This window comes from Mustela putorius, unplaced genomic scaffold, assembly GCF_011764305.1.
Source record: "Mustela putorius furo isolate JIRA1106 unplaced genomic scaffold, ASM1176430v1.1 tig00000174_pilon_pilon_pilon, whole genome shotgun sequence".
In the NCBI taxonomy this organism is placed as follows: Eukaryota; Metazoa; Chordata; class Mammalia; order Carnivora; family Mustelidae; genus Mustela; species Mustela putorius.
In genome coordinates, this window is record NW_025421304.1 from 2,492,076 (window position 1) to 2,560,373 (window position 68,298).

General features: G+C 55.4%; 3 protein-coding genes across 8 annotated transcripts; all 3 read right to left on the reverse strand.

Moving 5' to 3' along the window:
* Positions 1–422: 422 nt before the first annotated feature.
* Positions 423–16,851, reverse strand: HPN (hepsin). 2 transcript variants are annotated; one of them, XM_013062788.2, is made up of 13 exons: positions 16,676–16,851; positions 16,030–16,100; positions 11,000–11,101; positions 10,866–10,907; positions 5,649–5,778; positions 5,450–5,572; positions 5,296–5,336; positions 4,677–4,842; positions 4,382–4,572; positions 1,661–1,756; positions 1,318–1,460; positions 971–1,135; positions 423–781 (listed from the first exon to the last, which is right to left on the reverse strand). In XM_013062788.2, the coding sequence occupies exons 2-13, from the start codon at positions 16,043–16,045 to the stop codon at positions 740–742; spliced, it is 1,257 nt and encodes a 418-aa protein (XP_012918242.1). In that variant the 5' UTR covers positions 16,046–16,100; positions 16,676–16,851; the 3' UTR covers positions 423–739. The 2 variants fall into 2 exon arrangements, with proteins under 2 accessions (XP_012918242.1, XP_004765086.2); XM_004765029.3 differs by having other exon boundaries at positions 423–767; positions 16,676–16,850.
* A 1,271-nt stretch (positions 16,852–18,122) lies between these two features.
* SCN1B (sodium voltage-gated channel beta subunit 1) lies at positions 18,123–25,837 on the reverse strand. Of its 2 annotated transcripts, none has more exons than XM_045075968.1 (6): positions 25,639–25,837; positions 23,842–24,008; positions 22,816–23,056; positions 19,272–19,413; positions 18,855–18,931; positions 18,123–18,770 (listed from the first exon to the last, which is right to left on the reverse strand). In XM_045075968.1, exons 1-5 carry the CDS (start codon positions 25,676–25,678, stop codon positions 18,865–18,867), a joined length of 657 nt encoding a protein of 218 aa, XP_044931903.1. In that variant the 5' UTR covers positions 25,679–25,837; the 3' UTR covers positions 18,123–18,770; positions 18,855–18,864. The 2 variants fall into 2 exon arrangements, with proteins under 2 accessions (XP_044931903.1, XP_044931904.1); XM_045075969.1 differs by lacking the exon at positions 25,639–25,837 and adding an exon at positions 24,785–25,272.
* A 2,872-nt stretch (positions 25,838–28,709) lies between these two features.
* On the reverse strand, positions 28,710–52,433 carry GRAMD1A (GRAM domain containing 1A). 4 transcript variants are annotated; one of them, XM_013062724.2, is made up of 20 exons: positions 52,153–52,433; positions 42,310–42,520; positions 42,203–42,223; positions 41,657–41,741; positions 41,415–41,518; positions 41,244–41,339; positions 40,439–40,519; positions 37,292–37,404; positions 36,956–37,106; positions 36,161–36,359; positions 35,068–35,211; positions 33,329–33,447; positions 33,098–33,240; positions 32,581–32,684; positions 32,321–32,494; positions 32,153–32,240; positions 31,387–31,398; positions 30,966–31,073; positions 30,762–30,882; positions 28,710–29,158 (listed from the first exon to the last, which is right to left on the reverse strand). In XM_013062724.2, exons 1-20 carry the CDS (start codon positions 52,416–52,418, stop codon positions 29,066–29,068), a joined length of 2,433 nt encoding a protein of 810 aa, XP_012918178.1. In that variant the 5' UTR covers positions 52,419–52,433; the 3' UTR covers positions 28,710–29,065. The 4 variants fall into 4 exon arrangements, with proteins under 4 accessions (XP_012918178.1, XP_044931900.1, XP_012918177.1 ...); XM_045075965.1 differs by lacking the exon at positions 52,153–52,433 and adding an exon at positions 48,793–48,968; XM_013062723.2 differs by lacking the exon at positions 31,387–31,398.
* Between the last annotated feature and the right edge of the window lie 15,865 nt (positions 52,434–68,298).

Below are 68,298 nucleotides of genomic sequence, written 5' to 3' on the forward strand. Positions count from 1 at the left end.
AGAACCAGGCCTGGGCCTTTCTTGCTGTAGCTATAGGGAGGAAAGCGTTTTCTTTTCACTGGGGCTGCTCAGTACTCCATGGCATATCAGCCTAGCATTTGGGTAGGTGGGGGACATCTCTGTCTCTGGTTGTAGGGGAGGCTTCTTGCAAATAAAGCTTCTCTCCATGCAAAAGCAGATTATGGAGCAGAAACAAGGCAGTCCTGATGAGAAATATTTGAGCAGCTGGATCCAGCAGTACCTGAAGCCACTTGCTCCAGGGCATTTTCAGTTAAGTGAACCAATTAATTTTTTTTTCTCTTAAGCCAATGGGAATTGGAGGATAATGCTCCCTGCCTGATTTGTACCAGTCCCTAATTTCTCCCTTCCCTCCCAGACAAATGTCCTCATTGCTATTTACACTTGCAAACTCAGAGGCCATGTTAATCAAAACCATCTTTATTATTTAAAGAGCATCCTGTCATCACGGGCACCTAGATGGGGGTCCCCAGATGGCAGAATAATATTTACATGGGGGTCAGGAAGGTGAGGCTCGGGTTCCCAGGGCTGAGTGGGCCCGCCACTGTGGAAAAGAGGAGCCTGGAGGGAGGGTATCCTTGGACCTGTGGGCTCAGCCCAAGAAGAAAAACGTCCCATTCCGGGCCTAGGGTGAACCCCACCAGGTGGGGCTGGAGCCACCTAGGTGAACTTGGGCCCTGGAGGCGTGCGCATCAAGGAGAAGCCACAGGTCAGAGCTGGGTCACCATGCCGCTGGCTTCGGAGTGAGTCTGGAGAAAGACAACTGGGGGCTTCTGAGGTCTGAGAGGCTTCCCCAGCCCCACAGCTAACCTCACCTCCCCACAAGCCCTTGGAAATCCATCTATCCCCTGGCCTGAGCACAGGTTTCCAGAAAACCCCTGCCTCCTCCCCCCTCCCCATTAGAGTCCCAAACACTCCCACCCAATGGCCTCCATCTGGGCCCAACGTTCACCTTTATGGCCTGGAAGATCCACTCCCGGAAGTCACTGACTTTGGTGTAGACACCTGGCTTCTGGGCCAGGGCACAACCGGTACCCCAGCTCACGATGCCACACAGCCGCCAACGTGGTGTCCGAGAGATGCTGTCCTCACACACGAAGGGGCCACCACTGTCACCCTGGTGGGGGCAGGGGAGGCCTGGCTGGAGACCAAGAGGGCATCCGGGAGGCCCTCTGGAATGGCCAGGGGCTGTGGTCACAGAGCCCTGTGGCCCAGAGAGAGGGACCCTGGCCACCCACTGCCCTGTGTGTCCATCCCTGGAGTGGCAGGGGCTCAGGGCCACCGCGCACGGTCTCTCACCTGGCAGGCATCAATGCCGCCCTCAGGGAAGCCGGCACAGAACATCTTGGGCTTGATCTGGTTCGCGTAGAAGTCGGGGCCATTGCAGACCTCATTGCTGATTATGGGGACTCGGGCCTCCTGGAGTACCCCAGCCTGTTGGCCTGGGGGTGTGCGGGCAAGGCTGGCCGAGGCTGGGGAACAGGCGTGGCCCCCTTCCCTCCTGCTGCACCCCCCCCCCCCGGCTCTTCAGCATTCCAGGGCCCCAGGGCCAAGAAGCATTTGCCTTTCCAGCCAGACTGCCTTTCCCCAGCCCACTTTCATCTCCCTCTTGGTGGCTCTGCAGGCAGAAGACGGGACTCACCGTAATACTGCGTGTTGCCCCAGCCAGTCACAGTACAGATCTTGCCATGCACCAGCGCCTGGCCGGCAGCCGGGAGGCACACAGGCTGGATGTATTCTGTGAAAGACCCCAGCGGTTCAGCCCCTGTGGGCCTGCCCTGCCTGGGATAAAGCCTCTGTCCCCAGCCTCAAAGGCCCCGACACACCCTCTCCTCTGCTCTTTTAGAACAATGACATTAGAAGCTGCCTCCCCTGAGAGCCCAGCAGGGTCGATGTCGTCCCGCCTCACTTCCTCCAAAGTCCTGCCAGTCCAGAGAGCGAAGGGCTAATATGAGCCCATTTCCAGAGGAGGGAGATGAAGCCGAGTCACTTGTCTGAAGTCTCGTAATGAGGCAATGACAGAGCTAGAATTTGAACCCACGTTGGCCTGGTTCCCAAGCTCTGCGTTCTTAACCATGGCCCACAGGCTGTCCCCACCCCGCCCTCCCCCAAGAAGGTGCCTTTGTGAGAAACAGAAGAAGGCCATCCCTATCTTTAGATACTTGACTTCCATCTGCCAGAAGATCATTACACTCGGTACACAGATCTACACAGACAACAGTGAGAATGGTGCCCCTAAGATGTGATGTCCTTGTGCAGTACAACCCACACCGTAGATCCTGGCAGCTCTGTCTACGGCCTGCCTGCTGGAGACTTCACAGGCCCATTGTCAGGGCTCTCAGGTATAAAATGGACAGAATAATCGTCTCACTTCGAGGCTGTGGTGAGAAACCAGTGAAGCCCTTAGCAGCATGCTTGACAAATAGGAAATGCTCACATAACTATTAATAGTAATAAACAATGACAATAACAATGACTTCTCACGGTAACTGAGTGCCCACTGTGTGTTGGCATCGCTCTAAGCTCTGTACTCATATTACCCTTCCTTTTTAAAGATTTTATTTATTTGAGAGAGAGCAAGAGAGCGAGCCTGAGGGAGGGGAGGGGCATAAGGAGAAGCAGGCTCCCCTCTCGGTGGGAAGCCTGACATGAGGCTCTATTGCAGGACCCCAGGATCATGACCTGAGCTGAAGGCAGATGCTTAACTGACTGAGCCACCCAGGCGGCCCTCATATTACCCTTTTAATTGTCTTGATATCCCTAGGAAGTCATTTAATGGATCAGGGAAACTGAGGCACAGAAAGGTGAAGCCAAGATCACATGGCTGGCAAGTACCCCAATCTGATCCCAAACTTTAGGTTCTTACCCCCTTGGCCATGTGTCTCCCAGACAAGTGGCTCCCACCCCACCCATCCATGCTTCCATGGACCCTTTCCTATGTCACGATTTGTAGCCCTTCCCTCCCTAAAGACAAGAGTTTGTTTAATTTTTTTAAAAAATGTGTATCATCCCCTTTGATGGAAAACCAGGAACACAGACCATTCAAAAGAAAATAACCATGAAAAGAAGTAGAATGCAAGCCACAGAACAGCCCCGGCAGCAAAGCCTGGGGGTTATAAGCACAGACTCCAGCGCCAGGGGGCCTCAACCCAAATCTTTGCCATTTTCCAGCTGCAGGACTTCAGAGCCACTCTGCATGGGGACCTTCCCCTGTGTGGGAAAACAGGATCACCTGCCCTCCTAAGGCTGCTGTTGGAGCTAAATGCACACAGGCTGGGGACATGCTGAGGACATGCTGAGAACCAGGCACAAAGGAGGTTGAGCTGTGAGTGTTGACACTACGACATCATCGCCGGGATAGTATTTTATGGTACTTTTTCGTTATTGCTATACTATTGCCTGCTAAAAGCTCATCTACACCCTCTTTGATGACTTCGTCAGCACTGTTTTTATGAATATTGTCGTCACGCTGTGGCCTGCAGAGAGTACAGGCTCTCAATCCACCGGCATGCGGCGGAGGAATGCTAAGGACAGCCGAGGCCCCAAGGGAGTCTTTCTCCGTGAGAGCAGGGAAAACACTCCGGAAAACTGCAGAGGGAATAACTTCTGATGCCCTCTTGGGTTCCTTAACAGCTGTTGAAAGTTTTCTTCATTGCACTTCACTGTATTTTTTGGTAACAGCTTTTCTGAGATGGAATTCATACACCACACAGTTCACCCCCTTGGAGCAAACAAGCCAGTGGGTTTTAAGGGGTCCACGGAGAGTTTAGTTGCGTGCCTGGCCATAGGAAGGTGCCACCATCACCACCAATGATTTGAGGACATTTGGATCACCCCCAAAAAGAAAGCCTGTCTTCTCTGCTTGTCACCTCCCGATCTCCCTGTCCCCATCCTCCTCCCCACCTCACACCACCCCTACTCCCCGGCAACCACCTTCTCTGTCCCTGGTTCTGCCTCTTCTGGACATTTCCTGCAAATGGAATCACCCCGTGGCCTCTTGCGTCTGACTTCTTTGGTTTACCACAACGCTTTCAAAGTTGATCTGTTGTGTCACGCGTCAATGGCCCATCGTTCCCTCTTAAGGCCAAATATTACTCTATGGTAGAGCTCTACCTCATTTAGTCTCTCCCTGTGTCCAATAAACATCTGGGCTGCTTCCGTCTTTTGACTGTCACGGACAGAGCTGCCGCGAACACCGGGGTCTAAGATCTTACACGCACCCGCGTTTTCCTTTCGGCAAATGGTAACTCTGTGTTCCACTCCCCTCAAGATCGGTTTCCTGATCACCATGGATTCCTATAAGTCGGTCCTCTGTCCTTCCCGCCTCTGGAGTTCCCAGGCCCAGGTGCATCCCCAGACTTACCCGTGAGGGGCAGGGGGCTGGCCAGGTGGACCAAGGCGATGTCATTGCTGTTTTCCTCACTGTTGGGGTCTCGAAAGGGGAGGTAGGCCCCGTGGTAGATGACTGCCTGCACCCCCAGCTGCAGGCCATGGGGGGAGGCCTGGGCCACGGCGCCGGCAAACACTCGCCACCGAGACAGGACCCGGTTCCGCCTACCAGGGAATAGGAGAGGAGGGAGGCAGCTTCCCCTGGGCACAACCTCTCCCACCTCGCCTCTCCTCTGCCTCTCCCGCTTGGGGCTGTGCAGGGCACTCACTCAGGGAAACAGTGGGCAGCTGTCAGCACCCAGTCCCCAGAGAGCAGGGACCCTCCGCAGAGGTGTGCCCCATCGTAACGAAGACTGACTTGCCATGGCCACTTGCCCAGGCTGGTATCTTGGCCTCCCACGATGCGATCCACAGGCAGCTTCCTTCGGCCACAGTCTGTGGGAGCAGAGTCAGGGGCTGTGGGAGGGTCTGAGCCTGGAAACTTCAGGACATAGCCCCGTCCCTGGGGACCTATAGGAACATGGCCCAGCTTTGGGGGACTGAGGGGACACGGACCTGCCACCCTGGGAGAGTCCGAGGACACAGCTCCATCCTCATCGGATCTAAGAAGATATGGCCAGTGGGAAGGGGGAGGGTGTCTGAGGGGATGAGACCCTGACCTGAGGAGTCTGCGGGAACATGGGCTCACCCTAGGGGAGTGAGGAGACATAATCCCATCCCTGGTACTTTATGGGGACATGGCCACACCACCTAGGGGTGTCTGAGAGGACGCACACAGCTCCACGCTTGTGGGATTAGAGGAGTGTATATTTGGGGTGTCTGATGGGACATGGCTCTGCCCTGGGTGGGGGGGTCTCAGGGAGAGAGTTCTGAATTTCAGGGTCTCACCTTGGCAGACGGTAGCTAGGAAACGGCCCCTGGGGCAGTCACTGTGACAGAAAGATCCGGGCAGGGGCAGAAACAAAAGGGGAGGCCAGTTAAGACAGGAGAAAGGGTCCCAAGGGTGGGTGGCATGGGCATCCCAGTCCGTGGCCCTCCTCACCACACAGAGATGACCTCGAGCAGCCTCCGGGCCAGCGGCAACCTCCCCTCGTCCACGCAGAAGAAGCCTGACGTGCTGTTGGCGCCCGCGGTCCGCACGTCCAGCTCCGAGTGGCTCAGGGCCCTGGGCAGGCAGGGGTCAGGCCTGCTCCTCCCGCCCCGCCCCACCCAGCCCGGCCGCCCTCGGGACTGCCCGGTACCTAAGGAAGCCCATCTCCTCGCAGCCAAGGCCCGCCACCCTGGCGTTGGAGCGCGAGGAGCACAGCAGCCGCCACGTGCCCTCCGTGTCGTCGAACACCATGAGTCGGGCGTCGGCCGGGCTGACCTGCACTGCAGGGCGACAGGACGGCAGCCTGGGTCATCTCCCCACCTGGCGCCGCCCCCCACCCAGCCCGGCCCCATGGAGCTCCTGGTCAGAGTCCCCACAGGGGCAGATAGGAGCTTGGGGCGCACCTGCGGGGGGGAACCCTGGGTCCTGCCTGTCACCTCCTGCTAACTACAACGGCTGCGCATGCGCCGCACATCTGGCCCTTTGCTCGAACATCAGACATCCGGGGGGAGGGAAGCGGTTTCAACCACGCTGCCAAGAGCATGGCGTTTAAAGCTGGAGCTGCTGGGGGCCTTCTTTCCACCCATGTGGGGTAAACAAGCCAACGTGGAGGAAAGTCAGGGGATGTCTACCCCTCAATGGTGGGAGCCCCAAGGGACCCCCAGGATGGTTGGATAAGTAAGTGAATTGTTTCCCTTGTTATTTAATCAGTTTTCCCCTTTTGTCTTATGCAGCCAAAGACCCTTGACTAACACCTCAAATGGCCAAAATTCATAGATACCTAGTATTTTTTTTAATCTTTTTTTATTTTTTGGTAGATACCTAGTCTTTAAAAAAGAAAGAGGAAAAAAGGGAAAGAAAAGCTATCTTTTCTGCAGGACTTGTCCGAGCCTTGAATATTCTAAAGTGCAATTCTCCAAGCTGAGCATGAGGTATTCGTTCATTCACTGGTTCACTCGTTCATTCATTCATGGGATAATAAGCGTTCACCAGACGTATACCCCATACCCAGCCCTGCAGGTGGGTGATGCTGGAGGCAGGAAGATGACCAAGACAGCCCTGGGCTGTGCCCTCACCAAGCCAAAGTCTAGGACTGGGGGAGACAGACAGTAATAAAAAAAAGTCACTCAGCCAAACACATCATCGCAAACTTTGAGAAGAGGTGGGGTGCAGATACAGGAAGGCTGGAGAGCACTGAGGGCTTCCTTGTGTCTGGGGCTGGTTGTGTTGAAAACGGCCTGTCCTCTTAGCCCATCCCAGGCTGCTCCCCGCACTTGGCCAGAGGATCATCTCTTGCACCTAAGCCAGGTCAGTCCTCAGGTGTATTTATCTATATATACTACACCAGCTGGGCGAGGCTCTATTTTGGGCAGTGAAACAAATTGTCACGGCATAAACAAATCAGACAAAACCCCTGCTCGGGAGAACTCCAGGACCAGTAGATGAGATGGGTAAGTAAGGAAAGGGACAAGCAAGCAAAATAGACCCTGCCTGTCACAAAATGAGGGGCTGGGGAGACAAAGCCAGCTTGACTGAGGCAGGGGCATCCTGGCATGGGGGGGAGAGCTTGCTGTTTTCCACAGGCAGGCAGGGAAAGCTTCACGGAGAAGCTGGGGTGAGAACATAGATCTGAAGGAGGGGGGCGAGTCGCGAAGGTAGGTGAGGGAACAGAGAACTAGGCCACAGGAACTGCAAGTGCAGAGATCCCAAGGCTGGTGCCAGCGGCGCGGTGGGGGGTGGGGGTGGGGGGGGGCACGGCAAGGAGGGTAGAGGGGACGGAGGGAGCGAGAGGGAGATGAGCTGGGAGGCAGGCCAGGCTCATGGGAGGACTTCGCTTCTCCCAGGAGAAAGGTGCAGCAGGGGGAGACTCTGAGCAAGCAGCCCCCCCTGACCTGACTCAGGTTCCCCTGTGAACCTGCTCCTAGGTGTGAGCCAGGGGCAGACTGCAGGGGGGCGCCCCGGGAGCGGGCGGGGGTTTGCTGCTGCAAGGTCCAGGCAGGGGAGGTGGAGGCCCAGCGAGGGCAGGGTCCATGGGGAGAAGCATTGAGATTCTGGAGAGATTTTGTGGGTGGAGCTGACGGGGTTTGCTGACAGACTGTGAAGGAAAAAGAGGGGTCAAGGACAACTCCAAGGCATCTGGCCTAGGCCCTAGAAGGATGCAGCTGCCCTTGGCCAGGATGGGGGAGGGGCAGGGGGAGCAGGTCTGGGGAAAGGCCAGCTGGAACCCCCTCGGTCCTATTCTCCTGAGCCTCGTGCGCTGCTGGCGCCAGGATAGCACATTCTAGGAAACCAGATCTAGGGCAAACTCAACTTGGCCTCATCTGAGCTGAGGGGATCTGGACAAGGGAGGCAGGAGTTCCAGACGCAGTTCTAGAGAACCCTGTCTGCTGAGAACCTGCCATGTGCCCAGGATTATGCCTCACATCCTCCCTGCCCACCAACAGCAGGACCTCGCCACACAGGACCAAGGTCAGCAGGACCAAGGCCACAAAGACCATCCCCCTTCTGATCAGAGGAGGAAAATGAAGCTTGGAGAGGTGGGGCGCCTTGCCCAGTATCACCAAGCGAGTGAGAAGCAGAGAGGACTGGCATTCAGACCTGCATGACTCCAAACCCCAAGTTCTGGACATGTGCCCGCACAGCCTCTCCAGTGACTTCCTTACCCACAGCGGTCACTGATCGCTTCCGGGCTGCCTCGTTGCAGTCTCGGCCCCCTGCTCTGGGGTTGGGGATTGGCGATGCCAGCGCCTCTGCTAGATGGCACCTCCCACCCCTAAGGCTTGAGTTTGAAACACCAGCTGGGGGTGAAAAGCTTCCAAGTGTTCCAGATAGGGTAAGGTTTTAGGAAAGGATCACTTTATGGATATCCGTGGGGGGAGCCAGAGGGAGGGAATGTCAAAGGCCCTCTCTGATTATTTTTAAAGCCATGTTCTGTACCACTGTTTCTCACTTTTCCACTCTTTATTCTTGTTGGTATTATTTGAAAAAAAAAAAATGTGTTCTGGGTCATCTGGTTTTGCTTACTGAATTATCTGATATATTTAGAGGTGTGAAAATCCCAGGAAAATGAGGTAGGGATATAGTTTGGGGGTTGTTTTCCTTTATTTGTTTTGTGATTTCCCATCATTTTTGGAAAACCTAAGTACAGCTGGAAGGCAGGAGTGCTGGCCTTGGCGGGAGTGAGGTCTGAACCACAGCCTTGTTACTTTCCAGCTGGAGGCCAAGGACAAGTTAGTTCATCTCCATGACTTGTCTTATGCATGTTCTCAAAGACCTCCTGAGCAACCCTATGGGCAGGACACCGTCTGGGGTGGCAAACCCAGGGACCCCAGTCCTCCTGAAATGTCCCAGAAGTCAAGTGTGGGGAGAATTTTACCCTGGGTAACAGGCATGGCCGCAGGGTTGCAGGAGCATGGGGCCTGGGGGTGCGGGAAGGCCTCTCTCAGGAAAGTTAAAGCAGGGTGAGACCTAAAAGCCACATTTACCAAGTGGCTCAGAGCCAAGCACTGTATCATTTCTCCTTATCCCCCCTGCCCCCCGCAGCTTATAGCTAAGGAGGTTAGGACTCAGGGCAGGACTGGCCTGAGGCCCCAGAGCTCAGCAGAACCTTGAAACTGCTTCTAGGTGTGAGCAGGCAAGAGGTGGTAAGCCAAGACTGTGGGGGCTAGGAGGGTCCTTCAAGGGCAAGAGAACGGCCCATGGGCTGGACCCTAGAGAGTGCCAGGTGCATGCGTGAGGTGAAGGCCGAAGAGGGGTCTGCCCCCAGGGAGCCCGGAGCCTGCAGGGGCTAAGACTTTAGCCCAGTGTCCGTGGGGAGCTATGGAGCATTTTCTGGGGTGTGATCCCTCTGGCCTGCTGCTTCTTCAGTGTGTGGTCTTGGGCGAGTCAGTTCCCTTCACTGGGACTCAGCGATCCCCATCTGCAAAAGGGGGGCGATGATGATGGGTCCAAGGTTACAGCGTGGGTGCGGCAGATGGTAGCTGTCGCTATAGTGAGTCACTTGGCTGTTTCTCGAGAAACAGCAGAGTGTAGTAATTCTGCATAGACAGATCGAGGCTGCCTGGGTTCAGATCCCAGAGCTGCCATTTTCTAGCTCTGAGACCTGTGGCAAGTCACCGGGCCACGCCTCAGTCTCCCCATATTAAAACAGGCTTTTGTGAGGGTTAATGAATTGAAACCATAAAGCCCCAAGGCCTATGCCTGGCCCCTGTGAGTGGTTGCTAAGTGCTGGGATGGTGACCAGAGCTGATGTAGGCTTTCCCTGTCCGGATTTTCTTTTCTCCTCTTAGCATGATCTGAGTCCTTTAGGGAATTAGATGAGGCTCCTGGGAGTGAAAAATACATCCCATCACCCAACTTCCCCTTTCTTCCTGCTGGGCCATGGAACTGCAGCTGGGGGCTGGCACCCAGGAAAATTCATCCATTCATTCTCCATTTAGTTTCCACATCTATTATTAGTGTGGCCGTTCATTCTCAGCTGCCTGCAGACACAGCTCTGCCGGGCCTGTCTGAGAGCTAGCTATTCCTGGCCTCATCATCTCCCAGCTGTGTGTCCTCTCTGGTCTCACTTTCCACATCTGTAAATGGGGATCATAGCAGTAGCACCTTACCCCCACCCCCAGAGAATGAGGAAGGGGTCGCCAAATTCACACAGCACCTCCCAAATGGGCTCTGACCCTGCCTCGTTGTAAAGAAACACATTTTTATATTTTACGATGTAGCCCTGAACTTATGCTTTCTGGAGCAGATCACTGCATTGCTCTGAGCCTCAGTCCCCCCCCCCCCCCGCTGTCAAATGGAGAGAACAACAGCACAGCTGTCATGGAACCCAAACGAAAGATTAACAAAACTTCTCCAAGCTGAGAGAGATGCGCTGCGGTCTTTTATAATCTAATCTTCTTCATGCTTCTCACTTTTTTTTTATTTTTTAAAAGATCTTATTTATTTATTTGAGAGAGGATGAGAGAGAGCACAAGCAGGGGGAGCAGCAGAGGGAGAGGGAGAGGCAGGCTCGCCGCTGAGCAAGGAGCCCAGGCGAGACTCAATCCCAGGACCCTGGGATCATGACCTGAGTGGAAGGCAGACACTTAACTGACTGAGCTACCCAGGCGCCCCTCTCCTTCATGCTTTTTAAGTGTGGTTTCTCCCTAATTGGATTGCATGAGGCACTAACAGGTAACACATTTAGAGTCTGGAAAGCGCAAGACAAGGTGGAGTGCTTAGAACGGCCCCTGGTCTAGAGCAGGTGCTCAGTACCAGCTAGCAACATCTCTGCGCATGCTCACACAAGTCACTCAAAAATCTTTCCTTGAGCTCCCACCAGGTTTCCTCCAGGGATCCCCAGAGGGTCCCGGCCTGTTTTACTCACCCGGATACAGCGGCTCTTGATCACTCTTGAGTAGAAAGGTCACTGCAGAGAAGACAGAGGTGAGGGCAGGCAGGCAGGGGGCTGCAGGGGGGCAGGGGGGGAGGGGAGGGGAGAGGCGCAGGGCCCACTCTCACCAATGGCCCAGGACGCTGCCCCGATGCCTGTCAGGAACAGCAGGGTCCCCGCAGTGAGAGCTGCCACCTTGGGTCCGGAACAGCATGGCACCGTCCGGCCACCTGCAACAGACACCACGCCGGGGCGGTTGCCAGGCCTGTCCTCCCCTCGGAGGGGCCTGGGCACGGGGCCAGGCCTGGGCACGGGGCCAACTCTGCCCTGCCCCCCTGGGGCTAACAGGACGCTGGATCCTGCCACGACCTGCCCTGGGCCAGGTTTCTCAGGACCCGCCCTCCCCTACAGTGTGGCTGACCAGGTGTCCCCAGCATTCCGCTGGGAAGGGGCGTGGCCGGGAGAGCTGCCACCCTCTCCACCCTCCCCCGCGGCACTGCTGGCACTGCGGACTCTCCCTTGTCAGTGAGGCTGCACTTTGCTATCTCCTTCTTTTCTTGAACCTGTCACTTCTGCTCCCTCTCTCAGAGGTCTTGGAGCCTCTGGGGGGCGGGAAGCCCTAACCTCCGCTCTCTTGGCATCTCACTTCACCAAAGTTTGGCACGTCCTCACGGCTCCATCCTTCTCTGCTGTCCCAGTCCCTCTGTCCCTGAGTATTCCTCCTCAAACCAGCCCTCTCCCGCAGTACCCAGCTCTGAGGTCAAAAATGACCCTGGAAGTTAAGAACCTAAATTTGAAAAGTTACTGGCCTCAATTAATAAATAGTGGTCTTAGCCCTCCCAACCCAGGACCTTGGGCGGGTGGCCTCACAGCCCTGAACCTCAGCTTTCTTGTCTGTTTATTGGGCATCCACCTAGCACTCATCTCTAAAAATAATACTTTAAAGTTCTCATAATCATAGTAGCCAAACTCTTATCACAGGCTCATGCCCCCAAGCACTGTCCTCGTTTTTGGGGAGGATTCCCATTTGTCAGAGAGGGAACACTAAGGCTTAGGAAAGTGGAGCGAGATGTGTGTGGAACTCAGCCAGCAGGAGGAAGTGGCGAGTCCTGGAACCCTGGGAGCATGGGGTGCTGGAGCCCAAGCCTATAAACAAGAAGCCATGCTCCCCGGGGAGCATGGAATGCCTGCCCAAGAGCAAGTTGTCAAGAAATGCTTTTACATCATTGGAGCTGTGTGCTCCTGGGCAATACCTTTCACTTTTCTGGGCTTCCTTGGTGAAAAGGAGCTTTGTTCACTCCTTGTCCTACTATGGCACTGTTCTAGGCTCGGGGGACGTACCCCAAGACAGATGAGAGGCTGGCTCTCATGGGGCCCACATTCTCATTCGTGTGAGATTGAGGGGAAAACATAAGCAAGTAAACAACTTGATCGTTCCCAGATGGTGGCAAAGTCTATGAAGAAAGTAATGCAGGTCAGGGCAGCAGGTGGCTTCTGTGGGGTGCTAAGAGGAGGCTCCCCCAAAAAGTGACCTTTGAGCTGAGACCTGAAGGCTGAAACTAGCCACGCAAAGATCCCAGGGAAGAGCCCCGTGGGCAAAGGGAACAGCATAGGCATTCTTGAGGCAAGAATAAGCATGATCTGTTCCAGAGAGAGACTCCAGATAGGGCCAGGATGGCATGAGTTCAGGGAAGGCAGGGACCTAGGCTGAGAGCAGCTAGGTAGGCCGTGTGGCCTGAGGGGAAAGGGGTTTTTATTCCTAGAGCAACAGGGGCCGTGGGGATTAAAAGCTAACCCCTTCACTAGGGATGGTGGGAAGGCCAAAGAGGAAGGGCTCCCAAGAGTCTACAGCTGGGCCCGGGGTGTCCCTAGCCTCTGCAGGACATCCTCAGGGAGGCGGGAGTCCCAGGTCCCTGACCTGTATCGCGGTCCTACAGCTGGTGGGCACAGGGCCAGACCAGCACCCAGAATGGAGCAGGGCGTAATCTGGGATCTTCCTGGAGTGGCCATTGTCTGGGTGTCTTAAGAATTTGAGAACGCTGCAGTTCCCATCAAGGTGAGAGAAAACAAATACACCCTCCTTCCATAAAAGAGGCCACAGGGGGCCAGGCCAACGCTGGCCTCCCGCCCACCTGCCAGCTCTGTCCCCAGCCATCTTCCTGGTTCCGGTGGGAGGTCCTGGCTCCCGCCACCATTAGGCTGGTCCTGGTCTCTTTGTTTTCAGGGGTCCCCTTCAGAGCTCTGGGCCACTCTGAGCCCAGCCCAGACGCTTTGGTGCGTCTGCTGGGTTGGCGAGCATTGCCACTCCAGGAGAAAGACCTCCTTCCACACCCTCTGAGTCAGGGGGCTTTGGGCAGCCCTCAAGGAGGTGTCCCGGATAGGACAGCAAGTGTCCCCACTCTGGGTCCTCCAAGTGCGAGGGTGCCCCCACCTTAGATCTTCAACCCCCACCATCTGGCTGCTAAACCCTCACAGCCAACATCTTGGGCTCCTTGTCACTGAAGTTCCGCTCAGTCAACAGCTCATGTCTCAGCCCTCAGTGTCCCCAACTCCAACTTCCCAAATGAAAGTCTTTCCTTTGGCCTCTGGGACACCTCATGCATCTGGTTTTCCTTCCACTTCTCCAACCCTCTTACTCCCTCTCCTGACCCTCCTCCAACTCCCTGAAACCTGGAGTTCATAGGATGGGACGTGGCTTCCTCCCCCTCATTCCCCCTGGCTCCCAGGTCTGACTCACACACCCCCGTAGCCTCAGTTTCCCTTTTCTGTCCTGCATGTTCATAGATGCCTCCCTCTGGGACCCTCTGGGTCCTTCACATCCCCCAGGTCCCATCCTGCCCTCAACATCCCCCTGAGTCCCCAGGTCCCGTCTCAGAGGCCCTCATCCTCAGGACTGTCCCTCTTCTGCAGGACACTTCCCGCCCACACAGCTTGCCCTCCCCGAAGCCCGCAGGTCTCCTGAGCAGCTACTGTCCACCCTCTTCTTCCCTGTACCCAGCCCCACGCAAGCCCTGGGCTCAGCCTCCCCTCTGGTCAGCCTCCACACGGAAGCCTGACGATCGTCCTAAGCACCAAATCCGCTCTGCCCCTTCTTTACCTCGAAGCCTCCAGGACTCCCCAGTGTCCCCCAGACAGAGTCTAAGACCCTCAGCCCTGTGATGCCAGCCTATCTAGGATGTAGGCATGGCTGTTAGAGGTTTGGGAGTCAGAACCTAAGTTTCCCCAAATTCCCAGACAGCCTTATGGGTCATTTATCAGGCCCCTGACAGAGCTTCCAACAAGCAACCAGACCCACAGAACTTGTAAAAACACAAGCCAGAATAAAAGCAACAAAGAATGACTACCAGCGCCATCTTGTGGAGACACCTGGCACTGCCGGGGCTTCCGCGGGCCCTTCACCAGCAACAGTCCCCAGGGACCGGCTCACTCCCCTCATCACTTTCCCAGCTCCACTTCCCACATGGCCTCCAGAAATACCTGAATTCTCCAGCTGGCTGCCCTTCCCTTTGCTGGGCGCCCCCTACCTAGTCCCAGCTCACCCTGGGTGTCAAACCTCCTCCAATTCCAAGTCCCCAGGGAGCGCCAAGAACCTTATCTCCAAGGGAACACAACCAGCTTGCAGCCCCTGCATAGCCCTGTCCTGCACCTTCCTTCCAGCCTCACAGCAGGTGTTTATAAGGAAGGTGTCATTACCATCATCCCCGGTTTGCAGATGAGGAAAGGAGACCCAGAAGAGGCACAGCCACCTATCCAGGGTCACCCAGCAAGTAAGCAGAGCACCAGAACCTTTGCACGTCTGGGTCCAGGTTTGATCACCAGCTCCAGCCCTGACAGCAGGACGCAGCCACAGGACCAGGCCAAGCTGCCTGGAAAATGCACCAGAGCTCACTCAGCCTCAGTTCTCTCTGTCCCCAGACCATCTCTGGCCATCCTTCCAGGCATGATCTGCTTTTCTCCCTGGTTCATTCTTGCAGTGGCCGGGGCCAGGGCCCTGCAGACTCCCTTCAGTCAGCTCCAGGAGGAAAATCGTCCCAAAGGGTCTAGGCTCTGCCAGCCACCTGCTCACCAAGGGTACAGTGGCCCCACTCCTGAACCACTGGGAGCCTGGGTTTGCTCTGGGCCCTAGCTGTGTGGTCTGGGACTTGATTTGCTAACTGCTAGAGCCCAGGAGGCCAGTGATCCACACGGCTCATTTCAGCCAATACAACCAGCCCTCCCGGCCTCTCATGCCCTTGAAACTCTCACATCACCCTGGCGGGGTGCAGTCACCCCAGTTCCATTTTCCAGATGAACACTGAGACCCAGAGAGGGTAAGCCCCTCCAGCTGGCTCCCCAGAGGGGTGGAGGTTAAGAGGGAGACAAGCTGTTTAGAGTCTGCCAAGGGCCCCTCAGGGCCAGCCACCCAGGCAGCTGCTCGCATCATTCCTGGAGCGGTTTCTCTGCGCTGTCTCCTCTCCATCCATCCCAGCTGAGTCCAAAGTCCTCCCTCTGCTCTTTTGCCCACAGTGCTAAGAGGTGGGAGGAATGTCTGGAATTGGTGGGGGTCTTGGGTCCCTGAGACACAGGCTCGCTGGCCTCTGTCATGATCATGACAGCTCTGGTTCATGGCGTGTGTCTCACACGCTAAGCCCCACGCCGGTGCCTTGTGTGGGTTCCGCGCTCCCGGCAAACCCTGTGGGTCGCTAGGCAGGTAGCCTTAGGATCCATGCATGACCTAGGGTGCGGGGGAAATGGAGCCCAGAGATAGGACGTCACTTGTACAAGAGCACACTGCTAAAAAGGGGCGGAAGCAGATTTGAATACAGGCATGTGTGTTCATCTCCAGAGTCTGTGTCCATAACCGTGATAGCTGGTCTTCCCACCTTAGCCCCAAGTGGGGTACAGGTCCAGGGTTAGCTAAGACATCACTGGAGTGTGAGGGGAAACTGAGGCAAGGAGCCAGGAAGGTCGTATGGCGTAGGCAGGAAGGCAGGTGGTGGCACAGCCCCACAGAAAATTTGGTTAATAGTTAATCGGGTGGAGGAGAAGGGGGTGGGGATGCGCTCAGGAGGGGTGCCAGAGAGAGGGGGCTCTGAGAGGGCGGAGGGTTGGGAGCAGAGCACAGAGGGAGGGGCGCCAGGCCGAGCCAAAGTTGGGACTCAAGGAAAGGGGGACTCACCCTCCTTCTCCGCCATGTCACGGACTCTTGTTAATGATTCCCCGGCTGACCTCCCGGGCCCGGGGTGGGACCTGTGGGGAGATGAACAGAGAGGCAGGGCCTAGGGGAGCCGAGCCCAGCCCCAGTGCCCCCAGTCCCAGGCGTCCATCCAGGGAGGCTGGACGGACTGGGCCCTGGCCAGAGCACGCCGTGATCACAGACGCAGATCAGGCTGGGTTCAAGGATGGGGTCAGTGTCTGACCAGCAGCCAGGGGACTCCTGGATTTGCAGGGGTGGGGGCCTCTTGCCTGGGTCTGGGGGAGGAAGAGACCGAGGGTCTGAACTCCCAGCTCTGAGGAATCAGAGACACCTGGGGGTTTGAACTTTTGGGTCCTGGGGAAAGAAGGATCTAGGGGCTCAGAACAACTGGGTATGTGGGAGGAGGGGCGTAGGGGCCCGGACTCCTGAGTCTGAGGGAAGAGGAGACCCGGGACCCAAACTCAGAGTCTGAGCGGGAGGCAGCTGGAGCTCCGAGGTCCTTGGAGCGACGTCTGAGAGCCCACTCTTGGGGTCCCCAGGAATCCCGCTATTGGGAGGTGGACATTAGGTTGTGTGGGGACGAGGGCACCCATGCCTTGGGCCTGGAACTGAGGGCCCTGGTCCTTACCCTGGGGTCCGGCAGGTGGGGCCGCAGCTGAGAGATGGTGCCCTCTTCGGGTCAGTCTCCGGGCCTGGGCAGGAGCATGGTGGCCCACGGCAGCGGTGGCCCGGAGGCAGAGGCAGCAGCGTGGGGCCTGCTAGGCCTGGCTGCCTCACCTGAGGAGGAGGGGGCCGGGCGGGAGGCGGGGGAAGGGGCGGGGAGGGGCAGGGCAAAGGGATTGGCAGCGCTGGAGGCCACCTGGCAGGCGGGGCAGGGTTTGCAAGGGCTGGACCTGGCTGGGCCCGCAACCTCATCGCCTCCCTCCGGCCTGGAGGGGGCCCAGGTGTGCCATTCTTAGGGGAGGTGGGAGCTGGGACAGGTTTGGCCTAACGGCAGGGGCTTTGGGCAGACAAAGCAGGCTGGGAGGGGTTGGAGGGGTTGCTCCTGCCGCTTCTCCTGCCACCCGCACAGCCCCTGCCTTACTCCCACCGGCCCCAGCTCGAGCCTTACTGCCTCCCTAGCCACCCCTGCCCCTTCTAGCTCGCCACCCCCATCCCCAAGCTGAACCCAGGCCTGCTACTGCTCCCTGCCACTTCCTGTCCCCATGTTCCAGCTCCTGAACAAGGCCGTCCTGGTCCCTGCCCCAGCCTTGGCCCCAGACCCCTCCCTCCCCCAACTTCGGCTCCAGCCCCCTCCCCCCAGCTGCCTTCCTACAAGTCACGGGGGCTGGTTTGCTTTGGCAGCCTTTCTGCTGCCTGCAGCCGTGACCTCTGGAGCCTGGAAGTCCTGCATGTGGGGGGGATGGGGGGGCTTGGGCCGGAAAAGGCAGCACCAAGCGCTGAGGTCCAGGCCAAGGGGCCGGAAGTGTCCACAGGCGGATACACACTGTCCCGCCAGCAGCCAGGAGCGATCCACGTCAGACCCCAGGCCAGATAAACACCCAGACACACAAGGGTCACCGGCAGCCACCTGCTAGCGGACAGCCATGCACCCAAACACAGGCGGCAGCTGCTCACCCCACTCTCGCCCCACACAGAGCCACAGCCTCCCACAAGGGCTCCTGCTGGGAGGGGGGTGCTGGAGCTGGCAGCCCCTAGTCTCTCTCTGCCACTCCCTCTACCTGCATCTTCCTCTCCTTCCCTCGCCCCTCCCCAGCTCCCACCACAGCAGAGAGAGCCACCCTACTAGGAACTCAGCAAACCCCCAAACTCAGGCATCCCCTCTCTTCCCTCCATGCCACCCTTCCCTGCCCTGCTGCCCCCCGTGACTCCTCTCTGGCCCCCTCCCGCCCTCCCCGCTGAGCTAATGACACCCCCCTCACCCCACGCCCACTAATCAAGTGCTAAGTCGCTGAGACTCACCCACCCGTTCCCTCCCCCTCCCTTTCCCTGAATGTGCACCCAAAAGCGCGTTGGAGGTGGGGGGGACCAAGGCTTTTGGAGAGGGTGACAGGGCTCAAGAGAGAGACTCTGAATCAAGTCCAAGAATCTTTATTTCATGAACAAAACTACTTGTGTGAAGAGAGAAGAGGCTGAATGGGCCTTCCTAAGTGGCCCCAGTCCAAGGCTGGTGAGAGAGGGCAGGGCGGGGCTGGGGCAAGAGTGCATCACAGGGAGAGGGGACCCCAGGTCCAGCCAGAGGAAGGAGGGAAGTGTCGCCGGGGGGTCTTCGGTCGGAGTGGGTCCCAGAAACCCCCTGCCCCAAACTGTGCCGCCCCATCCGGACCCCGCCCCCGCTGGGTGGGGGAGGAGGGCAGGGGGTGCTGGGCCCCAGTAGTGTGCATCTGAAGCGGCCAATGTGTGCAAATCAGCAAGAAGGAAGGATGCGGAGCCGCTGCCCCCGCCTCACCGCCCCCCTCCTAAACAGGCAGCAGAAGCAGGGGTGGGGACAGGGGCAGTATTGCTTTACCCATCATGCATGGCGCGGGTGGGCGATGGGGCAGGAGGAAGTAGGCTGGATTGGGGGTGTGAGCCAAGCCCCCTGCCCCCTCCCACCCAGGCGGCTCCGTTGGCAGGACTCTGAGGCTCGTGGAGGTCCAGGAATGGCCAACCCCCATTGGGGGCAGGCTGTGCCCAGATGTTCCCCATCAGGGCTGGCTCTTCCTTGAGGTGGAGCCCAGGGCCTAAAGGTGAGGGAGAGACAGGTGTCAGGGATCCAGCCAGTTGACCCCCGCCCAGGCCCTCCAGCCCCCTGTCCACCCACCTACCTTACTGGGGCTATTCGGCCACCTGGACACCCGTACAGTTCTCCTTGCTTTCTGAGGTGATGGCCAGGTATTCTGAGCTGTAGGGGCAAAGGCCAGGGGTACAATGACCAGCATCATCAGTCTGGCCCACCCCGGGGGAAACTGAGGAGGGTGGGGGTCTCTGCCCCAGGTGTACAGGGTTTGGAGTTAGAGAGGTGGGGCCTTCAGGCTGGACATCCAGGGATCCACGGGAAGCCCAGGCATGGGGCCTGGAGTCCTGAGTCTGAGGCAGGAGGGGACTCAGGGGGTCAGATTCTGAGTCCTGAGGGGAAGGCACTGGGGCCTGACCTTACCCATCCACAACAGCAGATGGACGTACCCCTCTGGGAAACCCATGTGTCTGGGTCACCTGACCCCACCCCCACCGGCGCCACTCACGCGTTCTCTTGTGCGGCGGCCTCAGTGGCTGCAGCGATCTTCTTGTAGCAGTAAACCATCTCTGCCACGAGCCATATGGTCAACACCACGATGAGCACATACATCATGATCTCTGACACGATGGACGCCATGTCTCTGTTGGCTGCAAGGGCAAGCAGGGTCAGGGGGCCATGAAGGCCAGGCTCAGGAAGCCTGAGGTGCCCCAAGCGTGCGGGGTATGAGTCTGGCCAGGTGAACTGGCCTCCCTGGGCCTGGTCTGCCAACGGGACCATGCTGCTTCCCTAGAGTCATCATTGTTACCATCATTCCTATTTTCTTTTAGAGCCCAGTGCGGGGCTTGAACTTGCAACCCTGAGATCAAGACCCGAGCTGAGATCAAGAGTGGGATGCTTAACCAACTGAGCCACCTGGGCGCCCCATCACTGGGATTCTTAATAACTAACCACTGTCCAGGGGGCTTTGGGATCCCCCTTAGCCTGCCTCCCTGTGTGGCTGGAGGGGGCATCTGTTTCATTCAGGCGGCTGCAGGTTCCCCGGGAGCTGCAGCTTTGCAACCAGAAGGCTCAGATTCAGATCCCAACTCTGCTACTTGCCAGCTGTGTAACCTTGGGCAAATGACTCAACCTCTCTGAGCCTCAACTCCCCCTCTGTAAACCGGGAAGTGACAGTACTCATGTCTCCTCACGGGGTTACTGGGAAGAGAACACGAGTTAATCCCTGTAACACGCATGGATGGGCTTGCGGTCGGCACACTGCCCAACTGTTGGCTATTCACCGACATTTTCCGGAAACCTTCTGTCCTTTCCACCACACTGGCTCTTGCCATCGGCAGCTTCCTCTCACTTAGCCTAAATTTAAACTGTGGAGGGGATGTGCTCAGCCAGGGAACCAGAAGCGAAGGCCACTGTGACGTCCCTGGCCGGATTTCACAGGTGTCCGCCCCATACTCCTGGGGCCTCTCCTTCCGGGTGACCAGGATCTCATTTGTCCCCGCTGTCCTCACATGGACTTTCCTCCCATCAGTGGGCACTCTCTGCTGCTCCCCGTGCAGATGGCACCAACGCTTTCTGGGCCAGAGGGAAAGAGGGCACAGGGCTGGGTGTTTCTCCCCTGCTTCTCTGCCGGGAGAAGCTGGGGCAAGGACTCAACATCATTCATTCATTCAAAAGTTCGGAATGCGTGTCATACGGAGAACGCGTGCTTCCAGCCAGACTCTGTGCTAAATTCTTTGTGTGAGCATCTCCCTGCGTCTCTGAAACACCCCCAAGGATAGAGAGAGTGCTGGCTTCCCACATCAGCTGACCTCAGGAAGCACACTAAGTTGGACTGTGGTTGGGTAAAGCGCGCATCTTCAGCATTTTCCTCCCTGCTCCTGGAACTCGGGGCTCTGATGGAGTTAGGTAATCTGGTATCTCCTGCTCTCCCCATCGGATTAGGACAGTGACTGGCACGGCTCTGCAGCCGATTTTTCAGACAAGAACACTGTGGCTCAGTAAGGGGGCGGCTCTGGCAAGGACGCACGGCCCAGGACCAGATTCGGAGCCGGGATTCAACTCCAAGTGTTTAACTGAATGCAGGCTCTGAGCAATTCCCTGCTCTGGAAACGACCATAGCCAAGGAAGCATTGGGTAAAAGGCAACGTATGTCCAATGTAAACTCCACCAAGCCACACAGACATTTCAGGAGGCGGGACTGTCATTGTCATTCCCCCATTTCACAAAGGAGGAACTGAGGCAGAGGGGTCACTGTGGTGTGACGAGTAATGGTAAAAATACGACAGTATGCTGGCTGACAATGAATACAGTAGAACAAGTAAAACTTTCAAATACTACAGTATGATTAATCTAAAATACTATAGCATTGTGGGTAAAGATAAAAATACTCTAGTATGATGGACTATGATAAAAACACTGTTGTGTGTTTGGTAATGTTAAATAGTATAGTATATAGTAATATAAAATACCATACTATGGTGATAAGAAAGAAAAACCACTAGAGTATGTTGGATACTCCCATAGACTCTGGGAAGACAGCATACAAAGCTCTTCCTTTGGTAAATGTGAAGAACACAGGCTCTGGGAGGTGGTAGAATATGCTAGATCAAGTTTAAATGGGGCTCTGCTGGGTCCGGGGTGTGCTCCATCCCCAGCTTCCGACCCACAAGGGCAGAGCTCAAGAAGCAGTAGGACGGAAGGAACCTGGGAACCTCCCTGCTCTCCTGACCCCTGGCCTCCGCACTGATTCCCAAGAGAGGATTGACACAGATTTTTGTGAAGCCACAGGATTTGGGGGCGGTTCTTGTTCCAGCCACTCCCAGGGGCGGGGCTCCATCTTCCATATCCGTGGGTGGCCGCCCACCCAGCATCGTGACCTACAGCAAAGAGGAGCTCAGACTTGCCTCCTGCGCTGAATCCTGCTGGTTCACTTTGATAACAAACGTAAAAATGCTAATTATCAAAAGAAACCCACAGGCTCTGGCTGACAGCAGAGTGTAGTGAATCACGCCAAGAACAGATACGGCAGTCACACATGCTTGGTTGGGTTCAAATCCAGGTCCCAGCTCTGCGATCTCGGCCACGTAATTTTACCTCCCTGAGCCTGGGGTTTCCCGTCTGTAAAGTGTGGACAGCAGCAGCCCCTAGCCGGGAGGGTGGGTGGGGAGGCTCCATGAGGGACTGCACCCCTCTTGGGGAAAGGAAGGACAATGCACAGTCCCGTGATAATGTGCGGGCGCCGTGGGCCCCACAGGACATACTTGCCGTGGTTCTTTGGTGCCTCAGGTTCTGGGATAGCTTCCTGACTCTAAGCCAATGGGCCCTCTGGCCCTGGAAAATTCCAATTTACACCCATCGGAAGATGGTTCAGAGAAGGGATCCAAGGCAGCTGGAGCCAAAATGATGCAATGTCCCCAAACGCCTGAGATCTTTGCTGTACGCTGTGGCCCCACACCTGCTGCTTTGGCTATGCCGAGAGCTTGTTAGAAATGCAGCCCCCCCCCCCACCCTCGGCAGCCAGGGTCTGCTGAGCCAAGGTCTCCCAGGACGCTCACTCACACAGTGGAATTTCAGGAGCTCTGCTTCAGGGGACACACTCTTATCTCTTCAGCCAGGGTGACAAAGGGAGGAGGGGCTGAGGCTACCGGACAGTCGGAACCTCCACTGTCATTCCCACTACCTGGGCAGCTGACACCCACCCACTGCTCCATCCTCACACTTCGATGAGAGATGGCTACCGTTATCAGCCTGTTTCCCATGGGACAGCCCTTCCACAGAGACAGGAGGACACCTGCCTGACGTCCCACAGCACAGGTGGCAGTTTTGCATCCAGAACTTTTCCGGAAGGGGTCTGCTGGGGCTCCAAGGCAGGTTGAAAGGAAAGGAAAGCCAGAGCTGGGGCTGGGGAGGGAAGGTGCAGCTCCCCTCTGCTGCCGTGGGTGTTCGCCCGGCCCAGGCGTGGAGCCAGCCTGTCCCCTGCCTGCCATCTGTCCCACCATCTGGCTGCCGGTGGGCAACAGGGGCGAGGGTGCAGGCAGGGCCGGACTCACCTTTGTCCACCACCTCAAGGTGGATCTTTTTGACGACGCTGGTGTTGTGCTCGTAGTTCTCAAAGAAGAGCAGGCGGTAGACGTGGCATTCGTAATCGCCGGAGTGGTTGTAGGTGACGTTGGTGATGAAGATGGACAGGTCCTGCAGGTCCTTGGTGCCCCGGCTGCCGTTCCACACCACCCGGCCCTCAAAACGCTCATCCTCCTCCAGCTGTAGGACCTCGTTCTCATAGCGCAGGATCTGGGGGGCAAGCCGGGCCGGTCACTGTCTGCGCCCGTCCCCTCCCCCCACCCTCGCCCAGCCCATTCTGTCCCTCGCCCTGACACTCAGAGAGACAGCGGACACACAGGTGGCCACCATGACCCCAGGCATGGAGGGCACAGGGGTGAGGATGGTGCCCTGGCCTGACCCTGACCCTGACTGTGTCCCTGGGCCAGGAACGCAGACTCATGTACATATTCCTCAGGCATTCCCCAACCCCAACCCCAGCCCTCTTTCAGCCTTCCTGGCTTTCACTCTCACCAGGCACACCCCTCAGCCAGGCAGAGAGGAGTCCAATCTCAGCCACAGCAGACCCCACTGCTCTGGGAGGCGCTGTGAGTCTGCGGAGCCTCCTCAATGTGTAGATCAAAATACATATAATGTAAAGGAAGGCGGGAAAGTTCTGCATCTTTCATGATGACTACTGGAGACGGCCTTGCTGGTATTGAATCTTTGTGCCACCGTGTGCCAGGGCAACAACCGGATCAACCCTCACCCAAGCCTATGAGCTAGAGCCCACCGCCACCCCGTCTTTACACAGAAGGAAACTGAGGCTCAGAGAGGCCCCGTTCCTGGCCCAAGGGCAGCAGCCAAACAGGGGTGGAGCTGGAATCTGAATCCGGGTCATCACAAATAGCACATTATCGGAAATGAGCAAATACCACCCCCCCGCCCCCCCCCACACGCTGCCTTGCTGCCTGCCACCATGTCCCGCACAGAGGCCCGCCGCCCTGCACCTGTGCCCACCCCCCCCACACACACACCTTGACGAACTCCTCAGTGCCCTTCTGGCGGAAGGTCCACTCCGTGAAGGTCTCGGCGGTGGTCTCGCTGCGTCGCTTGCAGGAGATGCACAGAATTTTGAAGGTCATTCCGTACACGGCCTCGGTCTCTGAGTCCACCTCCACGCAGCCCCCCCAGGCTGAGGACACTGCAGGGACAGCAGGCTCAGGTGGAACAGGGGCGCCCAGCACCCAATGCCAGGCTTGCTGGCTCTTGGCTCTCCGGCCTCTCGGAAACCATCTGTTTCCCCTCGATAATGAATACGAACGGACAGAACCAGACGCTCAGCCTGGCCCTGCCACTTGCTGTGTGCCCTTGGCGAGTCCCTCATCACCTCTGGCCTCAGTTTCCCGCAAACGGTCATCTCTGCTTGGAGGGGTTGCTCGGCAGATTCCACCAGTGAGGTAAAGCCCCAGCAGGGGGCTTGCCACGCAAGAAGCCCCCCACCCACCCAAACAACATAGGGCTGTCGCTGTGGGAAGTAACTCAGAATCTCTGCTCTGTATCCAAGTAGACACCCATGTACCCCTTCTTAGGAAGTCCCCCTGCCCATAGTACCGCAGCATTTAGGTGGTGGAACTAGAATTCCAGATGCGTTAGAAGTTCAAGGGGGACCGAGTCATTTCCCTAGCCCCAGAGAAGGCAAGGCCTCAGAGGGGTCACGGGGGGAGCTGGAACCAGGGCAGCCCTACACTCCAACCCAGCTCTCCAGTTCCCCAACCCCTACCCAGCTTCTCTGGCCCCTGTCGCCCTACCCCCAGGCTCCTCAGCTCCAAACCCCTCTCCCACGTCCTATCAGCTTCTTGAAACACATTGAGCTCTTTGCAGCCTCAGGGACTTTGCACCCCCCACTGGATTCCAGTCCTCTTGGGTGCCTCCTCCGTATTCTCACCTGCCTCCCCCTTCCTCAGCCCCATCGCTCACCAGATAATGCTGAGCCTCTCTGGCTCCAGCTCCGGGTCTGTTTCCGTGTCCCCCGAGTCTCTCCTTCTGTGAATCTTGGGAACTCCTTGTCTTCCTCTGCTGCTCTTTCTAACTCCTTGAACACCTCTGTGTCTCCCTTACTTTATATCCCTTACGGAGTCTGTATCACTTTGTGTTCTCTTTCCAGGCTCCGTCGGCCTCTCCCGGTCTCTCTCTCCACCTTTCCCTGTCCCTTTTAAACTCCACCTCTGCCAGTGTCTACCTGTGTCTCCGTCTCTCCTGCCTCTCTCAAGTTTGTCTCTCTGGTGCTCCCATTCCTAACTCGCTTCTCGTCTTCTCTCTGGCACACTCTGCAACCTTCTCGGTCTCCTTCTCCCCCGTTATTTCCGACTCCCAGTCTCGGCGGAGCGCTCCGGAGTACTCCGAGTCGCTGCGCCTCTCGCGCCTTCCCTTGCGTCCCCATCTCTCCATGTCTCTAGGTCTCCCCCGTCCCAGTCTCCGGGCGCCGCCTTCCCCCACCCCCTCCCGCGGCTGTGGGTGTCACATTGCAGCCTGCGGGGCTCCGGGAGCAGCTGACTCCGCGTTTCCTCGCCCCCGGCTGGGCGCCCGCAGCCGCCGAGCTGTGCCAGCCCGGCCCCCGCCCGCGCTCGCCCACCCGCACCTCCACCGCCCTCCCCCGCCCCGCTGCCCGCGCTCACAACTTCGGAAGCGGACTTAGCCGGGCCGGGGAGTGGGCCGCGGGGGCGGGGGGCAGCCCTCTGCCCGCCGTCCCGGGTCCCACGCGCTCACCCCACCGCCGGGCCACTGCCCGGGCCGTGCCCCACGCCGCGCACTTCCCCGCCCCGCGCACTCACCCAGTGCCGCGCCGACCACCAAGGCCAGCAGTGTCCCCATGGCTGCGCGGCGCCCGCTGCGCCCCCCTCCCGGGCCGCCGGTATTAATAGCGGGGCAAGAGGCAGCGGGCCCGGGCGGTGGTTAGAATGTCCCCGGGAGCGCGCGGGCGCAGCTGCTGCGGCTCTGGGACCGGCGAGGGGGGGCAGAGGGGGGGCGCGGCCCCCCCGCTCCGGTTACCGCCGGGGGCCCAGCCCCGGGGCCCGGCGTCCGGGCATCCCCGCCGCGCGGGCGGCGGCCGCTGCTCGGGCTGCTGCGCTGGCGCGCGCAGCCGGGCGCATTCGCCAGGTGCACCGACCCCGGCCCCGCTCCGGCTCCGGCGCGCTGGGGCGCGGGCCGCGGTCTCCTGCGCACTGCAGCGGCGGCGGCGGCGGCGGCAGCGGCGGCCTGAGGAGGGAGGAGGGAGCGGGAGGGGGCGGGATGAATCACCGCGGGGGGAGGGCGCGGCCGCCCAGCCTTTGCCGCAGCGGCCCAGGAGGCGCCCGCTGCACCGGCCTCTCCGGGTGGCGCAGGGGCCGCGGCTTTTGGGCATGGGCGGATGGCCTGGGTGTCCCTGACCCCTCCTGACTCTGGGGACCCCCAGCATCGGAGTCTGGGAAAGGTCACCTCCAGAGTCACGGAAGGGCTTAGAGGGCGTTTGGGGGACAGGGCTTCCGACTTCAGTTTATGGAGGTCATCCTCGTGGGATGGAGGGGGACTCAGCTCGGACCTCCAAGTGATGTCCCCTTCAGCTCCCTGACATCCGGGGCTGGAGGTCACTGTGCTGGAACCCAAGTAGTTATGAGATGGGGGTGTCGGGTAGGGCACCAAGAATACTTCAGACTAGCAGCTGGGTCGCGCTAGATCTAGACCAGAGACCCTGCTCTGGGGGCCTGGGGGTACAATGTTTCAGTAGGAGGGTCCCTGGTCTCTGATGTTACCACCCCCCTCCCCAACCACCACCACTGTCCAGGACCCTGCTGCCGGTTCTCAGCACACCAGACTTATTTCTGCCTCAGGGCCTTTGCCCACCTTGTTCTTCCCTCTGCCTGGACCACTCTTCCCCCTGGTGACCAAGAGGCTCACTCCCTCTTCTCCTGCAGCTCTTGGCCCCAATGTCACCTTCATCAGATCTTCTGTCCTTTCCCAGGAAACTGCCTCCCCTGTCCCTTACTTGACCAAATTTATTCATTTTGGTTTTTTCCACCACAGTTATCACTCACATTATACTCTTCCTTTATATATATCTTCCTCCCAACGCCTGGCCCTCCAAAGAGGCCACCAGGTGAGGATACCACCCCATGCACCACTGTGTTCCCAGCACCTGTTACTATGCCTGGCACATTACAGATGTTTGATCAAGTGAATAAATGCCAACGGTAGAGCCCTTCTGATACGCCAGATCCATTTCCACCCCCCACCCCATCATGGGCAGCAAGTTCTATTATTATCCCCATTTTACGGAAGAAGAAACTGAGGCTGAGAGTGCCTCATGCCCTTGCCTAGGGTCATATAGCCGGCCTCAGGTGGGTCTGGGATCCTGCCCCAGCAATGCTGGGGTTTAGAGGTTGGGGGTGTGGGCTCTGGGCTGTCAGGACTCAGATGGGAGTGAGACTTCGGGCTGGCTGCTCAGGTCCTGGCCTCCAGTTCTGGGTGCAGTGAAGTTCCAGGATCCCCCTGACCCAGTCCCGCTGAGCAAGAGGAACCAGGGTGTGGGGCAGGCTTGGGGCAGAGAAACAGGAAGCCGGGGACACTGGACACCTTTGTGGTCTGGGCCTCTGTGCCAACACTTCCTGGGCTGTGAAATTGCCTTGCAGAAAATAACTCTTGCTGTACCGAGCCCTCCTCCTAGCAGTGGCAGTGAGGACAGGCCTTAGGCACTGGGCAAGGGCACCCACTCACAGCCTTACAAGCTGGTGTTCACTGAGCAGCTACCGTGGGCTTGGTGCTGTTCTCAGCGCTTTACTAATATTAACTGCAATTCTTCCCACGGGGTGGGTTTTGTCACTATTCCCAGTTAACAGGTATAGGAAACGGAAGCCCAGAGTAGGTAACTTGCCATGTTCACATAGCGAGAGGGGAGGCTGGCTTGGCCCTTTGCCACCCGTGGTCCCTCCCACCTCCATCCAACCCCCTCCCTACAGTCCTCTGTCCCAAGCCATTTATTAAGAAGTTTCTCACAGCCTGTGACATGTCAAAGGTCTCTCCTTATCTCTCACTCACTCTGCTACCAGAACAGGGTTGAATGAGACACACCTGGGTTCTACCTGGACCAGAGACTTGGCCTCTAAGACCATTTCTTCATTAGCAAGATGGTTCCAGATGGCCTCAACCTGTACAGGCCGTGGTAGGGTCCTGCAGGGGACATGACCCTGCATCTAAGTGTGGAGACACCAGGGACAGGCCTGCAGTGGCCTCAGACACATACCTATCGGCCTCCCCCCATCTCACGGAGTCACCATGAGACTTAAACGAGCACCAGCCCTTGCCACAAAGTCTGGTCCCCATTTGGTGCTTACTACAGGAGTCACTTCCTCTCCCCCCCACTCTTCCATGATGAGGAACATCAGCTAAATACTCACTCTGCGCCAGGCCCCATTGTGAGGCGCCACACTCATTAACGCAGAGCTTGTCAGAGTGGCTCGCAAAGTGGGATCCAGGGAGCTTGTCGGAAGTGCACACTCTCAGCCCACCCAGAGCTGCTGACTCAGAAACTCAGGGCAGGTGTAGGACTATTCACTTCTAAGAACCCCGGGAGACAAGTGCCGCTCTTAACGCCCATTGTACAGAAGGGGAAACTGGGAAGCTCAGAAGGCTTGACTTGGGTTACGTGACTGCTAAGGATCAGGGGTAGGATCTGAACCCAGGCATCCAGGCACCTGCATATGCCCTCACAGCTCTGACACTGGACCCCGAAGACACAAAGCCCGTGAAAGATGCTGAAGAATCCCAGATCATGTGAGTGACTTGGGCCCCTGGAAAATGGACAGATTCCCCCTTCCAGCACCACAGGAGACCCCCGCCCACTCCCGGGGACCCTGCAGGCACAGCCACAGCTGTTTCCAACCCTTTATTGGGGCTTTCCGTCGGCCCCAAATAAATATAATACATTAAACCCAGAGCTGAGGGAATCGTGCACCCCAGAGGCGCCCCCCACAACCCCAGCTGGGCAAAATAAGTTAGCGGGGGGCCAGGCCAGCTCCCTGGCTGGGCCGGTGACGGCAGCTGGACTTGCACACGCTGGTCTAAAGTGCATCTCGGTTCTGTGGTCCCCATGTCTGTGTGGCCCCTGGCTGGGCCACGGGGAGGGGTGGGCGGGAGGCTCCCGGCGCTCACACCGTGCCAGCAGTGGCCACCGAGGCTCTGTGTCCGTCTATCCGTTAGGGGGGTCGGCCGTGGGGCTGGGGTTCCTCAGGAGAAGCTGTCATCAGGCCGTGGCTGGGAGTCGAAGGGAGGGTCCGAGACAGTGATGCCTTGATGCAGCTTCTCCAGCGAGAACTTCATCTGGGAGGAAGAAGTGGGCAGGTGGGAGGTGAGTGCTGGCAGGGTTTCCTGCCATTGAGGAACTGGGGAGGCTCCAAAGAGATCATGTCCCCAACCAAGGTCACCCCGTGAAAACAGTGGAGCCATACTGCCCCCAGTTTAACTTCTAAGATGCTGGTGAAGGAAGGAGTCCCAATGGCCCAGGTTCCGGGCACACCCCTGCTATGTACTGGGTGGTCATGGGCAAGCCCCATAACTGTCCCAGGCTCCCCAGCTGAAAGATCCCAGGATGAGTTCAGGGCTCTGATGGCCGAACACCTAGCACTTGGCACAGGAGCTCTTCTTACTCCCTGCTGTGTGACCTTGGGGAATTCTGGGCTTCTCAGACCTTAGCCGCCCCCCCCCACCCCCACCGCTTAGATGCAGGGCAACACAGGTTGGCCTGGAGAAGCAAACTGGCTCACAGGACAGCCCAGTTCCATCTGAGTCTGCGGTAAACGCATCTGTGGAGTCAACTCTGTGTCCTTGGCAATTTAAGAGGAAAATCATCAGCATTTAACTTAGGATGGGGAGGCCATGCCATCCCTCTCTCTGGGTGATGTGACCCCAGCCTCGATCGCCTCCTGCCCTGTTCTGCGCAGCCTTCCCAGCACGAGCATCTCCCCGCCAGCCTGGTTTCAGGGTGCAACAAAGCCCCCCGAGGTGGGCTCCACGTATGGTCTCCAGTGACCACACACAATTTCGCCGTCATGCCCCAACTCGGGCTCTGATATCCTTGGGCACCCAGCCAATGCCAGCCTCTCCTCCGCTTCCCACCCCTCCTCCTCCCACCTTACGTACCACCCCAGTACCTGACCTTTGTGCTGACCCACCACCACATTAACGGAGCTCCTGCTGTGCGCGGGCACTGGGCTCAGGCTAATAACCGCAGAGACACGCGCAGTGTTTACTACGAGCACTATTCCAACGTTAACTCATTTGATCTTCACGCCCGTCTCTGAGGTAACAGCATGTACAGAGGAGGAAGCCAAGGCTGGCAATGGTGTAGTCACTCGTACAACGTCACACAGCGGAACTTGAACCTGGCCGTCTGCAGAGATGCAGCCACTGCACTACAGACAACGTTCGGGGCAACCCCTTCTGGAGATGAGACCCTCCTCGCATCCTTGGGAGGAACTCTTTCCCACCCTCATGTGACCCCTTAGTGGGAGTGGGATTCAAGGACCAAGCCTCGCCTGCCCCCCAGCCACTGTGATGGGTTCAGGGATGGACAGGCAAGCCCAGCAGCCAGTGAGAACGAGCCCTTCCCCTTGCGTGTCAGCCAGAGCGGCAGCTGCCACCTTGGTCAAGGGCAGGAGGGTAGGATACCACCAAATAAAGCCAACCCTGGCAGTGGGCAGAGGCAGGAGATGGCATGAAGGTGGCTGTCCCCAGCTATGCCTGAAGTCAGACACCGTGGACATTTTTCCTTGGCTGCGAGCCACCTCTTTCTTCCATTTTTCCAGCAACCCTGGGAGCTGGGGAATAGGACTGGCTTCCTCCTTGTACAGAGGAAGAAACTGAGGCCCAGAGGTAGCCTCACACCAGGATCCGAACCCAGGGCCCTGCAGCCCCACAGCCGCACCTCATCGAGGAGTTCCACGGATGCCCGCAGGATCTGTCTCCACTTGTGCACTTCAACGCTGTGGAACTGCTTCTGGAGGGCGAGGATCTCCGCCCACTCCGTGGCCGTCTGGGGGAACTTGCTGCAAGGGGTGCAGGGCCTGAGCTGGGCGGCGGCCTCGCCCGACCCGCCCAAGTCCCCAGCCCCCTCGGGCCCCCCACTCACCCCTTGGCCAGGGCCAGACTGTGCCAGGACTCGAAGGTGTGGGCCGTCCTCTCCAGGGACCAGAGGCGGTAAAAGAGGAGGACATTGAGGGCGATGAGGACGATGAGGCTGAGGGCAGGGGTCAGAGGTCAGCGTCTGGACACAGAGGCTCTCCAACGTCAGCACCCACACAACCAAACCACAAAGGGGCATCACGATCACCCCGCTTTCCAGAGGAGAAAGTGGAATCAGAGAGGGTGACTGACATGCCTACAGTCACATAGTCCCTAAGCAGCAAAGTCAGGGATCGCATCCAGGCCTCGCCCCTGATGGCCACAGCAGGCTGCCTGGCTGGGAGAGCTGGGGACTCAGGGTCAGGAGAAGGGGCTGCAGCTAGGGGTTGAGGGGAGAAGGGAGGAGGGTGCAGGAAGCAGGGCCATACCTCACACAGATCCTGGGGAGGCAGCAACAGGAAGACAAAAGAGGTGAGAGCCTGCCCCGCCCCTCGAGTGTGCCACATGGCCCCTCTCTGGACTTTGGGCGCAGGGAAACTGAGGCCCAGAGAGGCTGAGTGTGTGACCAAGCTGACTCTCACCTGCAGGGTCTGCTGGAAGCTCAGACCTCACTTCCACATCCTCAGAGTTTCCTGTCTGTCCCCACCTCCCCTATCCCTGGCCTCTGTGCTCCCGGGTGTCCCTGCTTCACCCTCCATGGTCTCAGCTCAGGAATCCTCTGCTTTTCCGCAGCTTCCCTGTCCCGGCCCTGTCCCCCAGCACCCTGGCCTGCTGTCAGGTCTCTAGTCAGCTCTGTGTCCCCAGTGCCCCCCAGCTTAGGGCTGGACACAGAAAATAGGACTGAGATGTATGACAGAGCTTTCTCCCCACATCTTTCCTGGTTCCCCTCATTCTACCTCCTCTGGGTGCCTGCTCACCCAGAAAGCCCTCCCTGCCCCCAGGCTGTCAGGCTCCTCTGACCTCCCAAAGCCCTCAGGGCCTCGCTCTCCCAGCAGGGACAGACTTCTCCACCACACACTGGGCACATTCCAAATATCTTCTCCCTCCATCTCCGCTATGCTAAAAAGTGAGCCCACACTCCCACTCCACTAGATGCCCAAAGAGGCCCAGAGAGGCCAGACGCCTGCCCGAGGTCACACAACCAGAATGCAGATCCAGGCCTGTCTGACCCCACAGCCCCGGCCCCTTACTCACACCACGCTGATGAGAACCAGGGCGCTGGGGACGCCTGCCCCAGGGCCTGGGTCCGCGGACGGTTCAGAGAAGCGAGAGCTGAGGGAACCTGAAGGAGAGCACCGTGCCATCAGACAGAGCCATGCCAGCACACCCACCAGGGCCCCGGCCCGGCCCGAGGGGACACACCTGAGGTGTGCATGCCCGCCCGGGCGCAGGGGTCCGGGTCCGGGTGCTGGGGCCCGTCGCCATGACCCCTCCAGCTCAGGGGCCGCTTGCGTCGCCGCAGGCCTGACAGCAGTGTGCGCGCGTCCTTCCCACCTTCCTCCAGGGACAGCTTCTCCGCCTTGGCAAGCTCCCGCTCTGTGGACGCAGGAGGGGCCTCTGCGTGGCTGCACCCGGCCAGCCGGGCCACCACCCCATCCCCAGCCGGGCCGACCTCCCCCTACCCAGGTGGTGGAAGTAATCTTCAATGCCGCTCCAGGAGTTCTTCTCAATGAGAGACTTCACGAGGCTCCAGGGCTGCTTCCGGTAGCGGATCTCAGAGGACACCCTGGGGTCGCGGGGGACAGGAGGAGGGGGTCAGGGTCTGACTCCGATCACTCCAAGGAGGTGCTTTCCTTCCCCCAATTCAGAGAGGGTCCCTTGTCACCCACAGGCCAAACCGACACACCTTGGCAAGTCTCCCAGATTTAGCAATGCCCTGTGCCTCCCGCAGTTAGGCCCGCACCTGGCCCCGATTCTTCCGTCTTGCTGCTGTGCCCCAGCTCCACCCGGGGTCCAAAAGACAGCTCAGCCCAGCGCAAACTGAGCTCATCTTCCCCCAGACCTGTCCCTCGCCCCCTTTCCCATCCTGGTGGACGGCGGCTCTGGGCCCGTTGGCTCAGGCCAAAACCCTGGGGCTGTTCTGCCACCTCTCCCTGAGGGAGGGGACTCTGTCAGGGGAGGGGCCGGGCCACTGCTCACCGCAGCCGGGCCTTGTTGCGGGCAAGGCCCAGGATGCAGTAGCGGTGGGCAGTGTAGAAGTAGTCCTGGTACGGGATGCCCTGGGTCAGCACCTCGGAGTCCACCACGCAGCCGCCCGCCTGGGGGCCGCGCCGGAACAGTGTCTGTGGGGAGGAGGGAGGAGGGAGTCAGGGCCCCCCGAAGCCAGCCCGGGCTGCCCAGCCTGCCACTCTGCCCTCCACCCGGGCCCACCTGTGTCTCCACCACGGAGGCGCTCTTGGGGCCCAGGGGGTTGCTGATGGGGATGGTGTACGTCAGCACTCGGCGCTGGTGGCACTTGTTGTCGCCACTCCAGGGACTCAAGGTCACATCTGGGAGAGGCAGGGAGGAAGGGACAAAATGAGGACACCATTCTCCAGTCTTCTGCCCACAGGCTGTGGGAACTAGACTTTTTTGGACCATTCTAGTGCTCCGGGACCTCGCCCCCAAACCTACCCTGCCCCCGTGCCCCATCCTTCCTTCTGGAGCCCTAAAACCTCAGATGTTGGTTAAGACTCTGAGCTGGGACCTCTCTCTTCCCTATGCTTGTCACTCATCCTGGGGCCATCTCATCCGCTTCTGCAGCCTCAGTTTCCCTCTCTGTACCAGTCCTGGCTTCTCCTGTGTGCCTCAGACCTAGGGTCCTGTGACCTCCTGAACACCTTCCCTCGGGAGTTCCCCAGACACCTCACACCCAGGAGGTCCCACACTGGCCTCAGCATCCCCCTTCCTCTCGGGGTCCCAGTGCAGGGGTGGCCCCACCATACTCCAGACTCCTCCAGAGCCCTGGGCCCTGCCCTGGACACTCCCTCCTCCTTGTGTTCACTTAAACCGAACATCGCTCCTCGTTCAGTCCATCCCTGCCTGCCCAGGGTCCCATTCCACCCCCCTGAGTTTCTGGTCTCGATCTCCACCTCTGAGGTCCAGGGGTAGCTTCTTAAAGCCAAGCCTGCCCCTGCCCATAACCTGCCTAGAACAGTCCATGGCTCTCCAGGGCCCCCGGACAGAATCTGAGTTCCTCAGTCTGATGTGCCTGTCCCTCCAGGACATGAGCATAGTTTTGGAGGACTGTGGGGCCCCAAACCAAGGCACGCTCTCTCTCATTCTGCAGAAAATTCTACCTGACTCATCTTCATCAACACAAAAAAAGAAACAGAGGAAAGACGACTAACTGACTAGCCCCTCCCCTGCTTGAAACCCTCCCACAGCCTCCTGAGCCGTTCAGCTGGTCCCACCGTGAACCCTTCTGTGCCACCTGGCACTGTGGCTTCACCTCACCACACATGGCCACAGAGGCCCAGCTTCAAGGGATTCTCCCAGTGTCTGCCCCCGGCCTCAGGGCCTTTGCAGATACCCCGCTGGCCTCCTGGGTTTCTCTCCCATCTCCTTGCCTTTCCCCAGAAGAGCTGCTCCTTCAGACCTTGGTTCCTTCATCACATCCTTCCAGGAGCTTCTCCTGAGACCCCTCAGGTCACAGACTCCCCTCTGGCACTCTGTCCCCGCACATCTGTGACTTATTTGTGTGTCTGTTTACTGTCATTCTCACTAGATCATAGACTTCGTCTATCCTGGCCTCCGTACAAATCTGACAGAGCGGCCACTAAATGTGTGATTGTCAACTTGCGTTTATTAAGTGCTTACTGTATACCACTGCTCTTAGCACGTGTCTAGTTATCGACTCATACAGCTCTCAGGAGACCTGGCTACAGCAGGGACTGTTATCATGCTCCTAACACATGGACAGAGGAAGAAATGGAGGCAAAGAGGCTCGGAACCCTGCCTGAGGCCATTCAGCTAGTTAAGAGGCAGAGCCCGTCTGGTCTGGTCTCGCGGATGTGGCTTCTCACTTGCCCACCGTCCCCTGGGCCACATCTGCTCTGCAGGGCTTGCTGGTCTCCTGCTTCCACGCCCCCCACTCCTCCCTTGCAGCCAGGGGAGCTCGGCCACCTGACCTGTAAACTTGCACTGCTGCAGGAAGCCCTGCAGGAAGGGCGAATCTGAGAAAAGCATCTGCTGCAGCCGCTCGGCTCCCACGTGGAAGACGGAGTTGATGAGGAGCCGGCCGGAGAGATCGGGCAGCAAGGCGGCCAGGTCAGCTGGGGGACAGGGAAGGACGGCGGGGGCTGCATTGCTCCCTCCTTGGAGCAGTGCCTCCGCTTCCCTTGGGTGACCGCTCCTCTCCACTCCCAGGCCTCGCGCAGTGGAAGGGCAGCCCCATCCTCGCGGGCTGGGGTGGACACGGACCGGAGCACCACTTGGCCCCTTTCTGCCCCAGGGGTGGCTTTAGGGCAGGCACATGTCCCCCCACTCAGCCAGCCAGAGCCACTGTGATCGGTTCATGGAGCAGCACACGCCCAGACCCAGGGGACTGCTGTCACTGGCATCACAGGGGTAGGCCTCTGATGGTCCCAATCAGCCTGGGCTCTCAGCTGCTGTGATTGGTTCAGGGGCAGGCCTGGGATCCAAGGTGGACCAATCAGAGCCAACCCTAGAGATTCTGGTGCCTCCGGTGGGAAAAGCAGGCTTTCTCCCTGCTAGGTTTGGTGGTGGGAGGCTGTTTTGGGGCTCTCTGTGCCCCCCTCCACCCAAGAATGGAGGCTACCTAAGAAGGAAGCCGGCAAATGGGAAATGGAAAGAGTAATAAGAAGAGCCAGCACCGACGGGCCTGAGCACTTTACAAACATTAACTCACTTTCATTCTCTTAACATCGACCCCATGAAGTGGGCAGGATTATTGCTAACCCCATTTTTCAGATGAGAAAAATGAGGCTCGAAGCGTTAAATAATGTGCCCACGTTACCCAGCTAGGAGGCAGTGTGGCCAGCATTTGGGCCCGGGCAGCCTGGCTCACAGTCTGTGCTCTTACCCATCCGCTCTGCTGCCTTCGAGCCAGAGCTAGACAGACAGATTTCTAACAGCACCATCTGAATGCCTGCACCCCCTGGACTTTTTAGTCCGAGGAGCCAGCCAATCCCATGCTGACGCCAGTCTGAGCAGGGGCTGTCCCGTGGAAGCAAAGCAAATGCCTGGGGCCACCTGCCTCACCTTCCTCCCCTGTGGACGAGGAAGAGTTGCTCGTGTCTGTCAACAGCTCCTCACTGCGCAGCAGGTCCAAGGGGCCCAGGGAGGTGGGCCCCTCAGGCGGGGTCGGCTCAGTGCTCGGTGGTTCAGCCACCGGGGTCACGGTCTGGCTGGAGGAGGCATCTGGCTGGCTGTCCGTCTGCTCCTCCTTGTCCTCCTCGGCCTGCAGAGAAAGGCTGACTCCAGCTCTGTCCCCCTCCATTCCAGCCTGAGGGCTCCCCCACCCCGTGTGCCCACATTGGCCATAAGGAAGGAGACTGGAGGAAACTTGATGCTGGGGGTTCGCGTGTGCACGAAGTTTCCAGCCGAGCCACAAGGGGCCCTGGGGCTGCCCAGATGAGGGCCCCCTCAGCCCCTATCAGGCCTGTCCTCGGTGCCTGGGCCATAAACCTTCTCATGCCTCTTGTGCCCTTCTGTCTATCCTTCCGTGCCTTGTCTGTCCAGCTCTGTCAGTCCATCGTTCCTTCCATCCATACATCCATCCAAGCCTTGCTTTTTCTGTCTCAGTGTCTTCCTGTCTTCTGCCCTTTCACCTCTCTCTCTCATTCTGTTTCCTTTGCCCACCTTAGCTCCATCCCATCCCTCTGTCCATCCTCTCCCTTATCCCTCCATCCGCCTCTTCTCTGGCCCTGTCGGTCCCCTCCCCATCCCACCACCACCTCTCAGTCTGTTCCTCTCCCTGACACCCACCCCCACACACACACACCGTCCTCTGTCTCTTGCCATCAGCATCCACTCTCAGCCCCATTCTCTGCTCACCCCATGGTCTGCATCACTGCTGGCTCGGGAAAGGTTGGGGGTGATGCGACCACGGCGCGAGCCCACCGGGCTCGGCTCTTGGCTGTTGTCAGCTGCCCCCGAGGGGGTGATATCACTCAGGGCGATCACGTCTCCCACTTCTTTGGAGCTCCTGTGGGGGAAAGGTAGGGTATGGGACTGCTGTATCTTTGCACCCCACACTATGCCCAGACTCTATGCCCACCTGGTTTCCCAGACTCTATGCCCACCTCAGTCCACCCGGGACTCCAGGAGCTCTGCACACAGAGCCTGTCGTCTCCCCCTACCCCGGGAACCAGCCACCAACCTCTGACTCACCCTAGACCATTCAGCTGCAAGGGGCAGACATAGTCCTCATCCTCGCTGGTGAGGCCCAGCTCGGAGCCATAGCACTGATGTACCAAGTGCCAGAGCTCACGGGGGCTCAGCGTCTGGGCAGACAGAACATGGGGTTGGCCTCCACTTTCCCAGAGCCCTTCTCAGCCCCAGCCCCGCAAGCCCTCAGGCCAGCATTCCCGTGGTGTCCACAAGGGGGCAGCAGTGTCCCCCCTCCAGTCTCCAGTTCCATCCGCCCCCTCACAGGGACTCAGGGTGCTCAGGACTGTCCCCTTAGGTCCTCACAAGACTCTCACATCCACAGGGTAGCATTCCCAGACTTACAGAGGAGAAGATGAGGCCGGGGGAGTGGAAGTCACGCGCCCGAGGTCCCACAAGCGACCTGGGGCAACTCAGGGTTCTACATGCAGCTGGACCCCAGAGCCAACGCTCCCACCCGCCATGCTGTCCTGCCCCGGACTGCTTTCCTAAGTGCTCCTGGCCACAGTGGCTGGAGGCCTGAGACGGAAGTGCAGTGACAGCCCAGCAGCAAGGCAGCCAGCCACCGTGTTATTACCAGGCGCCCTGTGGGCAAACTCACTGAATCTTCTAGAACAATTCTATAAAGCACTAACATCATTGTTTTAAAGCAATGATGCTGAGGCACAGAGGTGCTCCAGTGGCAGTGGCGAGATGTGACCCCCGGGGAGTGGGGGTGGGGGGACTGCTTTTGCATCTTGGAGCTGACCCCTGGGCAAGCCTGCCTCAGGAGAGCTAATCTGACCGAGCACTTATTCTGGGCCCAGCTCTGGCTGCTATGAAGTAGGGAATGGCCCTCTCTGATGGCGTTCAGTGACTTGCCCTGGGTCACTCAGCTCCTCGGTGATGGAGCGGAAACCCCAACCCTGGCAGTCTGGCTCCAGGGCTTGAACGTTGAACCCTCCCCTGCCCTCCCTCTCCCTGGAGGCCATGACCCTCTCTTGGACTCCTGCTCCAGCACCATCACCTCTAAGGATGGGCACAGCTGGAGCTGCCCCCGAGGGGACAGGACAGGAGTGTGGTACAGCTGGAAAGCAGGTTTGGCCTGCTTGGTTTTGTCAGCCAGTAGTCGCAGACATGGACCATGCCCACCTGACATCCAGCCATCCTCCCTCCCCACCAGCAGAAACCCAATTTGTTCAGGGCAAAAATCTTCCCCAGCCCTAGGGATAAATTATAACTGGTTTACACCAAGTTTTCCATCTTTCCTTTGCAACTGAGGTGGTCCTGTTAGCCAGTTCTAGCCGAAGACATGCAAAGAGCAATTGGCTTAAAGGGGGGTTTTCCTTCCCTGAAAAAGGAAAGTGCCCTTTTTACCCACCCATTTTCTCCTTCACTTTTGGACACTTTTGTGATGGAGGAGGTGATGTCAAGGGCTGTGGCAGCCATCTTGTAACCATGAGGCAACAAGCATGTGGATAAAACATCAACATGCAGAAGGCAGACAGTGTGGAAGAATAAACAAGAGCTGGGGTCTTTATGGCATAGGGGGTACGGGGGAGAGCCCTCAAACCCGCCCTGGGCTGCCTGTCTCCAGACCTCTCGTAAGAGGAGCATTAGCATGATACAGAATCTAACTGCCATGGGTCACAACCTCAGCTCTGCCACATGAAAACCCTCATGACTACGGGCAAGGCTATCCCTCCACGCTTCACTAGTGAAACAGATAGCTGCCACCCAGGGTGGTTGTGAAGACAAAGTGAATTACTGCGTGTAATGCTCAGAGCAGTGCCTGGCACCCAGCAGCACCTGAAATATTTGCTAATATTATTACTCAGGAAGTAATTCAGTGTCTTTTTGCTTAAAGCACATGTGGTTGAGTTTTCTGTGACTTTCTGTGACTTGCAGCCACCTGTACAAACTCATGCAACCACAGCTGGCTTGGGGAGCCTGGGGGCCAGCCCACAGTAGGCCATCGGAATATGCCATGTCTAAAAGCCCTTACACAAAATGTCTTGGGGCAAGACATATGTCAAGATTAAGAAAGTTGCAGATCTAGGAAAGAGAGGCAGTGCCTGTACTGCACGTAGTAACATGGGACCAATAATGATGACTATATTATATTTAGTACACAATGCACAATATATCAAAGGTTCTCCAAGGGTGGTCCAAGGATTCCTGGGGATCCCCCAAGCCTTTCAGGAGGTCCATGCCACCAAAATTATTTTCATAAGTGTGGCTAAGTGTTACTAGTAGTATAAGATACTTCTTGCCTTTTTCACTTTTATTCTCACACTATTCCACTGTACAGTGGAATTTTCCAGAGGCTATGTGACACGTGACACTATCTTTTTCTGGGGGCTCATGCAGTGTGTGCTCGTGTATTCTTGTGGTTAAGAATTCCCCAGTTTCCACTTCTAATACAGTAACTATTGGTAGATTTAACCCCCTTAAACAAAAGCTCTGTGGAGAGTCTACCATTATTTTAAAGAGGGTTCTGGAAGCTACAGAGCTTAAGAATCACTGGAATATTCAATATTGAACAGACATGATAACTTTATGTTGAATTACGATCACATCTAAGATGCACCCGAGTTGAACACGTCAATATTTCTTGTCCTAAAACATATGAACGGTCACACGGAGGTAAACGTAGGCCTGTGCTGTTCACGAAGCACATGGAGCCGTTTAAGTTTAAGCAAATCAAAATGAAGTGAAAAACACAGATCTCCAGCTACCCTATCCACTTTCTGAGAGTTCAACAGGCCCGTGTGGCCAGCGGCTGCCATATTTGACAGCACGGATGGAGAATACGTTGATTTTAGTGGAAAGTTCTATTAGAGAGTTCTGCCATAGACTAGAAACAGCTGTGTCAGCTTGGGGCCGGACCTTGCTATGGCACACACAAAGGCACCTTCTCATTTTCAGAGCATTCTGCATTTGTGGCGGTGAAGCAAGGGCCACGGAGACACGGATACAGGTCGGTGGGGGCAGGGCCAGGCACTGGGGCCCGTGGTGGTCCCTGCTGGAGTCTAGGCAGGAAGCTGTAGGCAAGGCAGGCCTGTGCCCATGGAGGAGAGTGAAGGGGCCCTCCAGCTCCCCCAGTTTGGATCTCCTGGCTCCAGGATCCCCCCCTACCTCAATCCCCAATCCACTCTCACCCAGACCCACCTTTTCAAGCAGTGCATTCTGCCAGAGGCGGAAGATGAGGAGGAAGCAGCGGTCCCGGGCCCCAAAGGAGGTGAAGAAATGCTGCAGGAGAGAGGGAGCTGTGAGCATGCGGGGGCAGACATGGTCAGAGCAAGGGGAAGCTCCGTCACCACCCGCACTTTGTGCCTGGATCTCCATCCTGATGTATCCATTCATTCATCCCTTTATTCACTCTACAGAATGTTTATCCTGTGCCTAGCCTGGCACCAGACTGCGTCCCCATGAGGTGATGGCCCCTGGCCCCAGCCCCCAAGCTCCCAGTCCAGGGCAGGAAACAGGCATAGCCCAGAGCACTCTTCTAGTCTCCTTTGACCAGGAGGGATGATCACCTAATTCCACAAAGGGAAGTCTGCTGGGAAGTCTCCCCCCATTCCCTTCCTGTCTGAGTCATTGGTGTCAGGCAGCCATCTTGGGACCACAAGGCAACAATCATCAGAATAGAACAGAGCGTCAGGGAAGGCTTCCAAAGAGAGGGGACATCTGAGTTGATAGGTATGTGGGAGGGAAGAATTCTACTATTAATATGATCCCTGGGCAGCTGTGGTAGGGGTGAGGAGAGGGCAGACCACAGGCACTGACACGAGGGAGTACAGGGGGGTCTGCGTCAGAGGTGATGGGAGCCTAGGCCAGGCCAATAGGGGTGGCAGGGGAATAGACAGAAAGCAAGGGATTCTGAGAGCTCAGCGTGCCAAATAAACAGGGCTTGGGGCAGCAGGGGCTGGCTGAGGCCGGTGCCCACAGTCCCCCAGCAGGTCCTCCGGCTCACCTTCTCGCTCTCAGTGCAGATCTGGATGGCATTGGGGATCAGCTTGGCTGTCTTCTCCTTCTTCAGACAGGTCACTTCCTTCAACTGGATGGAAATCTGAAGACGAGAGGCAGGTCAGAAGAGGCCCCAGGCCCAGTCCGCCCACCCCTCCTCGTCCCCAAGTCGGCTCACTGTTGTTTCCCAGCGGAAGATGTTGCTGTAGAAGCAGATCCAGTTCTCGGAGAGGTAGAGGCGGCCTTGGAGGAGGATCTCGCGCTGCAAGGCACAGGAGTAATCTGAGGCGGCCGAGGGGAGAGACGGCAGACACCCGAGTCATACACGCTGCGCCTGCCAGCGCAGGCAGGAGAGGCGGGAGGGCAGTGCGAGGGAACCAGGGCCCAGCCCGGGGATGGGATCTATGCCGCCGGACTCACCCACGATGAGGCGTTCGGCCTCCGGGAGCTTGCTGAACAGTTTCCGGAAGTCTTCGTTCCGCTGTTTGTACGTGGGGCTCAGCATCTGGAGGAGGTGGGTAGGTAAGAAGCCAACTGGGGGTTCACACCCCTCTACTTGTGCCCCACAAAGTGCCCAAAAGCCCCTCAGGCTCCTCAGCCCCCGGCCAGCTCTTGGAGGCTTCAAGTCTAGCTCCCGGCTGCCTTCCCCAGCCCACCCACGAGATTAGCCAGCAGGAAAACGGTCATTTACTGATTTCCACGTAAGCCTGTGCCAGGGACCCACTGGCATCACTCTTAGCAAGAGTTTCCTTTGGCTTTGTGAGGCTGGGACAGTGTCTCCGGACACCGACCCAGAGAAGTTAAGCAACTCACTCAGGGACACACAAGAAGTAAGGGGCAGTCCAGGATGTGACCCTAGATCTGCTGACCCCGGCACCTAATCCCTTGCCTGCTGCAGCCTAGGGCTCCAAGCCCGGCACCTGTCCCCCTCCCTTTCTCCCCTCCAGCCCCCTGCCCAATACTTACACTGTACCAGCTCTGCATCTTCTGCAAGAGAAAGGAACGGAGTCAGAATGAGCCCCTAAATTCCCCGGCCCTTCCCCCATCTCCCCACCCACTGGGCTTGCACCAACCTTGCTATTGCGGATGAAGTTCCGGCTGCCCAGACTCTGGGTGCTGGGTGTCCCAGGCACCCCACCCTTCTCTGAGGAGCTGTCTGACCCCTTCTCCACCATGGTGCCTGGTTCAGGCTCAGGTGGGGATCGGCTCGAGGGCAAGAGCTGCAGCCGCTTACGGAGAGACGGGGAGCTGCTTGGTGTGCTCCGGCCGGAGTGGGGGGTGGTGCTGGGGGAGGAGAAAAAGAGGGGCATTGGCGGGAAACAGGCCGGGTATGGGGACGAGTCTGTTTTAGGAGGCCCACATATCAGCCCATGGATCCCACCCACCCATTTGACTCCACTTCCAGCTGTGTGACCGAGTGAACAGCTCCCTAACACTCTGCACGTCTGTGACTTCGGCTCGGACCCATGGGTGGTTAAGTACGTGTCCTCGTCTGCTTGTCGGGGTGGTTCAGTGAATCATTACGTGTAAGGTGCTTGTAGTAGCGCCTGGCATAGAGTTAAGCTCTCAAGAAGATTGCTATTTTTAAAATTATTAATTCATTCATAAATATTTGAGTAGCCCCTCCCCACTCACTTGCTGGAGCTAAAACCCTCAGCACGTGCTTCGTTTGCTTCTTGTTCACTCTTCACTTCTGATCTGTTAGCAAGTCCCACCTGCTCTACCTCCAAAATCTACTTCCATTACACCCATTTCCCCTGCTCCTGCGCCCTGTCCCAGCCTCCATCCTCACCGCCCCCCACCCAGGACATCACAGTAGTCTCCCTGGGTTCCCTGTCCCCATCACCACCCCCTGCAGTCAGCCCCCTACACCAGAGGGAGCCTGTGAACCTGACTTGGGTCAGGGCCCTTCTGGTCAGAGCCTCTCCGGCCTACACTGTACACCAGGTAAAGGCCAAGTCCTCACCTCGTCACCCCAGGCCCTGGCTTGGCTCATACCCTCCACTTGAGCTTCCCCCACCCCCAGCGCCCTTTTGTCCCTAAGCTCACCTACTGCATTCCCACATCAAGGCCTCTGTACTTCTGTTTCCTCTGCCTGGAATGGCCTTCCATATCCCAGCCCACCAGGGTCTTACTCGGCTCAAATGCTCCTCTTCCCCTGGGGACCCAGCCCCCAAGGCCCACTTCACACCAACTGGACACACCACCTGGAGTCATTTTGCCTATTGTTACCTCCGGCTGTGAACTAAGGTCTTAGTCACCACTGTGTCCCTGGCACACAACACTGTACCCAACACGGAGTGAACTCTCAAGAAACATCGGTGACCGCAGGCATGCTCTTGCACTGGCTAGAGCAGGAGCAGCAGAGGGACACTTGCTGGCATCGTACCAAGACGCTGGCAAGCTCCCCGTACAATTACGTATTCCTCAGGCAACCCTGGACACGTGACGGTATCGCCATCCCCGCTTCCCGGAGTAGAAGCCAGGACTCGAGGCCACCAACCACCGGTCCCAGGATGCACCGCTGCTTGAAGCCAGGGCACGACTCTACCACAGTGGACTCCATCACCTCTAGGAGGGGGGCAGATGGGGGTCCCTGGATCACCTGGGGCTCCTCAAACTTCCCTCTCTTGTCTCCAAGCTCCAGCACATGCTGTTCCCTCACTGTGGACTGCCTCTGGCCTTCCCTGGCTGGCGAATTCGTGTGCCTCTCCCAGGGCTCTTGGTTGCTACCCCTCCCTCTCAGACAGGGCTTCCGTTGTGCCTCCCTAGGGACCTCTGGCAGCTCCCATCCTGTCGCTAACCACTCTCCTGCACTCTGCCTCTGCATCCCCCACCCCAGCCCCGACTCCTTCTGGGCAGTCACTTGTCAAACCATAGCTCCGTTTCCCCCACAGGTCTGTGAGCTCCCTGACAGCAAGGTACTGGTCACTGCTTTGTCCCTAGTACTGCCCAGGCCAAGACCCAGGGTAGGCATTCCAGTCACACTTAGGAAATGAGTTTGTGGAATAAAATAAGTAAGTAAATAAATGAAATAGGTGGTGATCTGGGCCACTGTCACGCCCCCCCCGCCCCCACCCCTTGCCTGGAGCTGGCTTCTCCCAGGTCTCCCTGACACCCATCCCCCACTCTGCTCCCCACCGGTGGCCGGTGGGGGGCCTGTGAATGCCTGAGTTGGGTTGGGAAACTCCCACCCCGGGCCCACTGCACCTGACTCGAGGGAAATGAGCCTCTGGACCCTCTCATCAACCCCTTGCTCACTCTTCCCCAGCTCCTCCCTTGCCTGTTCCTCTACGACAGGCTTCCTCACCCCCTTCATGTTCCTGCTCAGTGGACACTTCTCTGAGTCAGCTTCCTCGCTTCTCTATTCAAACCACACTCCCACCTTTCGATCCCTCTCCATCTTTTTCCACAGCACTTACGACACTTGACCTGCAGTCCTGTCTCTCTCTGCGCTCCGCGGGGCGTGGGGGTATGTTTCCAGCCACCTTCCTACTATCTAGAACAAGGCTGGGGCACGGACCATTTGCTCCTGTGGACCGACAGGCTGAGCGCCCCTCTCCCCTCACAGGACCGGGATTCAAGTAGGGGGAGACTTGCCCAACCCTCAGCAAACCCGTCACTTGCTCCCCATGTGGCTTGGGGGCAAGTGTCTGCACCTGTGCCTCATTTTCTTCCTGACCATGGTGAGACTAATGACATCACCTCACAGGGTTACTGGGGGAGAAAGTGAGGTAACAGACAGCTGACCCTTGAACAGCACAGGTTTGAGCTGTATGGGTCCACTTAAACGGAAATCGTATTCAATAAATACAATACAGTCTTCTAAAGGTATTTTCTTCATGATTTTCTTAATACCATTTTGTCTAGATTACTTTATTGTAATACAGTACATAATACAGATAGTATACCAAAAAACGTGTTCACTGACCGCTCACGGTATCAATAAGCTTCTGGTCATCAGTAAACGATAAGGAGCTAAGTTTGGGGGGAGTCGGAAGGAATACACTGATTTTTCAATTGCAGGGCAGGTCAGCACCCCTCACCCCTGCGTTGTTCAACGTCAAGGGCAAATAAATCCCAGCACGAGAGATGCACTCTGGTTTGATCAGTAGGTTCTGTGGGACTAAAACGGAGGCCAAGGTCCTGCCCCTGCCCCAGCGCACCTGTGCTCAAGAGGCCAACGCTGACCCCGACGGGGACCACACACACACACCTTGGCCCAGGGCGCAGGGCCCACACTGACCCCAATCTCCATCCTGCACACGCTAAGTACGGATTAAGCACATGCCCTGCGCCAGGCGCTGGGGACACGGAAGTGAACAAAACAGATACGGTCCTGGCCTGCAGGGACCTGACATTCCAGTTGGGGAACCCAGATGAGCAAAACAAGAACACGTGTCAAATGGAGACACTGAGCTCAGGCACCCCCCATGCGAGGCACACAGGCAGCCCTGAGGCTTGTGAGATCCACAGTAGACCTCTGGGGGTGGAGCCCAGGATGGGGAAGTGCATTTAAGTTTGAGGACCATGGAAACAAAGGAGGGTTAAGTGGCTGGGTGGGTGGGGTGCAGGGCACACTTGAGCTCAGCCGGAGTATGAAGAGTAGCTTAGACAAAAACGCAAGGGAAGACTGTGTTAGAAACAGGGGTGTGGCATTCAGGGACAGGACTGAGCCTGGCAGGTCTGAGAAGTGAGTTGGCCAGCAGGGCAGGGGAAGGAGGACAGGAGGGCACAGGCCGCCCCCCTCCAGGCCCCTCAGGCCCAGGTCAGGAGTTTGGGCTTCCCCCTGAGGGCAGTGGTGAGCTAGGAGTAGTTCTGAAGGAGGGGGTGACCACTTTCCTCCCCTGCCCCATCTTCTCACCTCTCTAGCCTGAAATGCAGATGCCTTCTCCACCTGCCCTACTCTCCCACGGCCACGGGCCTACAGGAGGGTGCCTAAGGACAGGCCTGATAACACACAGACAGGGCAGGGCCTATGGCCCCCAGATCTTGCTTTTCTGTAGAAGGAAGAGGAAGTGTTCGAGAGCAGGCACAGGCCTGAGGCTGCCCAACCAGGCAGGCTGCTGCAGAGGGAAGGGAGGAGCCCGTTGCAGCTGGAGGACCGTTATGGGGGGCAGGGACTAGGAAGAAAACAGGGTTTTGCCAGTGCAGACACCTTTCTTCGGACTTCCTGGGCCTACACAGGCCTAGAGCTCCCTCTGGTCAAACAGGGGCAGTGCACACACAGGTGTGCATTTAAGGGAAACGTGGTATGGGTCCCACGCAGCCAGTATAGGCAAAAGGTACTTCCCCATCGTTGCAAGAAGTTTCCCCCCTCCATCCACCTCACAGCAGAGCTCCCACAGGTGTGTCAGCCTTGCACCCAGAGCCGCAGGGTTCTAGAAAAAAGATTCACACAGCTGCAGCATGACAAGTATGCTACAGCCACAAAGTCCCAGAAGTTACACACACACACACACGCCTGTCCAGGATGCATGTGTGCAGCTGCAGAGGGTCACAGAAACCACAGAAAGTTCCAGATACATGACATTCACACAGATGGCTATAAGAAAGTCTCTGAGAAGAGGTGAAAGCAAATCACATTCTACAGGGACAGCCATACACGTAAAAGAGCGGTCACAAAGGAACTCAGCCGATGCAGGTACCCTGTAGATAAATTTAAGCCGTAGGGTCAGCTCGGCTCTCCTGGTGTTCACAGCCTGGTGGGGAAGACACAGTGAAGGACTGCTCTAACGTGGTAAGGGACGGAGGGGTCAGCAGTCTCTGTTGTCGCCAGAGAACCCAGACATTCACACAGCCATGAAGGACCCAGGAGGTCACAGACACAGCTTAAAAACACAGTGGCCAGGGGCGCCTGGGCAGATCAGTGGGTTAAAGCCTCTGCTTTCGGCTCGGGTCATGATCCCGGGGTCCTGGGATCGAGCCCCATATCGGGCTCTCTGCTAAGCGGGGAGCCTGCTTCCCTCCCCCCTGCCTGCCTCTCTGCCTACTTGTGATCTCTCTCTGTCAAATAAATAAATAAAATCTTAAAAAAACACACAAAAAACCAAAAAACACTGTGGCCAGCTATGGAAATAATGCATGAGACGTGCTTTATAAACTGTAGCACGGGAACAGTCATTACTGCTCCGAACAGTCAAGGGTACACCCGAGGTCTCAGGAAAGAGGGTCCCGCGCCCACTGAGAGCCACAAGGGATCTCTCTTTGTGCTCTCACACACACAAAGCCCCGGGGGTCTCCGCTGCATACACACAGAAGCCCAGGCACAAACAGAACTGTCACCTACGGATTACGGAGACACATAGGAATTTTCACACCAAGATGTAATCAGAAGTAAATTACAGGCACAGCCCCAGGCGGTTCCAGCCATATACCCAGGCCCTGGACACACAATGTCACCTAGGGACACACACAAGTCACTTACATTTGCACCAAGAGTGAACGTGTTCAGAGATAAATTATAGGCACAGACAGAGACAAAGGATGATAGCTGTAAACACCGTGTCCACATACCACCAAGTCACAACTGGACACACAGGCAACTTACGGAGAGGCCTGGAGCCACAGATGTTATCCGAAGCAAATTTCACAGACACACGCACAACCAGGGAGGATCTCCGCTCTCTGCACACTCGGAGATCTGAAGTGTACACACACTCCGAAGTCACAAGCAGGCGTGCATGGTCTGATAGGATGCAATAACACATCACACACATACACAACCACAGAAGGTCACAGCCACGCACACAGAGCCTCTCACATACACACACACACACACACACACACACAAAACTGGAGACAGCAATCAGACATACTCAGGAAATTTACTGGAACACATGGAGCCACAGATGGAGTCTGACGTAAATTACACACAGCCAGAGGATGCACAGGAGGAATACAGACAGGCAGACACACACTTCCAAGACACCTACAATGGAGACTCCAAAACATAGCGGGCCCAGACAGGGAGGAGGTCAATTCTGGCCCCACGACCTGGGGAATTTCAGGCACAAGGCCGGCCGGACGGCCACGAAGCCCCCACCACCAGCGGCGCCAGGACTCGCCACAGACAGAGGCGGTGGGAGGGGGCCCAGGCCGGGATGGGGGTTGCTCCCGAGCTCCGTGGACTGTGCGCGGGCCAGCGAGGGGCTTGTGTCCGCCTAGCCTGCACCCCAGGCCCAAAGCCCGGGGTCAGACTCGCACCCACTCTTCGCCTCCCGGACCGCGTCCGGCTAGGCCGGAGCCCTCCCCCGCAGGCCCCGCTCCCCGCGGATGATCCCAGGACCCCCACCAAAGCCCCGCCACCCCGGCGCGTCTCGCCCTGGCGGTGACGAGCCTGGGTCGGCCCCCACCTCTCCCCCGCCGTCAGCGCGGAGGCCCCAGTGCAGCGCCGGCCCCCTCCCCGCCCCCACCCGGTCGCGCCCACCGCCGCCCCCCTCCCGCCTCGGATCCGGTCGCGCCACCCTCCCCTCAACCCCGAGCCGGGCGCGCGTGCAGCCCCGGACCAGCCGGCCGCGTCCTCCCGCCCGCCGCGCCTCCGCCCGGGTCCTTACTCGAACATGGATGCGGCGCGGCAGGCGCGCCCGGCCGCAGGGCTGGGCCGGCCGAGCGGGGCTGGGCTGAGCTGGGCGTCCCCGCGGGGCACCTGCCTCGCCTTCCGGGGCCGCCGCCCCCACCCGACCGCGTCGCCCGCGTCGCCCGCCGCAGCCCGCCGCCCGCACAAAGGCCGGAGCCCCGGAGCCGCGGGAGCCGCCGCAGCGTCAGCTCACCCTTCCCGCCCCCGCCCCGTCGCGTCACGGCGCCGCCCCCGCCCGCGCGGGAAGGGGGGCGGCGCGGCGGGAGGGCCCTCGGACCCGGGGAGTGAGGGGGAGGGGCGCCGACGGGCCCGGCGGGAGAGAGGCGGCTAGCGAGAGTTGGAGACGCAGGGCCGGGGGCGCAGGGGGAGGGCGAGCGCTCCGGGGAACCGAGAGGGGCGGCTGGGACGCCGGAGATACCGAAACAGGAGAGAGGAAGGGAAAAGAGAGACGCTGGGAATCGAAGGAGGCAGCGAAGTGAACAGAGGAGAGGGAGGGACAGAAAGAGAAACAGATTCGATTCAGATGAAACGCGGCCATGGCAGCTGCCTTGGCTCGGGCCGCGACCCTCTCCCCTGATACCCGGAAAGGGTACTTTCAGCTCCCCTTCTGCCCCCTGGCCGGGAGCTGCCGGCCGCCCGGGTTGGAACCGGAGACGGGGAGCGGGGGCGGGGGGGGGGCGAGTTGGAGGGGGTGGGGTGGGCGGCTGGATGGAGATTCTGGGAAGCGGAGGGGTGGGGGCTATGGGCATCGAGGAACCAACGCTGGCGGGAAGGGGTGGGACCTGGAGGCCGCCTCCGTCCTCCGGTGCGTTTCCGCCCACCCACCCCTCACCTAGTGTTGGCCCAGGAGGTCCTCCAGGTCTGGGGACCTCTCACCGTCCCAGTCCCCGTTAGCCAGACCAAGTTAGAATCCAGCCTCCCTGGCTCTTAACTGTGCTGTGACCTTGGGCAAGTCACTCTGGCTCTGGAGATCTCACCAACTCTGTGGTAAGGGGCATTCCCGCGGGACAGCGCGGGGGCGGGGGACAGCAGCCCTTTTACAGGTGGGGAAGCCCTGCCTCAAAGAGGGGAAGTGACTTGGCCCAAGTCACTCCGGGGTAGGCTGCAGAGCTGGACACAGCCCTGCAGGGACTGTCTGAGTCTGTTAGTGTCCCTGGACTGCTGGTGTGAAAGCCCGGAAATGTGAGTCGCACCTCACAGCTCTCGGCCAGAGGCACCCCAGCACGGGAACTTGCGCCCCACCCCTACCTCCAACATGCTGTCCTACCGCTTGAAAAAATTCTATTCCCATCTCTCTCCCCACCTTTGCAGCCCCCGTCCCCCAATAAGCCCCACTCTGCTTCCTTTTGGTGACTGGCAGGCCCCAAACTTCATCTTTCCTGGCCCCTCTCTTGCCCTCACACCCACATCCAATCTCAGCCATCCCTGGCCACTCCAAGCATAAAATCTCTCCAGAATTTAAACTCTTGGCTCATACGGCCCCTGTCCAGGACAGCACAGTAGTCCTTTGGCTCTTCCAATCCTACCTCCTATAGTCTGCTCCCGACCTGCAGCCAGAGAGAACCTATGAACCCCAGAGCTAGGTTAGGGTCCTCCCAGCTCAGAGCCCTCCTGTGGCTCCACCTCACTCCAGATAAAAGCAAAGTCCTCCCAAGGTGGTGACAAGGGCCACCCTTAGGCCAAGTCCACCCAAGGCCCAAGGGTGGTCCTGGTCACCATTCTGACTTTGCCTCCTCCTCCCCTTTTTGCATTCACTCTGATGGCTGAGCTTCCCTAGCTTCGCCAGACACACTCCTGCCACAGGGCCTTTGCACTTGCGGTTCCTGCTGCACAGATGTTCTCTCAGGTCTTAGAGAGGCACTCCTTCCACCATCTCCCTCTGTCACTGGTCTCTTTATACAGATGACCCTTGAACAACATATGCTTGAATCCATTTATACATGGATTTTTTTTTTTTACAGTACAGTGCTGCACATGTATTTTGTCTTGTGATTTTCTTAGAAACATTTTTTTCTCTAGCTTGTTTTATTGTAAAAACACAGCATATAATACAGATAACATACAAAATATGCATTAATTGATTGCTTATGTTCTAGGTAAGCTTTCTGGCCAACAGTAGGCTCTTAGTAGCTAAGTTTTGGGGGAGTCAAAAGTTACGCTTGAATTTTTGACAGCACACAGTGGGTCAGTGCCTCCTAACACCGCATTGCTTAAGGGTCAGCTGTACTTCTCTTGGCCCATTTCTTCTTTTGAAATACTTATAAAATTTTAATTAGAGACTATTTATTTCAAACAGGAAAAAAAAGGTCATCCCTACCGTCCATATCCAATAGATGTGGACATTTTGCCATTTCATTTCAGATCTTTTCTTTCATTTTTAAAAGAAATAAACTTTTATAGGCACAGCCAAAGGCCCAACTCCCCATCCCTCCTTTCCTGTGCCCAAGGTACCCACTGCCCTGAAGCTGGTGTGTGTTCCTTCTGTGTACTTTTCCATGCTGCTTTAATATCAGGATGGATTCACCAACAATATACCCTATTGTTTAATGCCTTTTAAAAGATACACTATTAGGCTCCTACTGTTATCATTTTGCAACTTGCTTTCTCCATCATCATTGTTTCTGAAACTTCTCCAGGCTGGTACACAGAGCTCTAGTTCATAAACCTTCATTCTTATCTAGCATCCATTATTGGAAGAAACCACACTGGGTGTTTTGACTCAGGCCTGGTATATTCTTTCTTTCTTTCCCCCTGCAGCCTTGAACCTTTAGCTCCTGTCTCCTCGTGCCAGGGGTGCTGTCTCTTCAAAGAAGTTTTGTTTACTTCTCCCCCCACCCGCCGCCATGAGCTGCAGCAAGACATACCCTTTACACTGGCTTCCAATACAAAAAGTCTATGTGACATATAGAAATATATGGGACATCACAAAATTTGCAGGAAACTACGCTTACTACCTCACAGACTGTATTTCCAATTCTATCCTGTTTCTGTTTGGAAAAAGTGCTCATCGCAACGCACTACCTTGGTTTCACGGTCCTTAAATGGTCATGATCCACAGTTTAAAAAACATGGGGTGTGCCGAAGGGGGTGCCCCCCCCACTTAGCAGGCAGTGTCTAGCGGAGCGCAGAGAGCTCAGGGACCCTTGTCCCAGCACATGTTTCCAGTTGCCTCTTTCTGTTCATGTGCCTCTTTCACAACCTCCGGTCAGGCCCCATGTGGGGCTAAGGCCATGTTCCAGGTGACCTTCAGCTCCTGCACCCGGACAGTGTCGGCCCCCCCTGGAGCAGTGTCAGAGAGGGAGAGAGCACCTCCTTTTTGTCCCAACACCCAGCTGACCTGTCCTGGGACAGACTGTCCGGGTCTGGCGTCCTCGGCAGCTGCAGGCGTTGGGGGGTCGGGGTGCACGGGGGTGATTCCCCATCACTGCATGGTGTGATATAAATGGAGGGCACCTCCAGGAACCTCCAGGGCTCATGGGCCAGGCCCTCTGCCCCACCACCCTTTGGCTGCTGGCTCTGCCACTTGGCCCGGGGCACTGATGCATCCTCCGTGCTACCCTCAGCCAGTGGGGGCCAAGGCAGCTGGGACAGGAGCTCGGCCATGGGGAGGGCTCCGCCTGCCCAGTAGGGGGCCGTGGATAATGGCAAAGTCGCTGCAGGAGAAAAAAGGAGAAGTGAAGGGGGGAGCCCCTGTTTAATCCTGCCTCTCAACCACTCCCCCACCGCTCCGGCCGAGCTGAGGGTCAGAGAGGTCTGGGTGGGATTCCCACCTCTGTCAGGGTCCTCTCTTCCGGACCCCGAGCCTCAGTTTCCTCTTCTGGAAACTGGAGATCCTGATGCTCACATCCTCTGATGGCTGGGCAGCATCAGAGAACTCTGACATGTGGGGTGCCCAGCCCAGGGCCCCGTACACAGTAGTGCCCAGGGACCATCTGATCATGCCCCTGTGGGGGGGGTATTTTGTCTGAGCAATTGCCAAGGCCAAGCCCTGGGTTTTCTCTACACCAGTGACCCTAGCTCCCTTACACACACACACACACACACACACACTTGCGCGCGCACAAGACCTGGAAGAAGCCAGAGGCCTCCGGGCCTGGGTAACGGTGAGGAGACAGAATCCGGGATTTCCCTTCCCTGTTTGCTCAGCAGTTACCCCTCCCAGAGCAAACAAAGGGAGGGTGGCCAGCTGTGGCCTCCTCAGCAGGGAGGAAGCGAGGCCAGTTCTTGCACTGTGGCTGTGGTATGACAAGCCACCTGGGTCCGGGGACATCAAATCGGTCTCTCTCTGTCCACACAGCAGAACACAGAAAGGGCTGCTTGGTGCCTGGCTGCCCAGGGAATAGGGAAGAAGGACCTTTGGGACCCGGAGAGGGTTTCTCCGACTTGTGGAAGAGAACTGGACCCCAGGGCCCATCCCAGGCACCCCAACATCCATACCTTACGGTTTCCTCTGTCCCCACAGGGTTCTGACTTCCAGAGTAAGGACAAGAGACCAGGCCCTTCCCTCCCCCCAGGAGTACTGGCTGGACCCAAGAGTCACAACCTTGTGTCCAGAATAGCACGTCCGGCCGGAGTCGTGTTCCTCTCTGACCAGCTGTTCCTGGGAGAAGAGATGGAGTGGGGGTGGGGGTACCCACCCCACAGTGGAGGCTAAGGTCAACCAGCCTGCCTTTCCCTCTCAACTGCCCTAAGCCTCTGCTGGCCCACCTCTCCTGTTGGCTGGCAGCCAGTCACAATGTAGCTTCTGTCCATCCCCACTATTCCCCCAGAACCCCGCCTCCGCCACCTAAGGGACCAAATCTGGGACGTTTTCCAGTCCTCCTCTTCCTGCCCTGCCTTTAGAATTCCGACACAACCTGGGAGACCCGTCACCCTTCTGGGAGGTTCTCTCTGCCTCTGGGATGCCCCAGTTTCCGGCTCTTCTCCTTCTCCCTCCCTGGCAGCACCAGCTGACATTTTTATGAACAACCCTCTCCATTCCCTGGTCTGTAGAAACTGGTATTCTCCATGGCTTAGGTCTGGACACTATTCGTTTCCTTTCCCCTTTTTATTACATAATAATTGACATTTACCAAAAAGTGTCTACATCACAGACTTGAGTTATAAAGCCTAACAAGGTGAGCCCCACAGCCCCCCACCCAATTTGAGAACCAGTACATCCCTGGTGAGTACCCCTCTGACTGCCTTAGGCCCCTGCCCACCCTACCCCACTTCCTTTCCAGGGCTCTCCATCACCCCTCACTTGACAGTTCTCATTCCCTCACATTTTTAGCCATTTTTCAAATCCCGTCGGTATGCGTCCCTAAACAATACAATTATTTTAGTTTTACTTGCTCTCGAGCTTTCTGCGAAGGAACCACACCATGTGGTGTCTGTGACTTGCTTTCCTCGCTCAGCGTGATTTCTAAGATTCAGCCACACAGGGATAGTTACCTTCATACAATTTTGCTACAACGCTGCCTTCCCCTGGGGGAGTACCCCACCAAAGCTGTATCTGTCTTCCCTGACTGTGGACAGCAAGCTGTTTCTGGCTTTCTGCTCTGAGGAATAAAGCTGCCCTCTAAGGGGTGCCTGAGTGGCTCAGTGGGTTAAAGCCTCTGCCTTCGGCTCAGGTCATGATCCCAGGGTCCTGGGATCCACTACTCAGCAGGGAGCCTACTTCCCTTCCTTCTCTCTCTGCCTGCCTCTCTGCCTATTTTTGATCTCTGTCAAATAAATAAATAAAAATCTTAAAAAAAAAAAAAGCAGCCCTCTAAGTTCCCAGATGTGTTTTGGGGAGGGCAACTCCCCGGTTAGCCAGCATCCCACTGATGGCCCGTCCCCCCCAACCCTGGGAATGTGTGTCTCTGGGTGCTCAGGTTGGTTCTGTGGATCTTCCGTCCAGCCCTGAGTCTATGAGATGTTGCCATCATTACTTCAGCATTAAAGGAAATCTTGATGTCTGGTGAGCAGGGCTTCCTATCTCGTTCCTCTTAGACCAGAGTCAGCTTGTCAAGTTCCAAGGGGAAACAAACAAACAATGGGAACCTGATTGTCATGCTGTAACCAACAGTTGGTATCTTTGCAATACGGAGAGTTTTCCCAAATGCCCACATGGGGTCACTCTCCAAGAATGTAGGGAGGTTTTAATGTCACTGTCTGGGTGTTGAGGAATTTTTCTTAACTGTGGCAAGATACTCACAGAAGTTATCGCCGGAACCATTTCCAGGTGTGAGGTTCAGTGGTGTCAAGGAAACACAGCATTGTCGGGTGTAGGCATCACCATCATGCATCAAGTACTTTCGAGAAAGAATTTTTCTTTGTAGAGTTCTTTCCTGTCTTTTTTTCCAGTTTTACTGAGACGTAACCGACAGTGATGTGTACTGTGTAATTTAAGCTCTACAGCTTGGAGGACTGACCTATATATTGTGAAATGATCCCCGCTAGGTTTGGCGAATGTCCTTCTTCTCAGAGAGACAGTGAAAAGAAAAGAGGGGCGCCAGGGTGGCTCAGTTGGGTAAGCGACCGACTCTTGATTTTGGCTCAGGTCATGATCTCAGGGCCGTGAAATCAGGCTCCACACTGGGCTCTGCACTGGGTGTGGAGCCTGCTTGAGATTCTCTCTCTCCTCCTCTCCCTCTGCCCCTCCCCAGTTTGCATGCATGTGTGTCCGTGCTCTCTCTCTCTAAAAAAAATAAAATAAAAGTAAACTATAAATCCATGACTTAATATATAATTATAAAGGAAGAACCCACAGACCCACCACCCAGGCCAAAAAAAGCATGTTGCCAGCACCCCTAGAAGCCATAAATGCCTTCCCAATCAAACTCCTTCTTCCTACAAAGAAAAGTACACCCTGTCCACTCTGAAAATCCCTTTCTTGGCTTTTCTTTAGCTTTACCACTTATGCACATATTCCCCAAATCCCGAGTTTCGTTTTGACTATTTCTGAACTTTATACAAATAGAATCACAGACTCTGAGTTCTTTTGTATTTGGCTTTTTTCATTGGACATTATCTTTGTGAGTCATTCCCCCTATTGTGTACGGCTGAAATTTGTTCATTTTTAATATCATATACTGTGGATATGGTACTGATAAAATAAATTGTGGAAAATACCACTACTTACTTTATCAATTATGTTGATGGCCATTTGAGGGCTTTCCAGTTTGGGCTATTAAATATAGTGCTGCTGTAAACATTCGTTTATGTGTCTCCTTGCATTCCTCTCTGTTGGACATAAAGCATCCATCCATCCATCCATCCACCTCCCTATCCATCCATCATCTCTCCATCCATTCATTTCTCCATCCATCCATTCATCCATTCATCCATCCATGGGTGTCTCAGAGCTTCCTGAGTCTACTGGTCCATCCCTGTGCAAAACCCACACTACCTTAATTATATATACCTAATTATTCTAATTATATGTATAGTTTTACAATTAGTCTTTTTTTTTTAAGATTTTATTTATTTATTTGACAGACAGAGATCACAAGTAGGCAGAGAGGCAGGCAGAGAGAGAAGAAGGAAGCAGACCCCCTGCTGAGCAGAGAGCCTGACATGGGGCTTGATCCCAGGATCCTGGGACCATGACCTGAGCTGAAGGCAGAGGCTTTAACCCACTGAGCCACCCAGGTGCCCCTACAATTAGTCTTGATATCTGGGTTGGAAAGTCCTTCTACCTTGCTCCTCTTCAAGAGTCTCCTGGCTTTTGTGTTAGATGCTTTCCTAACAATACATGATCCTCACTCATCAGTTCGTATTTAGGAGTGGGGCCCAGCATGAGGCTTAGCCTGTGATTTGACACTGAAGGGGGAGCGGAAGATTGAAATAAAATGTTTTGCTGAAACACATCAAGAATTCTATTTAGGAGAACAGGTTGCAGATGTGCCTACAGAAACTCCAGATGGACAGGCCCAGTGAACAGCTGGACAAACACGTCAGGGCTGGCCTGAGCATCCCAGGCATGTTGGTGGAGGTCACCCACCCCAAGACATCTAGCTGTCAAGATGTCCCCACCTCACCTGGTACCTCCATTTCCCGAACCCACCCTTCTCCCCCCGCCCAGGATTATGGTCTTAAAGAAACATCAAGGTCCTTAAGATTCTTTCTTAGGGGCTGAGCTGTGCGGGGAATTGGGCTCGCAGTCTGCGTGGTTTATACCTTTCCCGATCTCTGCCTTTGCAGGCAGACGTCTGAGTACAGTTCATGGTTGGTGTCCAGGCTGTGGAGAGAAAGAAACTCATTAGAATCTAATGTCCTTCGAAACGAGAGGGGCTGGTGTGTGGAAATGAAATCTCACACGGAGCAAGGCCACCTAAGAACACCCCACGTGAGGCCCCCTCCATGTTTCTCTATGCCAAAAGCTCTATGGTTGAAAACCACCTGCCTCTTGTCCATTATTTCTGCCTTCCCCTCATTCAGGGGAGCGGCAGGCTCATGAGACCACCCACTGGAGTCTCCTTCCAGCTGGGTTGGGATGGTGGGTTGAGGAGTCCAGATTTTGGGTCCTTTCTATAGTATTTTTCCACTTCCACGAAGATGTGGCGGACCGTTAGAATCTGGGCTGACTGTTCCGTGTTCTACTCCTACGTGGGTGCTAAGAGAGTGTGGGCTTATGTATTTCTGACAAATAATAAGCAATAGTGTGATATTTGCATTCCCCAGATATTTCAAGCTTCCCTGACAGGATCTGTCTGTTTCCAATGAACTGTGACTTCGGATTTCTTCTCGGAGCGTGCCCACGTGGGGCTGGGAAATCTTGACTCCACACCAAACCTCTCCCACACTCTCTGTGTGCGTAAGGTTTCTTCCCTAGCGTGTCTGATTTTAGCAGATTCCTTCCCACACTCTCCACCCTGGAAAGTCCCGAATTCTCTGATGTCCTCCCCTTCAATTCCTTGCCTGCATCCTGAGCGTTCTCCCTCTGGGCTGTACCATGTTCAGTTTCTACAAAACAGATGTGTGCCAGGTGGAAACCAGCTGCCCTGAGACAAGTTGGACAGTTCCCTACCGACCGCCCTCGCCCTTGACCTCCCAGTCAGTGTTGTGGGGGCCTCCGTTTCTCGTGAACTTCTGCTTTGTCTGTTCAGCGTCTTGGATGGAAATGTCATTGCTGCTCCTCTCACAGCAAAGACACCCAACCCAAGACAATGACCTGCCCCTAAACTTGGGCTCTCTGGAGAGGAAGCCTAGCGTACCTCGAGTTGCCCGTGGATAGGCCCCTTGACAAAAACAGGGCAGGAGGGAGGAAGAGGGATTTTTTTTGCATGTTGTCAACCAGAAACTCCCAAGGGTTTCTTCCTTCTCCCCAGCACCTAGCTTTCTGTTTTGCATTCTCATTTTACATATTTTATTGCCACCCTAAAAACCAAAAGGAGGGGCCCAAAACATGGTCTAAGAAAAAGTGGCCTGCACGGCTTCTCGAAACCTGAAAAACCACATTTTTTTGACCACTTGAGTTCATTTCTGCAAGGAGTTGCCGGAACCAAGTACAACATTTTCTGTAGGACTCATAGCTGCTTTGGGAGTGACCTGCAGCCTCCCCGTGGAATGTCCGTCTGTTTCCCCAGGACTGGGAACTCTCCAAGGAAACTTCCAGATTGAAAGCTTCCTTTCAGCAGCGATGATAGGGAGTCTTCGGATAAACGGCAGCGACATTCTAGGCTGTCCCCTACCCCCTGACACACATTGTCAGACTCCTTTCTGGAAAATGGAGATCAAGCCTGGACAGAGACACAACCCCTGTCGTCCATGAGTTTACAGCCTTCCCCTGTGAAGTACGGCAAACAGAATCGCCCCCCTCAAGGGGTTCAGAGAGATGCTGATAAGATAATATAAGTGAGGGGTCCCTGGGTGGCTCAGTCATTAAGCATCTGCCTCCCGCTTGGGTCATGATCCCAGAGTCCTGGGATCGAGCCCCGCATTGAACTCCCTGCTTCTTGGGAAGCCTGCTTCTCCCTCTCCTTGTCCCCCTGCTTGTGTTCCCTTTCTCACTGTGTCTCTCTGTGTCAAATAAATAAAATCTTTAAAAAAAAAAAAGATAATATAAGTGAAACGCTTAGCCTGGGCTTGAGCACACAGTGAATGCCCAATCGATGTTTTAATTTTTATTACATGTTCCGGGGCGGGGCGCATTGGGGATGGTGTTTGAATGGACATCTGTGGATCGTGATTTTAGCAGCCACACTCCCAAGATGCTGGAAAGCAGGTGCTGGGGAAATAGGGCAAGGAGTAATGGAAGAATTCTAGAATGCTGGTCATGTCCCTGTGGTGGCTGGGTTTAACTCAGTGTTTTTCCACATCACTTATTAGGCAAATTCTTTTATTTTATTTTATTTATTTGATAGAGAGAGAGATCACAAGTAGGCAGAGAGGCAGGCGGTGGGGAAGCAGGCTCCCCACTGAGCAGAGAGCCCAAAGCAGGCCTTGATTCCAGGACCCTGAGATCATGCCCTGAGCCGAAGGCAGAGGCTAAACCCACTGAGCCACCCACGTGCCCCTATTAGGCAAATTCTTAAAATGAGAAAGATGTGCACCCTTGGAGCGGCCAAGGGAGCAACTGGAAGGATTTCATTTTGCTCCGCAGTCAGGCCTGTGAGGCAGAGGGCCCTCCAAACACGACAGCTTTGGTAGGGTTGTTTTGTTCCATTGTGGTTTTTTGTTGTTGTTGTTGTTGTTGTTTCTGTTTTATGTACTGGGATTATGCATCTTTTTTTGTTTTATTTAAAAATATTTGGGGCGCTTGGGTGGCTCAGTGGGTTAAAGCCTCTGCCTTCAGCTCCGGTCAGGGTCCCAGGGTCCTGGGATCGAGCCCCGTATCGGGCTCTCTACTCAACAGGGAGCCTGCTTCCCCTCCTCTCTCTCTGCCTGCCTCTCTGCCTACTTGTGATCTCTGTCTGTCAAATAAGTAAATAAAATCTTCAAAAAATATTTTTAAAATTAATTTAATTCATTTTTAAAAACTAATGTAATAGGAAACAACCGCCCTTGCCCCTCCAAGCCTGAGCAAAGGAGGGACAGGCGGCGGAAAGCTGGCCGCACCAGCAGATGCTCAGGCCACTAGAGGAACAGACAGCTCTGGGTGGGACACAGCTCTCAGAGGGAGCCCACTGCCACCGATGAGGTTCGCACATCCATGCGACAAGCCCACTGGGGCCACTCTCAGCTCTTTCGTTCGCTGAGCAAAACACTACCTACTCTGGGGCACCAGAATTCTGTCTGTCTTCAGCTCAGGTCATGATCATGGGGTCCCGTGATCGAGCCCCACATCAGGCTCCGTGCTCAGTGGGGAGCCTGCTTCTCCCTTTGCCTGCAGCTCTCCCTGCTTGTGCTCGTGCTGTCTCTCACTCTCTCTGCCAAATAAATTTTTAAAATCTTGGGGGGAAAAAAACCTACCTATTCTCAGAAACAGGAGAAAAAGTTGGTCTGACTTAGGAAACTCTCACTCCAAACACTTATAAACATTTCATTTGGAATGTTGTGCACATTTCAAACAAATCTAAATGGATAGCAATACAACTAAATTCTAAATGACACTTGTATTCGTTTCCTGGAGGTGCCATAAAAATCACAAACTTGGGAGCTTATGATCACAGATTCATGATCTCAGACGCCCAAAGTCAGGGGCTTTGCTTCCTCCAGAGGTTCTAGGACAGAATCCCTCCATGCCTCTCCCAGCTTGTGGGGGTCCCAGTGTTCCTTGGCTGATAGTTTTGTAACTCCCCATCTCTACCTCAGTCTTCAAATGGCCTTCCCCTCCCCACTGTGTGTCTCCCATAAGGACATTTTGTCACCAGATTTGGGGCCCACCCATATAATCCAAGATGATCTCATCTTGAAATCTTTAACTTAATTACATCTGCAGAGACCCTTTTCCCAAACAATGTTACACTCACAGATTCTGAGGGTTCAGCTGTGGACATATCTTTTGTAGGGGAGGGCCACCATTGAACCTAGCTTGTCACTCCAGAGAAAAGATGGTCAATATCCACCAAAAGAAATGTGCAAGAAAATACTGGCTTTATTCACAGTAGCCCCAGACTGAAACAACCCAAAGGTTCATCCACAATAAGTAGGGTCTCTGGGTGGCTCAGTTGGTTAAGCATCTGCCTTCAGCTCAGGTCATGATCCCGGGGGCCTGGGATCCATTCCTGCATTAGGCTCCTGCTTAGCAGGGAGATTGCTTCTCCCTCTCCCTCTACCCCTCCCTTCTGCTCGTGCTCTCTCTCTCTGTCAAATAAATAATTAAAATATTTTTTTAAAAAAGAACTTATTTTTTAAAAAAGTTTAATTACTGGCACCACTCCCTGAACTCCCCCATCAGACCACACACACACAAGCACAGACCAAACTGTTTTAACAGCGAGTTCTGCCAAACATAATAGGAAAAAGTAATTCCAATTTCATATAAAATTTTTTCCAGAAAGAAAAGCAAAGAAAGGGGTGCCTGGGTGGTTCAGCTGTTAAGCATCTGCCTTGGGCTCAGGCCATGATCCTAGGGTCCTGGGATCGAGCCCCACATAGAGCCCCACATTGGGCTCCCTGCTTGGTAGGAAGCCTGCTTCTCCCTCTCCCTCTCTCCCTGTTTGTGTTCCCTCTCTTGCTGTGTCTCTCTCTGTCAAATAAAATCTTAAAAAAGAAAAGTGAAGAGAGCTCTCCCAGCTCATTTTATAAAGCCAGCATTATCTTGATACTAAAATACACAATCTCATTATGAGAAAGGAAAATTATACTCATTAAGCATAGATGAAAAAAAATCCCCCCAAATATTAGCAGACTGAATCTTGCAATTGGGTTTATGCTATGAATGCAAGGACGGTTTAACAAAGAAAATCGATAAATGTTATTCAATATATTAACAGATCAAAAGATAGGGAAAAAAGCATTCCAAAAAATTCAACATTAATTCATGATTAAAAACTTGCAGCAATATGGAAATGGGAATGGAAAAGTACTTCATATACACTGTAAGTGTTAAGCCAAAAAAGGAAACTCCTAGAAAGCAGAATGTAAGATATAATGGATAGTAAGAGAAGAGGTAAGAAAATTAGAGGATAGGGTGCCTGGGTGGTTCAGTGGTTTAAGCCGCTGGCTTGGCTTGAGTCATGATCTCAGGGTCCTGGGATCCAGCCCCACATCGGGCTCTCTACTCGGCAGGGAGCCTGCTTCCCCCTCTCTCTCTGCCTGCCTCTCTGCCTCCTTGTGATCTCTGTCTGTCAAATAAATAAATAAAATCTTTAAAAAAAAAGAAATGTTACAAGAAAAATCCCACAACTGAAAATTGGAAGGGACCTACAAAGTGTGGAGCACAATAATAAAATTATACCTATACTCCAATTATACTCCGCAATTAAAAAATACAATAATGATACTTCAGAACATCAGTTCTAAAAGCTTCCAGAAAGAAAAAGAAATTACAGTTGAAGCATTATGGATAGAAGGGCACCAAACTATCAATCAATAGGAAACGGGATTAGAAATTTTCAGACATAGGATGTCTCAAAAAATTGCACTCTTTTTCTCAAGAAGCTTCTAGAAGATATGTCCACCAAAACACAAGGGAGTAAACCAGGAGGGAGATGAGAGGGGAGTCAACCTAGCAAGAGGGTGAAGGGAAGTCCCAGTGAGAGAACTCTGCAGCCTGTGAAAGAGCCACCAGGTCAGTGGTTCAAAAAAAGCAGGTTCAGTGATTCCAAAGGGGGGGGGGAATGGTAAATGGTAACTTCAGTTGTAAAGAAAAACAAAAATCTTGCATGGGGACAAAATGGAAATCACTGCACACTACATAGCTCAGCTCTAACATTTTCCTAATCATAATCACAGAATCACTGAGTGTTGATTTCATAAAAATCATGAAATAATGATGACCTGGGGAGGTTGGATGGGAGGGAAGGATATTGGTGTGTGGGAAAGGATGTGTGTAAATATGTATTATATGTGTGTAAGACATAATTTATCATCGTCCAGTAAAAAGTCAACGGGTAATATATACAGCTAAAAAATCAAGACTGTGTATAAACTTTCTATTTGAAAACATGAAGAGTAAGACAGAAGTGTCCACTAAAAGAGAGTGGTTGATTCTGGAGAGTGGGATCAAGGATGAGAAGGCATGAGGTGGAGAAGACAACTGCATGCTGAATTATTTTACCTTTTCTACTATGTGCGTGTAAACTTTGATCAAAATAAAAATTTTTATATTTTTGTCCTTTTTAAAAGATTTTATTTATTTATTTGAAAGAGAGAGAGAGATCACCAGTAGGCAGAGAGAGAGGGGGAAGCAGGTTCCCTTCTGAGCAGAGAGCCCAATGTGGGGCTCGATCCCAGGACCCTGAGATCATGACCGGAGCTGAAGGCAGAAGCTTAACCCACTGAGCCACCCAGGCACCCCTGATCAACATAAAAATTTTAAAGATCTGCATTTGTTCAGCCCAATAATTTTAATTCTAAGCATCCATGTGATGGAACTATTAATAATGTACATAAATATTTTTATGCATTTTTAAACTTCTCTAGTTGTAATACTCTGTCTTTTCATCCATGCACTTATGGAAGCCCTCCCTGTGATCTGTGAATGGAGAAACAAAGCTTTTCTTCCCTTTCACTGGGATGCGGGAGATGGTGGGAGGGAAGCAATGGGAGAAGGGACAGGGTAGCTGGTGTGTGTGTGTGTGTGTGTGTGTGTGTGTGCAGTGGCGGGAGAGGGTCTTGGGGTGGAGCCTCAGAGAAGAAACATGGGATGGAGGCAGAGCACATCGTTCCACATCCCTCCTCCAACGTCTGGTGAGGGGGAGTTGTTTGGGGACCCCGGAAGGAGAAGGATTTCTACCCAAGATGAGTAAGGCACTTGACAGAAGAAAGAGCTGGAAGTTCCTACTGAAGAAGTCAACATCTGGAGGTTTTCTGAACTCTTCAAAGAACTTCACAGCATTGAGGGCCTGGGTGGCTCAGCAGGTTGAGCATCATCAGACTCTTGGATTCAGCTCAAGTCATGATCTCAGGGTCATGAGATCGAGCCCCAGGTGGGGGGCCCATGCTCCGGAAGGAACCTGCTTGAGATTCTCTCTCTCCCTTGCCCTCTCCCTTCCCCTCTGATCACCCTGGGCCTCTCTCTCTCTTTCTCTCTCTCTCAAATAAAGAAAATCTTTAAAAAGAACTTTACAGCATTTCATGTGAGCAGAAAATACATCCAGACTTTAACTTCCTTTTTCTGCACCACAGAAAAGGAACAGGAACAGGAGAGGAACAGGAAAAGGGAGTAAGACACAGAGCATTGGCCATTATTTGAGAAGACGAACCCAGGTCTCTTGTGGCACTGACAGTGTGTCTACACATGCCATCTCTCAGGGCACCACAGCACTTGAGTGCCCAGGGCTGGATTGCTTTTTTCTCTCTCTGCATATACCCCTACTCCCTCCTCCCCCATTTAACTTGGCAAATCCCTCCACTTGATTCGTGATTCATTCGTTCCATAAATATTTTGTTAAAGTGCTGGCGATATGACAGGAAATCAGTGTCCTTGCATTCAAGAACGCTATAATGACATCGTTATCATTTTGCTAGCATATACTGAGAATTTAGCGCATCCTTGGTGAAATTTGTGTCGAACATGAGAAATCATAGAAGTCAGTGGACATTTAATAGAAGATTAATTGATAATTCTAGAATAAAAAAACAAACCCTCAATTTGGGGAAGATCGGAGGAGGAAGCACAAGGCTAAAGTCCCCAGAAATGCTCCAGAACAGCGAGTGAGGAAAGAAGTCGGCTATTGCCACATCCCGGAAATAGCACTTAGCAAATGAGGACATTTCGTAAAGTGATTTCTTGTCCTAAATTTGCCTGACTCATCCTGCAAACTCCAGCTAATCCATTCACCTCCCTGTCACTCCGCTTCCCACATCTGTCGTTAACGTAGTCTCAGCCTATGCGGTGGGTCTAGGTACAGTGCGAATGAAGTCCTGTACCTTAAAGGGCAGTGGATTACAAAGCACCTTATCAATGGGGAAGGAGAAAGGTTTTTAAAAGTTCCTCCTAGGGGTGATGGTGTGGCTCAGTCGGTTGGGCAACTGATCCTTGATTTCAGCTCAGGTCATGATCTCAGGATCCTGAGACCAAGCCCGACCTCCAGCTCTGAGCTGGGTGTGGAGCCTGCTTAAGATTCCCCTTCTCCCCTCCTCTGCCCCTCCCCTGCAAAGTAAAAAAAAGTTTTTTTAAGTTCTTCCTAAAAAAAAAAAAAAAAAAAAAAAAGTTCTTCCTAAGGGGGCTGAGCTCCTCTGTCCTCCAGGTATTTTCTTTCTTGAACTCCCCCTCCCTGGTTCTACCATTCCCAGGGAGGGGAGTGGGGGGACTTCTACCCCCAGCAGGGGTGCCTGGTGCTAGTGCCAGGGTCACTAGCCTTGTGCATGGTGCTTCCTTGGCAGACACTCTGCAGGGGAGAATCAACATGTCTCCTGCTTTCAAGGTGACAGCCAGGAGGCAGCGTCATGACCAAGGATCACAAACCAAGAGGTACCGCCACCAAGCAAGAGGCGGGGAACTAGATTTTCTGTCTGAGGAGTGGGTGTTTGAACCCCGTCTTAGAAGCACTTTGAAGATGTGAGAACACTTTTTCAGTCTTGCACATTGGCCCTGACTCCACCACAACCCCAGGGGTCCCAGAGGTCTGGTTTTGCATCCCAGGAGAGCCCCGAGGATGGTACTTGGCGTCCTTCTCCAGTGTCCATACCCAGGCGGTGTGCCCGCTTCCAGCATAGCTCTGTTCACATGCCAGGCTCTCTACAGTCGGGAATGAGCTAGACTTGCAGAGAATCTCGTCCTCGGGTGCATGTGAAAAACCCCCGGTGGAGCCTTTAACACTCTGCACCCATCAAACTTTCATGCGTACACGAATTTCCTGAGGGTTTTGCAAAACGCAGATTTTTGATTCAGCAGCTCTGGATTGGGGGCCTGAGATTCTCCTTTCCAAACAAGCTCCCAAGAGACATGCTGCTGCTGGTATTCAGACCAGGGTGGCCTAGGGCAGCGGGAACTCAGGCGGCAGGGCTCATGGTTCTTGCGCCCTCTGCTGGTCAAAACCTCCCTGGCGGCACCCTGCCGACGAGAACGGATGTCCGGAGTCTCCCGCTATAGATTCCATTTCCAGAGTATTTCCAGATCCTTCCCCAGAGCCCGGCCACTGACGTCTTCATTTCAGCGTTGCAATAATCTGCGCGCAAACCTGCCTGGACTCCTGACCTACAAAACTGTGAAGTAATAAGTGGGTGTTATTTAAGCTGTTAAATTTGTGGTAATTTGTGATGCAGCAATAGAAAAGTAATATAGGGAGTTTTATAGGCTTTACGATAATAGGCCGAGGGAGACTCTCAAACCTACAGGCATTGAGCTGTGGCCCTGCACGATATCTTTGATGGATCTCTTCCCAGCCTCCCACTCAATGCGAGAAGCGGGAGAAAGGATTGTATTTTATTTTATTTTATTTATTTGAGAGAGAAAAGGGGAGGGGCAGAGGGAGAAACCAAGCGGACTCTGCACTCAGCATGGAGCCCAACGGGGGCCTGATATGGGCTGTTGGCGGAGAGGGGTGGGGGGCGGGGGCTCCATCCCATGATCCTAGGATGAGACCTGAGCCAAAACCAAGAGTGGAAGCCTCAGCTGACGGCACGCCCCAAGTGCCCGCTTGTATTTCTTATTTATCAGCATGACACCTGCTTTCTTATTTCTCATGACGACACACTTCTGTTCATATCATGAGGTCTGTTGTCACTGACTCTCATGAAGGCTCAGGAACGGAGTGGGGCCCACTTTGCTTTCGGTGGCGGATTTTATCTTCCAATGACAAAGCCCATCCTACCTGCCCTTCTTACGGTCTGACCCTCTTACGATGGAGAGACTCCTCCATCAAGATGTGGCATCTATGTTCCCTCCCCCTGAGTTCAGCAGGCCCAAGACTATGGTGGGGATTGCCCTCGGAGTCTTTTGAGACTAAGTCACAAAAGACAACACACCCTGCCTCAGTTTCTTCCAGGACCTCATCCCCAGAGCCCAGACACCACGCTATGAGGAAGCTCTCTAGCAGCCACAGAGAAGGGCCGCCTGTAGGTGTCCTGGTCACAGCGCCCCCTCTGGGAGGCAGCGTCAGTTGCAGACATGTGAGCCAGAGCCTGGAGAAGTTTCTAGCTCCCTGTCCTCAGGCTGGCCGCCCCCCACCCCCTTGCTGATGTTGAGTGCAGCAGACATGACCCGCCCCCGAACATCCCGCCCCCCCGCTCCAGACCTGTCCAAACCGCAGATCTATAAGCAATACAGATGTTCTACGTCACTAAACTTTGGCTTATTGTTATGGGGCCATCGGTAACTGGTACTCTTTCAAACTCTCCCCTGGGGACAATACTCTAAATGTGACCAGGCAGCATGGCGTGGTGGTGAGTTTCAATTAATTACAGGCGAGTTACCTATTTTTCATTATTTACTATTTTTCCAGGGCCGTCTCATTAAGTTCAATGCTTAGAAACTATCAGGAACGTGGCCTTAATGTATTTTAGAAAGACTGACATTTTTATAACATTTCTCCTTTGCCATTTAATTCATTGAAACATTTGACTCCTTAGAAACTATCAGGAACGTGGCCTTAATGTATTTTAGAAACACTGACATTTTTATAACATTTCTCCTTTGCCATTTAATTCATTGAAACATTTGATTCCTTCAATAGTTCTCAAGAATAGGGATTTTCCTACAGATTCTTCCTCCCTTGTGGAAGGCCAACTTCTAAGAGGCCCTGCCATGCCCTCCCCCAGCACCTGTCCTTGGACTTGCTGTAATTTCCATCCCTGGTGGACCTGAACTTGGGACTGGCTTCTCCTGAATAGAACACGGCAAAGATGATGGGCTGTCCCTCCCTTGATCAGACTTCAGATATTGCGACTTCTGTCTTGCTAGCTGACTCTCTCAAGTGCTTCTTGGCTTAAATGCTTTGATGACATGGCTGCCATGTTGGAGAGAAGGACCCAAAGGCAGCCTCCAGCCAACAGCCAGTGAAAAACTGAACCTCTCCGTCCCATAGCCCACGAGAAAGGAGTGAGCTAGAAAGTGGCTCCTTCATGGCTGAGCCAGGAGAGACAACATCAGCCCTGCCTGACACTTCCATTGCAGCCGCAGGAGAGACCCAGAGCACGGCACCCAGCTAAGCAGTGCACGGACTCCTGACCTCGGAAACTGGGGGTAATACAGGTGTGTTGTTTTTAAGCCACTAAGTCTCTGGGTAATTTGTTACGCAGCAGTAGCTAACTAACACACCACATCTCCTCTCGTTGCCTGCATGTCATCGCTTGATCAGAATCCCCAGTCACTCTCAGCCTAAACACGTACCCACACTGACCACACACGGCAGAGTTCTTGCCAAGCACGAGGACCTGCATCTAAGTGAAGGGAGTACTCAGTTCCACTCCAGCCACATGGCTTCTTTCCTGTGTGTCTCTATCCATGTTGGCCGAACCCGTCTCA

Excerpts from the sequence above, each read along its gene's own strand:
- GRAMD1A (XM_013062724.2), bottom strand. The coding sequence starts at position 52,418 with ATGGCCGAGCTCCTGTCCCAGCTGCCTTGGCCCCCACTGGCTGAGGGT. Across the intron at positions 37,405-40,438 it reads AGAATGCACTGCTTGAAAAG|ACGCTGAGCCCCCGTGAGCT; the intron begins GTGGGTCTGGGT and ends CTGTCTGCCCAG. Across the intron at positions 32,495-32,580 it reads AGATTACTTCCACCACCTGG|AGCGGGAGCTTGCCAAGGCG; the intron begins GTAGGGGGAGGT and ends CTGCGTCCACAG.
- SCN1B (XM_045075968.1), bottom strand. The coding sequence starts at position 25,678 with ATGGGGACACTGCTGGCCTTGGTGGTCGGCGCGGCACTGG. Across the intron at positions 23,057-23,841 it reads GCACTGAGGAGTTCGTCAAG|ATCCTGCGCTATGAGAACGA; the intron begins GTGTGTGTGTGG and ends CTTGCCCCCCAG. Across the intron at positions 18,932-19,271 it reads GCCGCCGCACAAGAGAACGC|CTCAGAATACCTGGCCATCA; the intron begins GTGAGTGGCGCC and ends TTGCCCCTACAG.
- HPN (XM_013062788.2), bottom strand. Across the intron at positions 10,908-10,999 it reads GGCAGCGTCCTGGGCCATTG|TGACCTTTCTACTCAAGAGT; the intron begins GTGAGAGTGGGC and ends TCTTCTCTGCAG. Across the intron at positions 5,573-5,648 it reads GAGGAGATGGGCTTCCTTAG|GGCCCTGAGCCACTCGGAGC; the intron begins GTACCGGGCAGT and ends CTGCCTGCCCAG.